The following is a 72,089-nucleotide window of genomic DNA, read 5'->3' as shown; positions in this document are numbered from 1 at the left end:
GAAGTAGAGAAGGAGTTATGAGCTGAGGGAGCAACTCTGGAAAGAACAAGAGCTACACCAATAGGAGAAGGAAGTGAAACAACATTAGATTCAGCAAGGGGCACATCACGTGCAGACAGACAAAGCTGTGCCCATACAAGTAATTGATTCATCTGAACAGCTAGCATTAGGCGAATAGGGTGAATCATTGCAGGGGCAAGATTTTTCTCATGAGATAGAATAGGCACTTGAACAGTTGGATGCAGACATGGAGCAATAGGAGTTAGAACAAGATACTAACCTCATGCCTCACCACAAAGAGGTCAACTCACCCACTTCATTTCATCCTGATGATGAGCAAGTCTCAAATGACCAAGGGAGCACTGAGATCCTTGGTGGTCAACTGGAATTAGAGATGCACAACCTCTCCTTTGACGAATCTCATCACAAAGTTGTGAAATCTCAGAGATTACCAAATTCGGAGGACCAAACATCCCCTGCACAAGTTGAAGAACAAGTGATCGTGACTGATGTGCACAAGGATCTAGCAGCTTTGGCCGATGCAACTAGAGTGTATGCCGAAGCCACTAGCTCAAGTTTTCATTTCCTCATAGTTGAGAATGAGCGAATGGTGAAGGAACTATAGGTGGCCAAGCAAGGAGGAGACTTGGCGACAATGTCTGCTTGAGCTGAACTGAAGAAGGAAATACTAGATGAAGTATTGTCCCTGGATATAGTTATTCGAGCATTGTACTCCAAGTTTGGTACCATACACCAAGAAGTCATCCACAGATGGCAGTAGCAATGTGCGAGACGAGAATGCATCTTGAAGAACATACATGCTGTTGTTGATAACATGCAAGCATGGACAAAAAAGTACAAGGGAGCTCTGCTTCACTTGCCAAAGATGATGAAGGGAAATGTGGTTGAGTTGCAAGCACATATCTGGAGTCAGATCCAAAACTATGAAGACCTACCATAACTCATCACTAGCATACAGGCTTCCTATGCATGAGTATTCAAGAGCATGGATGTTATAGTGAACATCCATGCGATCCCATCACTTGGGAATCTCACCCAGATGAAGACAAAGAAGCAGGTCCGATAGGAGCTTGACTTGTACTTCGATGAGTTGATGTGCATCGCCACTAGCCCAGACTTGCCTATCAGCGCAGACATCATGCGCAAGTACGTTGCTGGTCCAGCCACGTTGAAGACAATGATGCACATGCTCTCAGACGAGTTGGACAGAGGAGCCCGAGCCGTGTACCCAGATGCTATGGAGGCAAGGTTCAGGTTTCAAATGAATGTCACAACGGAACACACAGAGACTATAAAGGACTACCAATGTTGGAATCAATATGTCACTATTGACCAGCATGAGGATATTGAGAAGTTGGACTTTTATGGTTGTCTAAGTCCGAATGATATCTAGTTTGGCTTGTTCAAGCCATTATTCACATGGGTACATGTGCATTATAATGTTGAGTCATGTCAAGTGTAAGTCGAGTCTCAATAGTGGAGGAGAGTTGAATGGCCACAAAAGGGAATGTCAAGGGTCATGCCACCCTTTTCTATAAATAGTCCCTCATAAATCATTGTATAGGCTTTTGGTCAGCCAAGCTTCTACTAAGACTATCTTGAAGAAGGCTTGGACAATATTGTAATGTGCCTTGGCTTCTCCACTGCATGGAGATAGTACATCTCTTTGGAGGAGCAGGCGGATGTGGCTGTAACGTTCCATTGTTGGGGCTAGCATGTTTACATGGATGTATTGTATGATTGAGATTACACTTCTTTATTCAATAAGAGCCAACACATTTTCATGCATATGTTGTTATTGTAGTTGGACTTCTCCAGTTGCCTTAATGATATATGTTGTTTAACTTATGTACTTGTGTATTAACTGATTCACATGCAATTATATGAATCTTGTTGTTAATGTGTTGTATATGTTGTCACTATCCGTGTCGATTGCTCTGTTGGACATTAGACATAACTTTCACATTAGCCTTGTTGTAATAACTGTCGCACTCATCTTGGACTAATCCGTGAGTGCTATACGTGTTATCTTACATTGTATGATGTGACTACCGCATCCGAGTGGATTTCTCCGCCAAAATATGTGCATATCCTTTTGTGTTGTGTGTTCCTAGTCGAGTTGGGATTGATCCCTTTCAACCTGGAACTCATCTTCACCTCCTTCCCCCTTTGAAGTGTTAGAACCTCTCATACACCTTCCTTGACTCACTACATTAGTCACACCCTTGCGACTGATAGAGTTATCTTACTTTCCTTTGTGAAACATTGCGGTCAAGGCATCACCTTACGACCCACTGCTATGACTCCTACACCAAATGGTCTGAGTTCTAATTGGGATTTCTTACCAGGGAGATCCCCTTGACAAGTTGGTGGGTCCAACACCATCAACACATGTGTTAGCACTCCTTTTCATTCGCCATGCCCTGACCTTCCCTAGCTATCATGCCCTCACAACTACCCTTCTTAATTTGAAACTTGGGGACCCAACCAAGTCCTCGCTTGACTACAAGAGCTTGAACAAGTTATTATTACTACAACTAGACTATGTTGTTGAATTGTGTATCTTGGGAGGTACTTCACAAGCCTAGTGAGATGGGTTTGTGTGAGTTTGGTCACAAAAGGCTTTGTCGGAAAATAAACCAAGTCCTCGCTTGACTACAAGAGCTTGAACAAGTTATTATTACTACAACTAGACTATGTTGTTGAATTGTGTATCTTGGGAGGTACTTCACAAGCCTAGTGAGATGGGTTTGTGTGAGTTTGGTCACAAAAGGCTTTGTCGGAAAATAAGAGAAGGGGTTTTGGACCCAATATGGAGTTTAAAATATAAAAGAAAATTAAAAGGAAAATTAATATTTCCTAAGGTATAAGTGGATAAAACTCATAAGTTCTAGAGGGTTCCTAAGAGGCATAGCTAGGAAAATATATTTAAGGAGGCATTAGTATGAAGGAAATAACATCAAGTGAGAAGGAGCTCATTTGATCAAGGAGGCCTGGAGAGATCTGGTCCTAAAGCAGGCTGAGTTAGTATGCTAAAGGGAGGCCATGATCATTCATCAAGAACAAAATCATCATGTGAGGGTTCACAAGAATGTCACATACCTTAATGGTTTCAGGCTAGGAAGTAGGATGGCATACTATTGGTTCTCTTCTGGTAGATTGGTCTCAAGAGAGGCGGCTCATGAGAATTTGGGCATGTGATTTCAGTGGTGTTTTTGTGTGAAGGCCACATCAAATTGTAAAATAACAAAGAGGGTTGAGACCCTGTATTTTGGTGGTTAGTATGTTGCAAGGTCTATGATAAATACCAACACAAATGGAGGAGGCTCTGCACTAGAATTTAGGGCCAGAACAAAAGAGCTACAGGTGTAATATTGACCGAGGTAACCATAGTTTGAGGGTCGTAGATATTTGAAGTTCAGGTCAAGATTCAGTAAAAGAAATGCCCAAAATATATGGATCCATATGAGCTAGGTCGAGTCTCTTATGGAGGTGTTGATAGTACTGGACCCGCCAACATTTAGGGGATCTCCCCGGTATGAAATCCTAACTAGACCTTGCACCATTTGGTGTAGGAGTCCCATCCGGTATGATGGCCCATTTGCCATTATATTAAATGTTTTCCTTAGCTATTACTTATCAGAATATAAGAGTGGTCTGCTTTGTCTTCAAGGTTTGCGTGCATGGTGGAGGTGAGTGTCTAGTCGAAAGGGAAGAAGTCCCAACTCTGTTAAAGACACACAATACAATAGGACATACACAACTTCTGGAGGAGAAATCCACATGGATGCGGCAGTCACAACACATAAGAGAATATAGAACGTACAACATCCAGCAGGGCAGTCTGCACGAGTGCGACGGTCTTTATAACAATTTTATGATAAAGGTTATATCTAATGTCCGGTGAGGCAACCCACGCGGGCAAGACATCTTTAACAACTTATACAACACATTTTCATCAATATACATGTATTAGAGCAACCGAAAGAGTTCAATTGTTTAACACAGGTTAAAGCAACATGCATTACAAGTGTTCAAGATTAGTCTTACAAACAATTACAATACATGTGAAAACGTGCTAGCCTATTATCAGGCTTCTGAATTAAGAGAAAGTTCCAAGACACATCGATACACCATATATCACTAACCCCGTGAGAGGGGCATTGGAGCCAATGTTCGCTCATCAAAGAAAAGACTACAGACTCTCAAGGCTATGTGGAAGGAGCCAAGGTGAAAAAGTCCTTTGCATGTACAAATGAGGGGTATTTATAGCCAAGGGTGAAACTGGCCCTTATGACTATTCGACTTCCCTCATGACTGTTTGACTTATTTGACTCTTCCGTTTTACATGAATCTTTGGATGCAGTCTGGGTCTCTTGGACTTCTACATTACATTACATTGATTTACATAGTATGGCCCATAGTAGTGATGTGGCCGACATGAATCAAGACATGAATCGACATGATAATGTTGGTATGTTCATGATGATATTGGTGTCCATGTTGAGCTACAATGCTGCTAATTGATGGATGTGATCTTGGTGTATCGCAACTTCACTTCCACATGGAAAGCTGTGTGGAGTCTTCGATTGTCTTGGTGTTCACTTGATGTTGCATGTGCACATTGCTCACTTGCTTGTACTTTGGTATGCTTCACATGTTTGTCTGTTCATGAAAAATTCTCCTCGCATGCATCGCTCCTTCACAAAAAATTATTCTCGCATGCATTTTCCATTTGTGAAAAAATATCCTCTCATGCATCATCCGTTCACGAGAAAATATCCTCACATACATTGTTCATTCATCTGTTCATGAACAAATCTCCTTTATGTGCTCTCGTTGTTCATCCAATCCGTCATCGTATCATGTCTTATCCATGTACATGTATCTGCAATCACTCATGACGAGACAACATTAAATCCATAAACCTCCTAGTCTACGATGATGGATAGTTGTTTGCTTTCAGATGTAGGTGATCAGGAGAGAGGACAAGGCTATGAAATTGTGCAAGGTAAGTTTCAAGCTCGGATGTGGGATCTGGGCACTGCTAGTGAAAATTGCTCAGAAATCAAAGGGAGATTGAGATGGAAAATATAGATCAATAGTGACTATCCGCGAAATGTGGCTCAGCTGGAAGGCAGATATGTGCAAATTTTTTTTAGAGGAAGAAGTGCAGGCAGTAGAGGGGCTTGGCAGCAAAAAAATATGCAATTCCTCTGTGAAGCTGGCAGTGGGCTGTAGGAGGCTTGCCAGGAAAAAATGTGCATTTTTTCAGGGGAGCTAGCAGCGGGCTGTAGGAGTGCTAGTGACAAAAATTGCGCAATTGTTGGGAGGCTGACCTGCTAAACACATCTGCATAGTTTTTGAGTTGAGTGGGTTGTTGGAAAACTGAGGGATTACTCATGAAATCTGTGTACTTTTCTAGGTGAGCAGCTGGTCGACTGACATGGTGGCTAACTGGAAAAACTTCACAATTTTTTGAGGGAGATAGGGACAGACATTAGGTGTCTGTCTAGCATGTCTGCATAGTTTCCTAAGTTAGGGTAGGGGAAAGGTATGCATCTTTTGTGAAATTTGTGAGGGGAGTGAGTCTCGGGGTCACTGCCTGGTTAAACTCTCTGGTTGATCAGCAGGAGAGTTGGTCGCTGTGCTTGCGAGCAACGCAGATTGAAATGACTTGTTGGACACTTCTGCGATGTTTTGAGTGACAGTCGGTCAAGTCGATTATAGGGTGGAAGTCCGACTATTAGAGGGTGATCTGGTCATCATAACTTTAGCAAAATGACTAAGTGTGTGAGTGAGTTAATTTGTGCATACGCGACATTGCAAACACACACTCAACATGACTTGATGACAAGACGTCTCAAAACTAAGGCAACATACACTCATCATGATTGACCAACGGTGCGAGCGACAAGTGCGACGCTTGTGATAGATCGTTGAATGGCTGCAACAATGCTCATGATAGTGTATACAACTTCGTGTGTGAGTGTGACAGATGTTTACATAGTGAATACAACTCGTACACGGGACCTTGTGCATGACCAGAACATGGCCGCAAGTGTGACATTGTGACCGACATGAAAAAAGATTTCCGTTGAACGGTGGGTGAAAAGACTCATCACGAGCTCACCAAGTGAGCTTGAGTGCTTGCAAACATCAAGTAAAAATCCAAGGGAGGCTTCGAAATTAGATGCAGGCTAAAATTTTGGAGGGTCTTTTAGCTACTACAACACTTGGCAACACACTGGTTGAATTCCAGATTCTCTGTTTTGGTCCATTTATAGCACAGGGCCTTGGTACTTTAGGGAGTATTGAGTCATTGTGCTAGTTACTTTAGCTTCCCCACTTACCCCATGGACAAACATGGTTCATCTTTCTCCAACTCAGTCAAACACAACAAGTTTCAGCTTAATCATAGTCTTTTGAAATCGAGAAGGGTAGTTTGGCCCGCGAGTTAAATGTTTTCAGAATATAAGTTTTCATCTATGGGTTTGCTCCGCTGCCAGTATGCCTGAAAAGTACCCCAGCGGAGTCACACAGGAACACACACATTGCTCCAGTACCAGCAGGCTTGGTCAGTACCCCGGTGGAGTTTCATGCTTCACCTCTCGATACAGGAAGGCTTTCTCTTCTTTTTCCTTTGTATTTTTTTAAAGAGAATTGTGCATAGGCACTTATTTATTTTTGGGATATAAGAGGGATCCAAAATTATTGAGAGCGGAAGAGGTTGTTCCTTTAGAGAAGCGTGTAAGACCTTTGACATAGGTTTGCTCGTATAGATTTTCCCCTTCTCTGTTTCTACTAGTTGGATGAGCTTGAACACACAGGGCAAAAATATGAGTACATGCACAGGGCTTCCCGGTGTTGACACAGGTTCATGGTTGGACCCAAAATTCCCTTGCACACAACTCATATTTTTTGTCAAGACTTCATCAGCCAAATGTTACATCCAAGCATAGAGAATACGATGCAGGACAGGCCAAGTGCTACAGTGTCACAAGACTCTTTAGATCTTAGCCACATACTCATTCAAAATCCAAAACTCAGCAAAGCGAAATAATTATTTACAAAAACAAAAAATAGCAGGATAATAAACAAACAAAACAACACGAAACAAAAATAGTAAGCAAAGCGAAAAAGAAAAAATAAGTAGGAGACAGACTTATGTATATGGCATGGGGCGCGGCCTAACCTACTGAAAATAACGTTTGGGATATTGGCCATTAACAAGAAGATTGTTAATCCTCCCGTCAAGTGATTGTAGATAGTACATGTAAGTGTCAAGCTTCTCATGGAATGTATACAGACCAATCCATAGGGACTAAAACTTCGTGTCATTTCCTTTATCTTCATGGGGTTTATCCCATTTCAAGCCTAAGTCACCAACATCGAAGTTAGCTTTCCCTGCATAATTCTTGTCGAACCATCTCTTGATACAGTTATAGTGGAGTGTGAACTTTTATTTTTCTTTCATCCTTTCTTCCTGTAGTTTGTGAAGTGTATCCATCCTACGTTGAACTAACATGCAAGGCTTGCCTTGGGATTCTTGAGACAACTGAAGCACAGACAAGTAGATTTTGTGTGGTAGGATGACTTCTTTCCCATAGACCAGGAAGTATGGTGAGGTATTCAAAGAGGGTTTGGGTGTTACGTGGTTGGCCCAGAAAGCATTCGTTAGGTAGAGTGCCAGTTACGCTGCTTAGAGTAAATGATAGTTTTGATTATACGGATCAGGTTTTTGTTCATGGACTCTGCGAGACCATTTCCCTTTGGGTAGTAGTTAGATGAGTGTTTCAACATAATGCCATTTTGCAATGCAAAATCATAAAGATTAAAAGATGAAAAGTAAGTTTCATTGTCAAATACAAGTGATACAAGAATTCCAAAGCATGAGATGATGTTCTGCTGGAGGAAGATGATGACCTCCTGGTCATTCACTTGCTTGAGCAGAACTAATTCTGTCCACCACGTGAAGTAATGAGTTGCTTTTAGAATGTAGCAGTGGTGTTTTGACAAATGTGGGAAAATTTCCTTGATGATGTCCAGGCCCCATTGTTGGAATGGTTCAGTCATTGCAATAGGGTGCAGTGGGGCTACTGACCTTCATGTTTTGTCAGCACATCGAAGTTAGCTTTCCCTGCAGAATTCTTGTCGAATCATCTCTTGATACAGTTCTAGTGGAGTGTGAACTTTTATGTTTTCTTTCATCATTTCTTCCTGTAGTTTGTGAAGTGTATCCATCCTACGTTGAACTAACATGCAAGGATTGCCTTGGGATTCTTGAGACAACTGAAGCACAGACAAGTAGATTTTGTGTGGTAGGATGACTTCTTTCCCATAGACCAGGAAGTATGGTGAGGTATTTAGAGAGGGTTTGGGTGTTACATGGTTGGCCCAAAAACCATTCGTTAGGTAGAGTGACAGTTACACTGCTTAGAGTAAATGACAGTTTTGATTATACGGATCAAGTTTTTGTTCATGGACTCTGCAAGACCATTTCCCTTTGGGTAGTAGTTAGATGAGTGTTTCAACATAATGCCATTTTGCAATGCAAAATAATAAAGATGAAAAGATGAAAAGTAAGTTGCATTGTCAAATACAAGTGCTACCAGAATTCCAAAGCATGAGATGATGTTCTGCTGGAGGAAGCTGATGACCTCCTAGTCATTCACTTGCTTGAGCGGAACTACTTCTGTCCACTGCGTGAAGTAATGAGTTGCTTTCAGAATGTAGCAGTGGTGTTTCAACAAACGTGGGAAAATTTCCTTGATGATGTCCAGGCCCCATTGTTGGAACGGTTCAATTATTGCAATAGGGTGCAGTGGGGCTGCTGACCTTCATGTTTTGTCGGCACACTGCTAAGAGACTGGGCACTTGCGGGCGTAAGTGTGTGCATCCTTGAATAATGTGGTTCAGTAGAAATTAACTCGCATAACTTTGTGTGCAGTGGTATTTCCTGCAAAGTGACCCCCGGTTGGTCCGTCATGTAGATCTTGAAAAACCTTATCTGATTCATGTGCCTCCAGGCACCTGAGCAAGATTCTGTCACTGTGCTTTCTGTAAAGAACTCCATGCACCAACTGATAGGCTAAAGATTTGAGGTGCAATGCCCTATTTTTTCTTATGCAGAAGTGAGAGGGTATGTTTCCTTTCTCAAGGTACTGGTGCACATCTTCGTACCAAGAGTTCCCATTTACGATGGGTGGTTCTCGCACTACATGATACATTTCAATTTCATACTCCTAGCTGGCAAGCTCTACTTCCTCCTTTGCGTGTATTTCCTCAGCTGTGATTTTGCAGAGACCATGATCCTTGACAGTATGAACTGGCTTGATGTCAAGAACATACTCTTTCAAGCCTGTCATCGGGTTCGCATGTCTTTCACCCAACTCTTGTTGTACGAGTAGTGAGCGGACTGCTGGGTAAGGCACATAGACTATGCAATGGTTCTTCAGCAATTAGGGTCTGAAATGTTTCACTACCTTATATACTGTATATTCTTTTTTGTCAATGATGGGATAGTTGAGTTCGTGTCCCTGCATTCTTGCGCTCATGAAGGAGATGGGACATTCGTCTTTCAGTTCATCCTTCTGAGTGAGTACTGCAACGATCGAGTCATCATAGGCGAAGGTGTATAGCAGGAAGTCTTTATTGAAATCTTGTATGTAGAGTGTAGGCGCTTCTGCAATAGCCTGCTTAATACAAGTAAATGTGTACTTTTCCCTCTTGCCCCAACTGTAGACTGCATCCTTCTTGATCATGCCTTGCATTGGTTTTACTATCTGCATATAATCCGAGATGAACTTCCGGAGGAATTTTATCTTTCCCAAGAAGGACTTCATTTCCTTCTTGTTGGCTAGGTGACGGTTCTGTGTAATAGTTCGAACTCTGTCCAAATCAACCTTGATCCCGGTTTTGGAAACGATGTGCCCAAGGAGGTTCCCCTTAGACAATGGAAATATGCTCTTTTTGGGATTCAAGAAAATCCCGTATTTTCCGCATCGCTCAAATTTTTTCTTCAGATGGCATATGTGGTCTTCCCATTTTCTTGAAAACATAGTCACATCATCGAGGTACACCACTACGCTCTGTTTGATGAGTCCATGGAATGCAATGTCCATGGTGCACTGAAAGGTTGCACCTGCATTCATAAGCCCAAATGGAATTTCTCTGTATGCGAATGTACCCCACTTGGTACGGAAGGTAGTTTTGAGTTTATCAGGTTCTGCCACCAAGACCTGATTATATCCTAAAAAGCTGTCAAGTAAAGAAAACATTTGTGCCCCAAATACTGTTTGCAAAATGTGCTCCATATACGGCATGGGGTAGTTGTCTCTCTCTGAAGTGTGGTTCAACTTCTGGAAATCAACACACAAGAGGATTTACTCGGACTTCTTACATACAGGAACGAGGTTTGAAACCAATGTAGAATGACAAACTCTGTATATGATCCGTGCATCCAACAACTTGGTGAGCTCTTTCTATATGAGGGGTTCAAGTGACGGATGTACTTTCCTCGGCTTCTGCTGATATTGCTTGACCCTTTCTTTGATCAAAATGATGTGTTGGATTATTCGCGTGTCATAATTTTTCAGATCATGATATGTCCACATGAACACATCCTGTTACTATTTGAACAAGCAGATAAAGGCTTTCCGCTCCTGTTGCATGCAACACATACGAAGATTGACAAACTTAGGATCTTGTTTTGTCCCCAAGTTAATCAGTTCATGCATCATGGTAGAGTTGTGGGTTTTGTTGTTCCTTGGCCCTTGAAAGCGTTATTGTAAATCATACAGCTTTTCCAAAGATACCAAACCCTTGGGGATGAGGTGTTCTTTCTTGATATATGCCCCATCTTGGAAAGATTACTCGTGCTCATCTTCTTCTATCACTGCATCCTTGAAGGTATCAACGTTGGCCATGAAAAGCAGTATCTATCGATCATCATCAAACACACGTAAATTAGTTATGTTATCTGGGATAGATGGTCTATACAAAATTTCAATAGTAAAGCTATCCCTAAGCGGTGACATTCTAGAAGTTGTGTTTGCCAAGGCATTGGCATCTGCATTACACTTTATTAGTAAAAGAGTGATATTAAATGCTTGGAAGTTAGAGATTAGTCGCTATACCTCTTTCTAGTAACTTTTGAGATGAGGTGATAAACAATGAATGGTGTTACGTACTTTCTGTGCCACTATTTCCGAATCACCTACCACTTTGAACGTGACCACGTTGAGGTTGATGGATTTTTGCAAGCCCAAAACAAGTGCTTCGTATTCAACAATGTTGTTTGTGCACTCAAACTCCAAGTGGCTTGAAATCAAATGTTTCTTATTTTTTGGGTCGATTAAGGCACACCCGGCTCCTGAGCCATCCCGTGTCTTTGATCTATCGAAGTACATGGTCCACAACTCATCTGTACATGGAATGTTCAATGCACTTGCACTACTGCTAATGTTATCGCTACTGCTACTACTACTAATTTTACAATGTATTATACATGTTTCATTTCCATTAGTTGGGCAAGGAAGGAGTCCCAATTGTGTGTCTGGTGGGGTCAGAGCTGGCCATGTGGGATAACACCCCAACGTTGTTTCCAAGAGGAAGTTGCCGAACATGAGCTCTGCGAAGGTCAATGGTTCATTCTCACCATTGATGGGAGTGACATTGTGCCTCATGTATCTGTCAGATAACACTTGGATTTGATTGTTTTTGCTCTTGTACGAAAGCCACATGTGTGATCAATCTGTAGCAAACTATTTGCTCATCTTGATGGACCAGTCTTTGCTGAGTAGTAAGGCATATGCTTCCGGTATGTCCACAACAACATTTTTTATGCACTGGTGAACTCGGCGTCATGAGATAGTCGTATGATCACATCCCAAAGTTCACTAATGGCTGGTATAGATGTCTGATCGAGTTGGATGACTTGCACGAATGTCTTGCTCCATTGCGCATTGATCGTTTTGGCAATGGAGAGCGGCATGACGTTGGTTGCTGCGCCAGAATCAACCAAACAGTTTTGAACATTACAATTAAATATTTCAAAAGAAAGCAGGAATGGAGGGAAAATAGAGTTTGCTTCTTCCATCTGAAGTATGTTTAGTACAGTTGAAAGTGATTTGAGAGGTGTGCTTGCTCCCTTGCTAGTATAGGCTGCGCTATTTTTTGATGTCTTCCCTAGTGCGTGCAACAAGATTTCCTGCTGACTCTAGATCTTAGACAACTCGAATAAATTGATGTTTGCACGAGTTTTCTTCATGTCTTCCACAATGTTGTAATCCAAAGTGGGTAGAATCAACGAGATGTCTGGGGTAAGACTTGTGTTCGTGTTTTCCGACGGAGTGTTTTGCAGTTTTCTGCTCATGGACGTACTCTTGTCTGCTGCTATCTTCCTGGGCTTGATTTGTGTTTTCTTCTTTTGGGCGGTTGGTGGTAAACCTTCCTCAACAGTTCAAGCTTTTGTTTCATTCCCCCAAGTGTAGTGGGAGCCCCCTTACTTCTGATATTTTAATGATCATTTTGCTTTTGGGGCTACTTCTCGGTGTTTGTCTTCTGCCCTGCTTGCAAGCATTGATACATGTTCACCACCTGCCCAGTGCTTGATGCCGCATTAGGCGCAACAACTTCATCACCATATGAGTCTCCCAACTGTCCCTACACACTGCTTGCTACGTCAAGTTCGCAGTTTCATATTGAGCCTACAACTCACTTCCAGTCCAAACAAGACCCTTCTGAGTGATCATCTTCATGAAATGAACAAAATTCGTTGTTCGCGCACTGTTCAAGCTGGAACACTGAGCTTTGCATATTTTTAGTTGGGAAGCGATTGCTACCTAATGACATGCTTCCTTGTCTTTGTCTGGGTGGTCGGCTGCTCACAGATGTGTCAATTGTTCATTGTTTGAGCTCAGACACTTATGTTGTCAAGTTTTTGACAAGACGAGTAAGGGTTTTGATATCACTTGTTTCCTTGTCCTTACCCTTACTCATCGTAACTTGGGGCTTCCTGATCGCACCTGTGGAGTCCTTTGTTAGTTCGTCATCCTTGATGACTTCAATCGTGCACACGTCCTTTTCAACATCGATTTCCTCTTCGCAATTTTCTAACTGTGTTGGTTTTTCAGCTCGTTTGATAAACTGCGCAATGTTGGCCGACAATGCGAACATGTATTAGTCGACAATGATGGAGTCATGAGGTTTCGTGTCTGCTGCAAATTTATTCAATATGTGCAGAAACCTCTGATTGAAATATTTTAACTTTTCTTTCCCCTCCATCTTTAGGCTCCCCAATTCTTTGAGTAACATGGTTGGGGTCTTGTCATCATCAAAATTTTCCAGAAACATACGTTTGAACATACCCTAGTTATGTATGGATTTGATAGGAAGGCTATGATACCATGTTTCTGCCTGACCATCCAAGGTACATGGGAACAATATACATGCAACATCATTGTACTGTACCTCAAGGGTCTGCAATTGTAGGTAGAAGTTATCCAAGTGATCTCCTGCCTTCACTGTGCCACCAGGGTCAAAATATGTGATCATTCTCTCTGACCGCTTTGACATCTTGTGTAAAGCACCCGGGAGAGCCAATGGTCCTCGAGTCAACCATTCTAGATTTTGGTTAGCCGTGTATTCGTCTTCGTCCTCATCCTCTTCTTCAGAATATGATAGTTCCATCTCTGAGTTTGTTGGTTCATCTCCGCCCCCGCCTCCTCTGCTACCTTCGCCTCCACCTCTTGTACCGAAATCTGATCCCAAGATCACGAGGGTGTCTCATTCTCCCTATTGGAAGACCAAAGGTTCCTCTCAATTCTCAATAGCTTCTACTAGACCTTCAAGTATGGAAACAACTGCTTCTTCCATCGATGATACAACAACCCTGTGGGATTATATTTTGGATTTCTTGATGCGTATGGAAGATGTTGTATTCCAGGGATCAATTCGATTGCTTTAGGGAACTGACGGGTGATGGGACAGATGGAGTGAAGGTGCTGATACGGAATTTCATGTTCAGGCCTAGGAGGTGAGGAGTAACCAACATCAGAGTCGCGCGTAGGTGAGAGGGAGCGTGAGTTACTACCTTGACCAGATGATTAATGAGTGGGGGTGATAGGACATTCATCCATAAACAACTGGTGTCCCTCCCTCTAGTGCCAAAAATGTTGATGGCGCTGAACTTGCCAACATTCATGGGATCTCCTCGGTACGAGGTCCCAACTAGACCTCACACCGTTTGGTGTAGGATTCCCATCTGGTATGATGGCTTGGTTGCCATTATCTTAAATGTTTTCCTTAGCTCTTACTTGTCAGCACATGAGAGTGGTCTGATTTGTCTTTGAGATTCATGTGCCTGATGATTTATAGTGTTACTTTTGTTAAGGTTCTTTCACTGCAAAGGGATAAGGTGGAGGTGAGTCTCTAGTCAAAAGGCAAGAAGTCCAAACTCTATCAAAGACACACAACACAACAGTACATGCACAAATTCAAGAGGAGGAGTCCACATGGATGAGACACTCACAACACACAAGAGAAGATAGCACGTACAACACCCAGTGGGGCAGCCCGTGCGAGTGCAACGGTCGTTATAACAAGTTTATGAGAAAGGTTTTGTCTAATGTCCAGTGAGGCAATCCACGCGGGCAAGACAACGTTAAAAACTTATACAACACATTTTCATCAATATATATGTATTAGAGCAAGCAAAAGAGTTCAATTATTTAACATAGGTTAAATAAACATGCATTACAAGTGTTCAAGATTAGTCATACAAACAATTACAATACATGTGTGAAAACGTGTTGGCCTTTTATCAGGCTTCTGAATTAAGTGAAAGTTCCAAGACACATCGATACACCATATATCACTAACCCCATGAGAGGGTCGTTGGAGTCACTATTCACTCCTCAAAGAAAAGACTACAGACTCTCCGGGCTATGTGGGAGGAGCCAAGGTGAAAAAGTCCTTTTCATGTACAAATGAGGGGGTATTTATAACCATCGGTGAAGCTGGCCCTTGTGACTGTTTGACTTCCCTCATGACTATTTGACTTATTTGACTCTTCAACTTTACATGACTCTTCATATGATAGGTGGGTCTCTTGGACTTCCATGTTATATTACATTGATTCACACAGTATGGCCCACAATAGTGATGTGTCCAACATGACTCATGAAACGACTCGACATGATAGTGCTGGTATGTTCATGCTACTCGTGGTGTCCATTTTGAGCTATAGTGTTGCTGAGTGATGGATGTGCTCTTGGTGTATCACAACTTCACCTCCGCATGGCAAGGTGTGCGAAGTCTTCGATGGTCTTGGTGTTTGCTTGATGTTGCATGTGCACATTACTCACTTGCTTGTACTTTGGCATGCTTCACATGTTCATCCATTCACGAAAAATTCTCCTCACATGCATTGTTCATTTGCAAAAAATTATCCTCGCATAAATTGTCCATTTGTGAAAAAATCTCCTCTCATGCATTGTCCGTTCACGAGAAAATCTCCTCACATGCATCATTTTTTCATCCATTTGCTAACAAATCTCCTTGCATGTGCTCTCCTTTTTCATCCCATCCGTCATCACATCATGTCTTATCCATGTACCTGTATCTGCAATCACACATGATGAGACGACATCAAATCCATAAGCCTCCTAGTCTACCATGATGCATGGTCATTCGCTTTTTGATGCAGGTGACTAGGAGAGAGGAGAAAGTTATGAAACTACGCAAGGCAAGTTTCAAGCTGGGATGTGGGATCCTGGCATTGCTGGTGAAAATTGCACAAAAGTCACTTGGAGACTGAGATGGACAATCCGGATCAACAATGACTATGCATGGGATTTGGCTCAACTGGCAGGTAGATATGCATAATTTTTTTTTGGAGGAAGAAGTGCATGCAGCAGAGGGGCTTGACAGAAAAAAAATGTGCAATTCCTCCAGGGAGACAATAGTGCATTATGGGAGGCTTGCCAAGAAAAAATGCACATTTATTTTTAGGGGAGCTGGTAGCGGGCTGGAGGAGTGTTGGGGACAAAAAACTGTGCAATTGATGGGAGGATTACCCACTGAACACCTTTGCACAGTTTTTGAGTTGAGCAGGCTGCTGGGTAACTGAGGGACTGTAATGAAATTTGCGCAATTTTCTTGGTGAGCAGTCAGCCCACTGACTAGAAAAACTCATAATTTTTTGAGGGAGACAGGGATGGACACTAGGCCTCTGTCCGACCTGTTTGTACATTTTCCTCAATTAGTGGAGCAGACAAGGTCTACAGATTTTGTGCAATTTTTGAGGGGAGTGAGTCTCGGGGTCACTACCTGGTCATACTCTACAGTTGATCAGCATGAGGGTTGGTTGTTGTGCTTGCAGGAAACGTAGATTGAAATGGCTTGTTGGAAACTTTTGCACTGTTTTGGGTGATAGTCAGTCGAGTCGATTTTGGGGTGGAGGTCTGACTATTAGAGGGTGATCCGGTCATTAGAACTTCAGCAAAATGACTAAGTGTGTGAATGAGTGAATTTGTGCATACACGACATTGCGAACACAAATTCAACATGTCTTGATGACAATACACCTAAAACCATCAAGATAACATATATTCATCATAACTGACCAACAATGTGAGCAACAAGCATGACGCTTGTGATAGATCATCGAATGACTGTGATGACGTTCGCACAACAGTGCATACAAATTCGTGTGTGAGTGCGAAGGATGTTCACATAGCGAATACAACTTGTACACACGAAGCAGGACCTTGTGCATGGCCAGAACATGGCTGCAAGCATGACATTGTGACCAACATGAAAAAATATGTCCGTTGAATGGTCAAGCAAGGAGGGTGCAAATACTCGGCACGAGCTCATGGGGTGAGCCCGAGTAATTTCAAACATCAAGTAAAAATCCAAGGGAGGATAAAAAATTTGATGCAGGCTAAAATTTTGGAGGGTGTTGCAGCCGCTACAACATGAGGCAAGAGTTGTTCTTTTTTCTATGGGTGGATAGGTGTTGTTCTAAAGCAATTAGAATATACATATAATTCCCTAACTAGGGTAGTTTCCTAACATGTTCAGTCCATAAGGTATTCCCTTAAAACTGTGACATATCTGCGTAGAAGAAAAGGGGTTGTGACCTTTAGAGCAAGGCTTATCTCACCAATATAGACCACAAATTTGGAAGATGGTTTGCAGAAGTATGTGTGGAGATAGTAGTTCCAAAGGAGGGTGGAACGTGAGTAGAAGATTGAACATAATAATTGTGAAATGAGGAATGGATTGACATGAAGATGAGTTGATTTTGGTGGACTATCCATAGAGATTTGGATAGAGATCTTAAGCAACCTATAAAAAATTAGTCAACGTATTATTAGTGGATGATTTGGACCCTAGTTCAGTCATATACAAATTGTTAGAAGGATGATAAGAGGAGTAGTTCAGATTTGCTCATCTATTGGAAAATAAATAAATTGGTACAAATGAATAGTTATTTTGAGAGGTCTTGAATTACTATTAGGTGGCAGATTTGAAGGGCCCTAGATGAGGGAAGTGTTGTGGGCCCCAGATCGGTAAAATAATTGACTATGGTTGGGAAAATTGATAGCAATATTAGTATAGTTGGAGGGTTTTTAGGTTACTATCAAAGAAGAGCCCTAAGTCTTGTACTTGTGGAGGAAAAAAAGACTGGTAGAAGGGTAGGTGTATTGGGCCTAAGGACGTGTAGAATTTTAAGGACTAAAGTAGCAGTCAAGTGGGCTAGTCAACTAGCCCTAGTTCACTGTATTGTGAAGGATTGTGTCAGTGAGAAGAAGGGTGACCTCCATAACCCTAGACTTGTCATCTTGGATCATTAGTATGGAAAAAAAGGGTAGACCAAAGAGTTTTTCACAAACAGAGTTGTGAATAACTGATCGAAGACCCTAAGTGCTGCAGACCTTGAAGGAAAAAGGAGGTAGCTAGAGGGAAAATTTTGTTGAGTCGAGTTCAGTAACCTAAAGGACTTGAGTTCATTGATAGAGGTCTATTAAGGAGTTGCAGAATGGGTGCCGAGAGGACCTACCAGATGTGTTCAGGACACGTGGACTGAAAGGGTTGTGTGTGGTCACAATCAGTAAATAGGTCAAGTGTTGTCTTGTTCAAGGTAGATTTGTTGTCAAAGGACTAACATCAAGCCCTACTTGTATTCCTTGTATTAGTGTGATTCTAAAGGGCCACGATCACTGGTACAGGAGCTCTAGCCTGCTTTATTATAGTTTGTAATATAACGAAGAAGGGTTTGAAAAATTTAAATTTTTTTACATGCACTAGTTTATTCCTTGATGTGTGTAGATTTCATTGTGCAAAGTAGATGGGTTGTGGAACTTGAGTGTGTTTGCATCAAATATTCTAAGACCAAACTCATATTCTCATGTGTCATGGAAATTAAACTTATGTTTTTTTCACCTAAGAACTACTTGTAACTCATCTTAGGCTACTCATGTCCAATCTCAACTCATCCCACTTAACAAATTACCAAGACAAGGTTCATCACATCCAACCGTGGCCATAAAAAAACTAAGCAACACAATTTACCTCTTAACATGCCATAACACTTGACATGTCTTAGAATGATTTAGCACTATGTGACATGTGTTAACATCCCCTGCATTCCTTGGCATTATTTGACACTCCCTAGCACACCCTAGCACTTCCTGACATGACTCGGTAGTTTAGCATATGTTGGAACTACCTAGCATATAACCTTGTCACTCCCTCCTTAACACACTTAGAACTCATTGAAACTCCTTGTCACATACTCTTATTCATTCATTTCCATGAATTCTGAGCTAGTGCTTCCTTGTGTTTCCATGACACTTCCTAAGATCCATAGCACACATTGGCACACCCTAGCACCTAACACATATTGGCATGTCGCCCTAGCACTCTAGCATTCCTTGGCACCACCTAGCATACATTGTCACTCTTTCAACACACTTAGAGCTTATTGACACTCCTAGTCACAAAATCTTATTCATTCATTTCCATGCATTTTGACCCAATGCTCCCTTATGTTTCCCTAACACTCCTTGGAACATGTTGGTACACCCTAGCACCTAGGACATCTTGGCATGTTATTGTGGCCTCTAGAATGCCTTAGTTCTGCCTAACATACTTTGTCACTCCCTCCTTAACACACCTGGAACTCACGAACACTAATCACAAACTCTTGTTTGTTCATTTCCATGCATTTTGACATAGTTCTCCCTTGTGTTTCTTTGGCACTCCCAGCTAACACTTCCTTGCACATGTTGGAACATATTTGTCACATGCCACCCTAGAAATCTAGAATTCCTTAACAATTCCAAGAATTCCTTTCCATTCCTCATCACAATTGGAACTCATTAACACTCCCTGTCACACACTCTTATTCATTCATTTCCATGCATTATGACCTATTGCTCCCTTGTGTTTCCCTAGCACTCCTTAACACTCCTTGGCACACACTGGTACTTGACACATCTCAACATGCTTTCCTAGAACTCTATCATGCCTTGGCACTACCAAACATACCTTGTCACTCCATGCTTAGCACACCCAGAAATTGCTAACACTCCCTATCACACACTATTATTTATTCATTTCCATGCATTTGAAACTAGTTCTCCCTTGTGTTTCTCTGGCACTCCTTAGCATGTGTTGGCGCCACACTCTAACACCTAACACATCTTGGCATGCCTTAACACTTGGCATGTCTTAGCATACCTAATATGCCTTGGAACTTTCTAGCATGTGTTAGCACTTCCTGACATTCCTTCCACACCTTGGCACTCCCTAGTTGTCATGACCTCATAGATAGTCTTACTTTTTTTGCAACTTGGGAACCCAACCAAGTCATTTAAAAAATAGTGTTGTCTCTAGCCCAAAGTCTCTCTTTGTCTAAAACTACTTTGTCCATCCACTTATCACAGTCGTAGGATTACCTCTTGCAAGTCCTATTATGAATTTCTCCTAACACACTTCATCCTTGGGACAGTTGTAATTCACTGACACTCCATGGAAGACACTCTTATTTGTTCGTTTCCATGCACTTTGACCTAGTTCTCTCTTGTGATTCCATGACACTGCCAAACACCCCTCGACATGCATTGACATTGTCTAGCATGTGTTAGCAAACATTTTCATTCCTTGGCACGCTTTGGCCCTCCTTAGCTATTATTGATCTGATTAAGAATATTAGTTTGTTCTGCTAAAATCCTCCTCATATTAGAAACAAAATGTTATTCATGTGCTTAAGGATTCATGAGTTTGTCAAGTGAAAAATGAGTTTTTATGTTAATTTTATGAGAAATTTAACATAGAATGGAAATTGAACAACAACATATAAATGTATAGAACATCACCAAAAACAAATCACAACAGGAACATGATGAAGGAGTTCACCCCTCCTGGGCTATGTCTCCTTGGTCCAACTTCCAATGGCTTAGGCCTCTCTGTTATGATCAAATGTGTAAAAATATGTGTTTACAATGCTCAAATTCTTTTGAAACCTGCTCCAATGTGTCCATAATGTCCAAAAATGGCTACCTAGCCTATTTTTGCACCCAATTTGGTCGAAATTTGGAGAAGTTATGACCTATCCTAGTTTTCCCACTATTCGCTCCACAAATTGCCCCAAATTCGGTAAGAAACCCACATTTTTGCTCGAAATTATGCTATTTGAGTGACAAATCCACCAAATTTTAGGCGGATTTGTCGAACCGGTAACTAGCCCACTAAAACCGGCCAGTGGTTACACTAAATGTTAAAATGTGGTCACATTTTGTGGTTTGAATGGTGGTTTGGAGACCATCGGATCTAGCGGTTAGCATGACCATCAGCGGCAGGGTGTTCACATGGGGTGGTTAAAGTCCACTCCCAACTCCCAAACTCGGCAGCATTAAAGTTTAAAATTTTAGCGCAAACTATATGGTTAAGACCCAAATGTATGTTGTGATGGTGAAGTCTTTGCGTTAGTGTTGTGAGGTCATGGATTCGACCCCCGCTTCCTTCTCCCAATCCATAAAAACAATTTTGGTGGCCTCCCGGGCTGCCACATGGCAACCTCCGGTTGGGCCACATGTCAGTCCGTGGTTGGCCATCATTCCAACCAATCATAAAATGCGAAATTCTGACTAGTACCAAGGTGCCACTTGGCACAATCCAATTCATCAGAGATGTACAGTTAGCTTGCAAACTTAGCCTAATCACCTACACGGTCATTTTTACGGATGCATAGTCAGCAGTCTAGTTAGCACTTCTGCAAAAAAAAAATTGCCTGTTTGAGAAAATGGACAGAACACGTTTTTGGGAGCATACGGTGTTTGTTTCTCATGAAACAAGTTGGGCTAGATTTAGGACAACGAGCACTATGCGGTTGTTCAGGTTCCATTGCCATTCTAATGACTTTTATTTTATAGCATAATTCTGAGCACTTGATCATTCCTCTTGGCTGGAAGCCTTTTGGACCACAAAATATCACTTTCAGTTGTCCATTAGGTTAGGGTACAACTCGCTCACCTTTCCAATCTCTATCAATTTGGCCTTTGAAGGATTTTCTCCCTTAAGCCTCTCTCTAAGATAGTCGACACTTCCTCTTTTAGATGTCCTTGCTCTTCTCTCAAGTATAGTGTCTTGCTGAAGCTCATCAAGGAATCCTGGAGAAAAGTCTTCAATATATGGAATTTGAACATTCTCTCCTTGATCTTCAATCAAAGGAGGGTCATACAACCTTAAGTTCTCAAAATTAACAAAAAAGTAAATTTTCATGTATGAAGGCAAATCTAACTTGAAGGCATTGTTACCAATCTTTTCCAAAATTCTGAATGGACCATATCTAATTGGTTTTAGATTTTTACCTTCTCCTTTGAGCCTCTCTTTGCTAATGTGAATACAAATTTCATCACTAAATTGGAACTTGTGATCTACATGATGCTTTTTGTGTCTTGCTTTGTACTTGCCTTGGCTCTTTTCAAGTTGTTCTTGAACTATTTGGTGTACCAATTGGATTTTTTCAATGAACCTTCTTGCTTCATCTATGTCACTATGACCATCAATAGCAACATCTTTGCCAAAAATGAAATCCAAAGGAGATTTAGGCATGTATCCCAAACATGCCTCAAATGGTGATGTTTGAGGTGAAGAGTGCTTGGCCAAGTTGTAAGCATGTTGAATATAGTGCAAATGTTCATCCCACAATTTAGAATGCTTGTTGCAATACCCACAAAGAAGATGTATCACTTTCCTATTCACCACCTCTATTTGACCATCTCTTTGTGGATGAATTGTTGTACTCTTTTTCAATTTGGTGTCCATGAATCCCCACACGCTTGACCAAAAATTCCCAACAAATAGAGAATCTCGATCACTAACATTGGATGTGTGCAATCCAAAATGCACCCATACATTCTGAAATAATAACTAAGTAGTCTATTCAATTATTACTTTCTTTTTACATCGCATCAAAATACACATTTTTCTGAACCTATCCACAACTACATACAAATAATCATGACCTCTTTTTGACAATGGAAGACCTCCTACAAAATCCATAGTAACACTCTCCCACAGCCGCCAAGGAATCGGAAGTGGTGTGTACAATCCTAACTTCCTATTGCTAGGCTTACTGACTGCACATAATGAATATCCTTTAATAAAACGTGACACTATCAAGCATACGAGGCCAATAACAATACCTCTATAGATGTGCCACCATCTTGCTCACGTTGAAATGACCCGCAATAAGAGAAGTATGTGCCTCTCTTATGGTGTTGACTCTTTACCTGTGGAATACAAAGCTTTCCAAGATGGTACAACAAGTTTCATGCAAATGATAATCCAATTATTCTACTTGCTTACCTTCACTCAAGATTGTATAAAAATCTTGAAAGTCATTGTCTAATGCATATTTCTCAATATAACTTTCATGTAAAACATAATTATGCTCGAGTAAAATAGCGGCACTAACAATAGGCCTAGAAAGCATATGAACAACTTTATTTTAGATACGTTACTTATACCTAATTACCGAGTGAAATTGTTGAAGTAAACTGATCCATTGGAAGTGCCTTCATTGCTGCAACTTTGATTGAGATTGCAAGTATTGGAATGGTTGATGATCAATGTGAATAATTGTTTCCTTATCCATCAAGTTGTGTTTCTAGTTTTTCACACTTTGAACCAATGCATGCAATTCATTGTCATATGTAGGATAGTTAATCACTACACCATTGAAAGTTTCCGAATGAAAATAGATAGGCTTACCATGTTGCATGAGGACTGCACCCATGACGTAGTCACTAGCATTAGTCTGAATCTCAAATATCTGTCTCAAGTCTGGAAGTGCAAGTATTGGAGCTGAACTGATCTTGTCCTTCAATGCATCAAAGGACTTTTGATGTTTGCCTCCCCACTGAGAAACCTTTTTCACACTTGTCAATGCATGCAAAGGATCTGTGATAGAAGAAAAGTTAGCAATGAATTTCCTCCAATATCGGGTTTCTCCCAAAAAACTTCTTACCTCAGTAACTGTTTTGAGCCTTGGCCAATTCCAAATGACATCAACCTTGGCGAGATCTATTTTTAACTCACCTCCTCCAAAAATATGACCCAAGTAAACTAAAGAAGTTTTTCCAAACTCACACTTTGACATCTTAAGATACAACTATTCTTTATTTAAGACATCAAGTACTTTTCTCACATGCATGACATGTTCATCACAAGATTTACTGAAAATTAAGATGCCATTTAAGTATACTATTAAAAACTCATCAATAAATGGCCTCAATGCATCATCCATCACACACATGAATGTAGCAGAAGCATTACATAAACCAAAAGGCATAACTAGCCATTCAAACAAACCTTGTTTTTTTTTTAATGTTGTGTTCCAAATGTCTCCTTCAGCAATTCTAATTTGATGGTATCCACTCCTTAAGTCCAACTTAGTAAAATACTTTGCATCTTTCAAATGATCAAGTAAGTCATCTATTCTAGGTAGTGGGTAATGATTCTTTACTGTTATTTTGTTCGATGCACGAAAGTACACACACATGCACCATGTTCCATCCTTCTTTGGCACCAACTTGACAATAAATGAACCACATGGTGAGGAAGATGTCCTGATGATCCCTTTATCCAAAAACTCTTGAATTTTCTTTTTAATTTCTGCACTTTCTATCACTGACATCCCGTACACGCTAATGTTAGGAAGAGGACAATCTTGCTACAACTGTATCTCATGTTGGATTCCTCTCTTGGGAGGTAATCCTTTTGGTCCTTGAAACATCTCATATTGGTTAACTACATCAACCAATTCAGATTTGATTTTTTAATCACAACCTTTAAAAGCTTCATTATCAACATCATTCTTGACTTTAATCATTAGAAGTACAAAATTCTTGCTTGAATTCACTAGTCTTTTCATCTGCCCAACATTAACAAGTGAAAGATTTAGTTTCTTGCTATGAGCTCTCACAATATATTCTACTCCATATTTACACAAATTGTATTTGTTTTCATGTCTATGGAAGATAGCTTTTCTGTCATATAGGTACGATTTGTCCAAAACTATACCACATATTTCTAATGGCACAACATCAAGCTCCACTTCATCTATGAAAATTGCAGTAATGGTGAATTTCAGTTTACACTTTCTATTAACCTGCAATTGTGCATTGTTACACACCCATCCAAGTGGATATGGTTTATAATGTGGAATGGTTTCCAAGTTTAAACTTTTGACAATGTTTCTAGAGATAAGATTGGCTTGAGAGCCATTGTTGAGAAGTGTATCAATTTTGCTGCGTTTTGAGATCACCCTTATGTGAAAAAGTTATATCGTCTTCTTTTCGTTTGGAGTTTCATTGTTTGAATTTGAAGTACTAGTGCTAGCAATGTATTCTTTTCCTTTTATACCTATGGTTGTAATTTTAGTTTCATCGCCTGAATCAGATCCCAAATACTTTTGAGTGGTTGTAATGTCTTTTGTTTTCCCTTGTTGTTGATTTTTTTTGGTTTCATTTTGGGATGAAGCTTCCAACAATGAGCTTCATCATGACCCTCTTTGGAGCAATATTTGCATGTTAATTTCGCTCCTCATTCTTGATAGATGCATTTTTCTTTCCCTTCCCTTTGAAACCCTTTTCTTTTCCTTTACTCTTAAATGGATTTTTACTACCTTCTTCTGGAGTGTTTTTCCCTCTTGCCTCAAGATGAGTGGTTTGCCCACACACATCATCTAGATTATTGGGATTAAAAATTAAGATAGTATGCCTAAGGTAACTGTGTAAACCCCCTATGTACTTCAACAACGTGTCTTGTGATTGAAAATCTACACCTAACATTAGAGACCTTTTTTTTTCTGAATTCTTGGGTGTAATCTTGCACATTTTAACCTTTAATTTGTCTAAAGTTATACCAATTCATGATGGACTTCTGCATATAAGCTAGAGGGTAGAATTTTATTTTAATTGCAGCAATGAAATCAGACCAACAAATTGAGATCTTACCATGTTTTTTTTTTATCTCCTCTTGTGTCTTTGATTCCCATCGTACTAGTGTTGCACCCTCCATTCTCAAGGAAGCTAACTGAATCTTTATGTCATCCTCTTGAAGGTTTTGAATAATGCAATATACCTCCAACTGACGAATCCAATTATAAAGCTTCTTTGCATTCACTTCACCGTTATACATGGGCAGCGCAAATTTAACATCAATTTTTAGTAAGGGTGATTTACCAGTTCCTTTTGAGATATGTTGATGAGTGCGAGTAAGGGTTGTATTAGTGGAAGAGGGTGAAGATATCTATGAAGAAGAAGATGAAGAAGAAAGTGGAGAGGGTGGAGGTTTACCTCCATTTCCATTACCTCCTCCTAAAGAACCTTCTCCTTTGGGAGGTTTGGAGCTTTCACCCTGCAGCTTGGTATTCCTATCTTCATATAGGACCTTCACCATCTTTGTCATATCAAAGAAAGCCATCTTGCAAACCTTCTCATCTTCTTTCATGTTTGTAGGTTCTCCTTCATGAGACATGCTCACTGGAGTCTCAACTGCATCTTAAGGATTAACAGGTGCTGGAGATTGTGGCAACCTTGCCCTCCTTCCCCTTGACCCAACTTCAGGGCTTCCAACCAGCTTCCCTTCTCCTATTTTGAGTTTTAACCTTATAATCATGACATAAACTAGCAAACAGTTAAATCCTTCTTTCACAAAGAAAATGTAGCGCTCTGATACCAAAATGGTCTGATTAAGAATATTAGTTTATTGTGCTAAAATCCTCCTCAGATTAGAAACAAAATGTTGTTCATGTGCTTAAGGATTCATGAGTTTTGCAAGTGAAATTTGAGTTTTTATGTTAATTTTATGAGCAATTTAACATAAAATGGAAATTGAACAACATCATATAAATGTACAGAACATCACCAAAAACACATCACAATAGGAACATGATGAAGGAGTTCACCCCTCCTGGGCTATGTCTCCTTGGTCCAGCTTCCAATGGCTTGGGGCTCTCTATTATGATCAAATGTGTAAAAATATGTGTTTGCAATGCTCAAATGCTTCTGAAACCTACTCCAATGAGTCCAAAATGTCCAAAAATGGCCACCTAGCCTCTTTCTGCACCCAATTTGGTCAAAAACTGGAGAAGTTATGACCTCTCCTAGTTTTCTCACTATTCGCTCCATAAATTTCCCAAAATTCGGTAACAAACCCACATTTTTGCCCAAAATTTCACTATTTGAGAGACAAATCCACCAAATTTCAAGCGGATTTGTTGAAACGGTAACTGGCCCACTAAAACTCACCAGCGGTTACATTAAATGTTAAAAACGTGGTCACATTTTGTGGTTTGAATGACAGTTTAGATGGTGGTTTGGAGACCGCTGGATCTGGAAGTTAGTGTGACCATCAGTGACGGGGTGTTCACATGGGGCAGTTAAATTCCGCAACCAACTCCTAAACTCGGCAACATTAAAGTTTAAAATTTCAGCGCAAACTATATGGTTAAGATCTAAAGGTATGATGCGATGGTGAAGTCTTTGTGTTAGTGTTGGGAGGTTGCAGGTTCGACCCCGACTACCTCCACCTGGTCCACAAAAACCATTTTGGTGACCCCCTAGGCGACCAAGTGGTAGCCTCCGACTGGGCCACGTGTCAGCCCGTGGTTGGCCATCATTCCAAACAATCATAAAACATGAAATTTCGACCAATACTAAGGTGCCACTTGGCACAACCCAATTCGCCGGAGATGTATAGTCAGCTTGCCAACTCAAACTAGTCACCTGCATAGTCAGCTGTATGCATGCATGGTCTGTCGTCTAGTCAGAACTTCTGCAATTTTTTTTGCCTCTTTGAGAAAAAATATAGAACGCGTTTCTGGGAGCATACAGTGTCTGGTTCACGTGAAACGAGTTACGCTAGATTTAGGATGACAAGCACTACGCAGTCGTTCAAGTTCCACACCATTCTGACGACTTTGATTTTTGAGCATGATTTTGAGCGACTGATAAATCATTCCCTCATAACTACCCTTATTTTTTTTAAGACTTAGGAACCAACCAAGACCTACCTTGAATGCAACATCATGACCAAGTTACAATTACTACAACTGTACTGTGCCTTGTTGACCTAAGAATGGCTTACAAGTCATCTTAGGCTACTCATCCAACTTAACAAGTTACCAAGTCAAGGCTCACGTCCAACCATGGCCATAATAACTAAGAAACATAGTTTACATGTTGACATGCCATAACACCTGGCATGTCTTACAATCCCTTGGCACTATGTGGCACATGTTGGAATCCATTGCATTCCTTGGCATGCTTTAGCACTCCCTAGCACACCATACCACTCCTTGACATTCCCTGGCACTCTTGCATGCCTTGGCACTACCTAGCATATAACTTTGTCACTCCCTCCTTAGCATAGTTGGAGCTCATTGACACTCCCTATCACACACTCTTATTCATTCATTTCCATGCATTTTGAACTAGTTATCCCTTGTGCTTCTTTTGCACTCCCTAGAACGCATTGGCACATCCTAGCACTTGGCACATCTTGGCATGTCTCCATAGCACTCTAGCATTCCTTGGCACTACCTAGAATACCTTGTCACTCCCTCCTTGCACACCTAGGACTCATTGACGCTCCTTTTTGCACACTCTTATTCATTCATTTCCATGCATTTGAAACTAGTGCTCCCTTGTTTTTCCCTAACACTCCATAACACTCCTTGGCATGCATTGGCACACCCTAGAACCAAGAACATCTTGGAATGTTGCCTTGGACTCTAACATACCTTAACATTGCCTATCATACCTTATCACTCCCTCCTTCGAACACTTGGAACTCACTGACACTTCCTGTCACAAACTCTTAATCATTCATTTACATGCATTATAATCACTTATTTCTCCCTTGTGTTTCCCTAACACTCCTTAACACTTCCTAGCACATGTTGGCACACCTTGGCACTTGACACATCTTGGTCGCATGTCACTTGGAACACTAGCATGACTTAGCACTATCTAGCATACCATGTCACTCCCTCCTTAGCACACCTAGAACTCGCTGACACTCCCTGTCACACACTCTTATTCATTCATTTCCATGCATTTTGATCTAGTGCTCCCTAATGTTTCCTTGGGACTCCCTAACACTCAACACACATTGGCACACCTTGGCACTTGGAACACCTTGGTATGCTTCCCTAACACTCTAGCATGCCTTAGAACTATCTAGAATAGCTTGGCACTCCCTCCTTAGCACACTTGGAACTCATTAACACTTCATTTCCATCAATTTGAAACTATTGCTCCCTTGTGTTTCCTTGAAACTTGGCCCTAACATACCCTAGCATGTGTTTACCCCACACCCTGGAATTTGGCACATCTTGGGAGGCCTTGGCACTTGGCATGTCTTGGCATGCATAATGCTATAGCTTTTTCTAGAACTAGGAGCACAAGTGCTTCAGGGGATATAAAAGCCTCCTAGAGATAACCTCTGGGTTGATTGTAGACCAGTGCCTGGGACATATTAAATAGAGGGGTGCTTTTGAATATTATCAGTGGGGCTTTCTTATGCACTCCAATTGTCACGTAATTGGAAAAATATAAAAAGGGAGGCTTGTTTCAATAGTCCTTCATCAAGGTGAACTCAAGAAAATACATGGATCTAAATGCTTAGGGGGTAATCAGGTCAATCCCACAGAGAAATGTCTAGTTCTAGTGGCTGACACAAAACAATAGGAAACTTTAATATTGGCATTGTAGTAAAATGAAAAGGTAACTCGATGCATAGGGATGGAAACAAGACAAAATCCTAACCAACAATGTTCTGGAAGAAGCATGGAAGACTAAAGAGGTCGAATGGAAGAAATAGTGGAGCACTAATTAAGGTACCAAGATCTATACACCATGAATACATTTGTCACTAATTAGCATATGTAAATATGTGCTCATACAGGTACTGCAGGCTATTGAATAACATAAGTAAATATGTAATTACCACAGGTATTGTTACTACTTAGCAGCAAAATATACAACCATGAATAAGAGTGAAACCGAAAAATTCATTACATCATTTCAGAGGGAGAAAACCATATATGAAGTGATAAACAAAGGGGAAACATACTTCACATTGCTTTGATTGGAATCACCAAAGAGTTTCATTCATCCTTCAAAATGAGTCCAATTCACCAGTCCATTTACATTCAACAATGTATTGCTCAAGTACCTCATGAATAGGTAAATAGAACCAAAAGTGAAATCACAGAATTTGGACCCCTTAGGTGCAGAATTATGGGACCACTTGTAAGTGTTTCTCCCCCATATTTATACAGATAAGGGAGGATTTAGAAAACAATTACAATATATCATAGCATGAGCTCTAGCTGTCTGATAGATCAGTTGTCTCGGTGTGCGAAGGATGCTGCCAAAAATGATTTGATTCAAATTTGATTCCATTCTCGAAATATGAAAATTACGGGAAAATAAGAAAAGGAAAAGAAAATGATTATGGCAGGTAAATATCTCCCAGACGTCCCTATGGTTGCCCTCGATATGCCACATTATGCCTCAATGTGCCTTTCCTGCTACTCGGTTGGTTCCTGTTGTTTTTTCCTTAACTGTCTGGCTTCACCACTCTCTCGAGTTGGTAGCGATCAAATATGTTGGCTTGTCATAGAGCAGAAGTGGAACTCGAACTAGCAGTCCTTCGTTGCATCACTGGGTGGAGTTCCATGTTGAACCATTAAATATTCCTCACCCCCATAACTCCATTCAATACCTTCGTTGCCAACCCATTACATATTTAAAGCTATGTACCATGCTATCAAAAAATTACTACATCGAGACTTTTAAACTTGACAGAATTTGCAAAACAACGAACTTCGATTTAGTTTGGCCCCCTTTGCTTCGAGCCCTTCTTGCATTATTTCACATAAGACCAAGGGCTATGGCCATCGGCTTACTCTTACGAGGCTAGCCTTTTATTCGATGTTTGAGGGTTTTTTTTTCCATGTTAACTACTTAGTGCCTTAACTCTTATGACCACACACCCTATATTAGAAATCCTCCCCATCGGAGGTTTCCAGTGGGGGTTTTTATATTGGAGCTGTGACATGCTTACAATCTATGATTATGATAGCCCTTTAGTACTCAGCTTCGAGCTCCGCCTTTGGTCCTTCGTGCCCTTTGTGACCATGGGGCTAGTCCCAACTTCGGAGCCCCTTTATCAAAACTTTTTAAAGTGGTAAATGTTACAAAATTCTAGTATACCTCAACCTTCGATTTGCGATTGTGACTTGACGTCATACTTGGCCACGTGTCACCCTGTGAGTGATGACACGTGTTACCCTATTTTTCCCTCTTTGGACCCTTGAAAATGCTAGATCTGCAAGCCACATGTCCTTTGTACTGCCACATCATGATGAGGTTAGACACCATGTGGCTTTATTAGGACCAATAGTATTCCACCATGTGGCCCTCTAGAGGAGAGAAAAAAGGCTTGCCTACCCTTGTTTTTTCACAGATTTCCTTTGTTAAATGTTTTCTTTCCTTTCTGGCATTTTAAAATTAAAGGCTCAAATCCCGAAAAATTTAATTGCAATCAGAACTTTATGCGATATATCAACTTTGAAAGGGTGTCATATGTGTGATCATTGATTGCGATGCACCGATCTCTGAGTTCTTCGATATGCGGGTTCACCGAAGTGTGACCTTGTTGATACTGAAAGACCTATGATTTGTGGGATTTCTAATTTCATATCGATGATTTTCTTCTGTTGTACCATGCGATGCACCTTAGGACCTCTGATCGCCGATATGCAGGATTTTACCATAAGATATTTTCTCCTTGGCTTATGGTTTTCAAGGGTAAATTCAATCTGCTATAACTTTTGATTCCACGGTCCATTTGGGGAGTTCCATATACTGTTGGAAAGCTAATTCTGATCACTATCCATTGGAGGAGGTATAATTAATTTTTTTTTACTGCTTCTTTGGCTTTAAATATTCCTGCAAAAATTTCTGTTCTTTTGTACTTTAGTCAGCTGAGAACAACTTTTGCAGTGAGTGATAACACCTAATATGCCTTGGAACTGTCTAGCATGTGTTAGTACTTCCTAGAATTATATAGCACACCTTGGCACTCCGTAGTTTCCATGCCTTCATAGATAACCTTACTTTTTTTTGTGGTTTTGGAACCCAACCAAGGCATTGGAAAAACAATGTTGTGCCCGACCCAAAGTCTCCCTTCGTTTGAAACTACTTTTCTAGCCCCTTATCGCAACCATAGGCTTCCCTCCTGCAAGTCCTATTATGAACTTCTCCTCACACACTTCATCATTGGGACAGCTAGAATTTGCTGACACTCCTTGTCACACACTCTTATTCATTCATTTCCATGCATTTCGACCTAGTTCTCCCTTGTGATGCCTTTGTTGAAAAGTGTAACCATGTTTGGTATTCATAAGGAAATGTGTAATTGCGATTTTATGTAATTGATGTAAAGAAGAAAATAAAATTATTTTTGTAATTCTTGAATCATGGGTTTCATGATCAAGGAATTTTATTTTTAGTTAAAGCTCCCATTGTGAGCTATTAGGTTTGGTCATCAAGTCAATGTCAAAGATTGAAGACCCATTTTGGGCATGTAATCCATTGTAAAAGAAAATTTATCAACCCTCCAAGACCTTGTCACAAACTCTTCTTCATGTCAGCCTAAGTATGCTTCTAGAATGTCAAGTCGACTTACCTATATCACAAGTTGGCTTATTTTGATGGACAAAATACTATATATAGGGTAACTCAACCTCCATTTGTGGACAAAATACTATATATAGGGTAACTCGACCTCCATTTGTGGACAAAATACTATATATAGGGTAACTCGACCTCCATTTGTGGACAAGAAAATTCAGTTAAGTAAGTCTGCGATAAAAAGTGTGAAGATAACCAACAAAGAGAAGGAAATGAAGAGCGAATATTTTGGTGTTGTTTATGTGTATTTTTTTATGGGTAATACCTCCACACATCCGAAGGAAGGAAGAACTATCTACTGCAGAAAAGGTTGAAGGTCTTGTTGCTGTCCAAGAAATCAAATAAAGAAAGAAGATAAGCAAGGTTATAAGCCAAATCATAATAAGAGGTCATGCTATCCAAGTGAAGAAGATCAAGGTTAAAAAGTTGGTCAACCACATGTGCTAGGGTTTCTACAGGAGGGTCGATAACTATAGATTTGATCCGGGGAACCAAAATTTGAAGGATAGCCGAGTTATTGAAGGAAGAAGCTTGATCATCATTGAATCAAGGAAAACGAAGGAAGTTGAATCAACGAGGATTGTGACTTGGTCTTGGAGAGGTCATTGAGTCAAGGGTCTAGGTCATGGGCTTGGTATTCATCAATTGAAGTATCTATAAGAAGAATAATTTGTTTGGGTTTTCCTCTCATGTTGGAGAGCTTTTGGCCCTATCTGATCACCTATTCTTTATGTCTCTTGTCTCCTCATTGTTTATGCATTAGTAGTTGTTTGATGAAGAATAAAACTATAATAATATAAGTAAATATAATATCCTAATATTAATAAGTAAAAAGCATTCACAAGCAGCGATCATAAGAAGAGAAATCAACTAATTATTATGCCCTAGATTTATCGACAACCCTGGCACTCCTATGGGATGGGACCTAGCTATGAACACTTTGACAAACATAAAGACAACCTGTGTACTAAGGCTTGGTTAGACCAACATACATCACATTAATTTTTATCTCAATTCGGTAAGTGACATCGAAAATTGAATTTTTCCTACTATTGAAATTTGTCTTAACATTCACAGCTAACAAACAAAACAACCTCACATGCTAGCTAAAGAATAGTGAGCAAAGGAGTTGCAATCATAAATTCATTGAGCATATAAGCAATAGAGAAATCAACTAATAGTATTCATAAATCCATAACACTTTGAGGCATGCAAGAGAATTGTCCTTAACATTATATTGACATTCATCCATTTGTGTAACTATAACATTAGGCTATATAGTATATGCAGTGCCTACAAAAAATAGGGTCAACAAGTTTCTCATGATCCATGAAGCTACCAATGATCAAGTCATAGACATTAACATTTAGTTCATGCTTGTTGGTGTATAACATACCCCAACATCTTATATTTGACCCATACATGGAAGCTAAGGTCTACCTGTGATTGAAAATAGTGTCGATTAGGGTTAGTTTTTATATAATGTGTTATTTATTTGTTGGGACTTTTTTAGGTGGAAGTTATTCCTTTGAGGTCTCATTTTTAACTTTAGTCAACTTGCCATGTTTGGCCCATTGTTTCCCTTGGATAGTGCTTGGAGAAGGTATCTTTTTTTTATTGTTTTAGTAGGTCTTCTTTGAGTCTTCTCTTATGTTTTCTAGGTGACAATAACCATAGTAATCAAAGGTATGTTGACCTTCAGTAAGATCATATTTAGGTTGATCTAACTACACATTTTCTCCCATAATAGCTATGGTTTCTTTAGCCGCTTCCACCATCCATAAATAAGATGATACACTTTTAATTTGTGTTCCCAAGGGTAAAATTTATCACATTACTACATATAATTTACATATTTGTGTTATTTTTTTGGCATGACATTTTATTAGATTTTGCTAATTATTTTCGTATATTCAATATTTTTTCTTGGATTTGTGGAATTGTGGTTCAGTGATTGGGATAGCACTCATCAAGTTATGGCTTTATAGCTCAAATAGAGCATAGAAAGTTTAGCCAATTGGGTCTAGTATGCCTGGTTGAGAGAAGTGTCTTCCTTCTCACCTAACATAATTTCTCACAAGTGTCATGTTGATCCCTTAATAATTATATTGTTGTATTAGACTTGAACCCCAAAGAATCCATTTTATCCCAAGTGGAATCTTTAGAATGAGGGGATTTTCATAGTGTATATATATATATATATATATATATATATATATATATATATATAAATAGATAGATGGTGGAAAAAAAGAGCATATCAATATTAATGATCGAATTTCAACCTTCAACATATATAAAATCATAAATCGATATGAAATGTTGATTTCATTAAAAGGTTTCCCTTCTTTGTTGCAGGAACTTTTGATATTCACAACAACGTTGTTTTCATTTGAAAAACCTCCACTCTATATTTTCAATCCCCTACCCATAATAATCAGGGCCAACATACTCACCCCTACTGTTGGGCACCATACTATCCTATTTCCCATAAGAAACACGCATGTATGAATGATGGACTAATCAAAGCTATGCTACGAGACCATAAAACTATGCAGTGGAATGATAAACACCGTAGTCTCAAACAAGATGACAAATGAACATTAGATTAAGAAGGAAGTCGCAAGTGAACCTCCATTGTAGCTCTTGACCATGACCCTCCCATCACCAAACACCATTCTCTCTCTCTTCATCACTTAGTTTCTTCACTTTAACAAGGGTTTTGAGTCTTCTCATTCATATTCTTCATTAACCATGAGAAAGTAGAAAGCACCTCATTCACACCAAAACTAGATCCATATATGAATGTAAAATTAGATAGAGCTCATTAAAGTACATTTTATGCCGAGGAGAAAAAATGGAGTTCCTCTCCACATTCATGAGAGTATGAATGATCATGAAAGGTGAAACTAAACTATCACCTAACTATTTCAGTAAGGTGAGTGAATGTTTCAGGAAGTGAGGAGGGGAGGTCAATCTAGTCAAGTCCCAATTATTTTCATCTTAACAAGAATAAGGGTATCATTTCTTTCTTATTTGGTCTAAAATTTTAAGTGTGTGCGTGTGTGGTGGGGGGGGGGGTGGGTTGTGAGTGAAGAAATAAGGAGAACCTTACCTTCTAACTAAGTTAATACCATTACTTAGTCAGAATACTTATCAAGCCTTGGACTCACAACCTATTTACCTCGTGATATGTTACTGACTTATATAATATTTATATATGTAATCATGCTTTTATGTAATCTCCATGATAGTGACTCTAAAATTTTCATAGACATGTAGCACAAATCTGGGATCAACACCCATTGACCTTAAGGAGCTTAGTTAAATACGACCTTGCCAACTCATATTATGATCATGTGCATGCAGAAGTAAATTATCTCTCTCAAATGCAACAAGAATTAATGAAGCTTTATTTTCGATTCCAAGGGCACGAGGAAAGATAACTAACCTTTGAAGGAAAAAGGGGATTACTTTATTGCATGCCTTTTGTGGTTGGTTTTGATTCATCTTCGCAATAAAGCTACTTGTTACTCTTTCGGTCATTTTTTTTGCATTATTGTGGTAGTGTGATAATGAAAAAGTCAAGTGTTAATGACAAAAGGCAAGCATAAATCGAATGATTTATATCTTTTATTTATGATATTGCGATACTATAATGATCCCAATGCACATAATTACTATATAATGGCCATCATCCATAAATAAATAAAAGTGCATTCCAATTAAAGAAGTTGAAAGAACATGACCTACATGGTTCCTCCCCCTCTTGATATGGTCAGTCAAGAGAATAAAAGTGTGTCCTCTCCCTTTGGTCTAACAAATTTCTCTCTCACAATAAAAATAACTCCATTCATTCCTACCCATCAAGTTAAGTTTCCATGGTCGATCCCTTCCTTTCATTTGAATTATTTATTTTTCAAGGGAAATTATCATCTTTCTTATCCCAAGGATGAGTATGAGGGTCAATACAACAATATTCATAGGCACCTCGCCATTAAAATAATATTTCTCATCATCATGTCACTCGCACGGAATTGAACCTATGTGGGGGAAATAACAATGATTATGTCCAATCACCTAAGATAATCCCAATTGACTCATTTGACTTATTTATGTTATGCTATAATGAGTGATAATTAAGGAGCTTCAATGCACTTATTCACTTTGAAGTGGAAAGAAAGAGATATGGAGAGTCCTCTTGCATTTCTTTTGAGGGCACATGAGATGAGACTCATTTAGAAGGTAAGATGCTTAACATGCCTTTGGAGAGGCATTTTCCATGGAATGACTCACCTCATGGACATATGTGAAATAAACCCCTCCCAAAAGAAATCCCTATTCCTTAAAGTAAAAAGGAAATATAAATGAAATACTTAGAGAAAATATAGATTTTCAAAACTAATAAAGAACTATATTATATGTTAAATCTCATGGTCATGATTTAAAGTCTCAATGAATCATTGATAATTGTTGCTTCTATGAATATTAGGTTGCCACTCGACTCACTAATTATTCTTAATAAGGTAGGGGGTGATGAGAGAGAGAGAACTTAGGGGATTGAAAAACCATGGAGAATTAATCATTCCCTTGAAAAGGTTAAATTTTTCTTGTCAATAACATGATTTGTACCTAGCAAAATTGTGAAGACAAATCTTTAATAAGAAATTTCCATTCAAGAATTTATTCCTCAAATGGACCTACAAAAAAGAAGCATGTCATAAATGAAAATCGATAAAGTATGGACAAGATAAAGTATCATTTGCTTACTTTCTAGTGTCTGATGATGGGTGGAGTGTCCACCCGAAATGTCGGGCATGGTAAACATCTACACAATTTATTTCCGAAATATTTTGACAAGACTAAATCTCATTTATCTAGGCTTTGAGTAGTGTAAAACTTATGGATACTGATGATAAAAAATTACAACTAATTATTGGAAAGAATAAATGTCATACTTAGCTTAAACTAATGAAGGGTTCATTGATGAAAAACTTTGAAAAGCAAATGAAAATGAAAATGGAAGGGTTATCCCTTACCTTATAACAAAATTAATTACAAAAATATACACAAATTATGAAAAAAGGAAGATCCCATTAATGATAATGTGAGTGCACTTGGAAAAAAAGTCTACCATTCATGTGAAATCACCATAACATCATCTTCAATTAAGGGTAGACTGGGTGGTTGATGTGGGTTGTTAACTCCCTCGCCACCTATGTTTGATTCCCTGAAATAACATGTTAAGACTATTGTGATGAGGCTAGAGGAAATAGTCGGCCTCAGGGAGTTTACTCTGTTCATGTCCAATACAAGACGTCTTGTTTCTTGCTAAGTCATATATTCCTAGTTGATCCGGATTTAAACAGGAACGCAACAAATTACAGAGATAACCATATACACAAAGATGCAGCGGAAATAATACTTCATTTCATTAATGGAAAATACTCAAATATGCTTACAACAGAAATGGAAATAAACTAGCTAGGGCGATGGTAGCTTATCTCTGAGAAGAGATGTGATGGCTACATGCCTCTGAACTGTCTTACAATGAGGCTCGGAGGCCTATTTATTGTTGAGAAACAATAGAAAACCCTTCACATTCCAAAACCTAACCCTAGAAGATGAAACGTCAAATTGTGGGCCCCGTTTTTGGGTAAGTTGGTACATCAACTTCCCGGGGTCGCGAATTGGTCATACTATCTCCGTTTGACGTGCATGATAGCCTGTTGGAAAGATCTCTTCGAGGACTACGACGGAAAAGACGATTTTTATCAAAAATGGTAGATTTCCCAAAAAATGTCGTTTAGGGCCTCAAAACGGCTCCGGAAGTTCAGGACCCGAAAAACTGCTAAAAATAGTAAGTTGTGCTACAATTAAGGAAACTGAAAATGCTGAGAAAGACAATGGTGGGGGTCCAGGTGGACTTGGCAGGTGGCCACCAATATCCACCTGGATCACTAGTATATTCGACTTGTAGGTAGTTGGATATACTCTTGGAGTGTTATAGTGACAAATGAAATTTTTGATCCTAGGCCTTGTTCAGATAACTCTAACTCCAACAAGTTACCGATTCACCATGATAAAACAAGAAAAGAAAAAAAAAAAAAAAACACCATTAAGTAAACTAAATCATATATATATATATATATATATATAAAATATCATATATCATATAATAGTTGTAGATGATATATATCCTGTTCCATAAAGTGTTCCCTAACTTTAGACACCCAGATTCGACCCTCCTTTTCAAGCAAATTATCCAAACAATTTATTTTAAATCGAATGTACATACACCACGCTAAGCGCAATGTTGTGGACATTTGATTGTCATATGCAGAGCGCAGGAATTCTTCAGAGCCTGTGGAAGTAAAATGAATTTGAAAAATAGCGGTTTGCAGGCCAAATCCAAACCCAGAAATTCTTGAAGAGGGTTTATGTGGGGTTCTAAGAATCAAAACGTGGAGTGATACCAGACACCACATATTTTGCTGTAAACTACTCTGGTTATCCTTCTTGTATTTCTTGAGATATTGAAACCCTTAGAGGTACTAAAGGAATTGCTAAGGTGAGGCCGCCTCTTTCTTTATTCATTTGCTTAAAAACTCGATGAAATTTACATGGCATTTGAGTTTAAGATTTTATATTCAAGCAAAATTTTGATTTAATGGAAACTAGGTATCCAATAGGAAATTCTCCGAAAGACAACATCGAGACAAATGTTATGTAATTTCAATCATGAATTTTCTCTGTCAGTTGCATTCCCTAGTGCTTGGAATATGTTGTTAGGGCTACAAGGTAGCCATCACTTGATATCTTTGAGATGAAAATCTTGAAAATACCCTGTGTTATCTCTATTTCTTGTGCAGGAATGGTCGACTATCAATATGTACTGGCTGCTCATGTTGATTCAACCAGGAAAAAGAAAAAAATGCATTGATCCATGTTTTGGTAAGATCTCAAGACTTTTGACGGGTTGAATGCCAAGCCATGTTTGGCACCGTCATTCAATTATTTCCATATACAATATCTAGTTCACACATACTTCTTATTTTTCATTACATGTCAATACAATTTCTTATGACATTGAATATGTTATAAGTTGAGTATCAAGGACTTGATTTCCTAGTTCATTGTTTGACATGTCTCAGATAAAAGCAGTCTTATTGACATACAGAAAGATGATCCAATGATGCTTATACCACCCCTTTTTCCTTGAAAGACATTCCTGAGAAATTAGTATAAGTTTGAAAATCTCATTGTTCACATTGAACATTTAAAATGTAAATCAAGTTGAAGGATGACTATTTTCTTGTTTGATTTAAAAGTTTTTTCTTTTATCTCTGTATTAGTATGTATATCTAAATCTAGGTATCTCTGTGGAAAATTATATAAATATATCTATCGATCGATGGTTGGATAATTTTCCTTCAGACATTTTATCAACTGTGATTTCTGTCTTACGGTAAACTATGTTTTAGTGGATTAAAAAGTAAACTCTAACAAGAAGTTCTATACAGATAATCTCACAAGTGACAGTGGAACTAAACAATGGGCACATGAAAATTTGTAAGTGTCCTTAAGTTTCAACTCAGTCACTCTCAGACTTTGGGAACTCACTGAATCATTAGCAGGCATGCCTTTCATATGCTCTTATAGTAAAAACTATGTGGGATAAGTGATATGTTAGTGGGATAATATGGAGTTATCGGGTGAGGGTTAGAATTTGTCTCCTTTTGCTTGTATTTTTTTTTATACTTTTGTCAGTATGCCTACATTTATTGATAAATGTGCCTCATTTCTCTTAGAAATCCCACATTTCTCAGGAAATGCAAGGAATTTATGGTAAAACATGTCATGAGTCAAAAATTAAAAAACACAACCAGGAACAAAATTGCTGATGGTTTCACCTTGAAATGCTCTGCTGGCCTATTGTAGGGCCAAATATCCTTCTTGCATACTTGGAATAAATACAACACTTAGCTACATCATCATTTACATCATTTCTTTTCATCATTTTCTGAGCTGTCCACTTAAAATATGAACTTACATATTATAGTGAGTCATATTTATGAGGGTATTTCCACTGGTGTCATACATTTTTTAATATGGATTCAAAATCCCTTGAAAAATTAAAGCAAATGGCTTCCATTCCTTGAAAACCATTTTCTTGCCAACAACGACTTCAAGACTCCATTTTTACTAGAAGGATAGAAAAGGAAAGATAAAATAGAACACTAAATTTTACTATAAAAATTTAATATCACCAGTTATGGCTTCCAACATAAATAAACACAAGAAAAGCACCTAAAAAAGAAACATTTGGGTTCATATTGGTATTTTTATCACAACCTCAGTGAATTTTTTCAAAAATATCGCACTGTCATAGCTTTTTCTGCACAAATTTTCATTTTTTTTTGACATCACGATTTATTGTGATGTTGGTGATTTTTCCAATTACTAGTTCATTCAAGAGCTAATGAAAAGCCAAAATTTCCATTGTAATTTTTCTATCTTCAAAAGTAAATTTATACTGATTAGAGTAGAGAAAATAGAGAGTTGTTCTTCTAAGTAGATGCCAAAATGTTCAAAGGCATGATCATAAGGTTGTGCTACCAAGAGGAATTACCCTCCAGTGGAAAGGGAAGAAAAGCATAGAGGAAAAATGAAGGATGATGCCCCTCCAAAAGGAACTAGAAAAGCTACCATCCAAAACAATATGCTTGGTGTCTTCCTTCCTTCTACGCTGTAGTGTGCAGACAAAGATACTTTACATGTCATGTACTCTCTGGACTGTGTTTGTAAGGAAAAGCATGAGGGTTAAATAAGAATGAGAGAATTAGTTACTCTAAGATTTAATTTTGAAAGGGCATGGAGAATACATATCAGAGACCCAGAACCAGGCTATCTTCCAGTTCATTCATCTATGATTTACTCTATGAGTAATTTAAGTTCTTCCATGTAATTCTTCTTCAATTGGAAAGTGAAGGAATTATTGTGAAAATCTTATTCTAGCTTCTCCAAACCCAGAAAATGGCTTGCAAGAGATGTTTACCACCCTATACATCTTAGATTTTGGCTCTACAACCTGTTGCAAGTTTGAAAAATTATGTAAGAAGACTGTAAAATATTAAATCTTCCTTTAAAACTTGAGATCGATTATCAAGAGTATTGAAAGTCACTCTCAAAACTACCCTACAATTTGAAAATCATTGTGCACTTAAACCACTGGACATCTGAAAGTAACCTATCAAAACTGAGACCCTTGTGCAAAAAATATTGTCCTCAATTTTTTTATGAATCGACCTGTTGAAATGCAGGTGAACTTGGGAAATCCGAAGTTGGCTCACAGAAGATAACTCCAACTCATATGAAGTAGATAGTCTGCCTGAAATGTTGATCATGCTGTAGAAATATGCCGACTGGACTGCTCAATCATGCAAGTTGGCCCACAAACTAAGTTTTGTCTCAGAACTTAGTCATGATGTTCTTTGTTAGCGAGATTTAAACTGTGCTACTACTTAATAATGTCTTGTCTGTGATTTTTGACCGCAGAAATGTTTCTCCATAAGCTAATCGCTTATTCCTGCAATCAACAAGTCCAGACTGTGAACTTTTTCTTTCCACAATGTTCCTCCTTGGAAAACTAGCACTAATTGGTCAACTATTTTTTCCTACCCCCTTGATTTATCGTGGCTTCAATCATGGATTCAATTTATTGAATATTTCATTTATTTCAGTGATCTTGCTTTTGCCTTTTTCCAGCAACACCGTTGTGCCAATATTGTTATCCCCTCTTTAATTATCTGCATGATCTATTTTTTCTTCACACTGTTTATAGTAATTCTTCGTCTCTCCCTATAAAAGCACCTAGATCAACGACACCTTCCCACTTATATGAATTACCCTTCCATTATTAATTAAGTGTACTGTTAAAACTTAATACCAATTATAACACCACACTACACTACTAATGCTCGAACTACAAATTTACCATCCTTGATATTAGCCATATTTCTCCTGCTAATAGTTCCAGTCTCTGTAACAATAATGCTTCATACTTTTCCTAGATCATCTAATCTCTTTAAAACTTCTTCTCCCACTTCTCATCAAACTTTGTTGTCCCTAAGTGGTGTTCCATCCTTTCCAACTTGTGGTTTCAGTGCCAATTTAAAACATTAAAAGGTACATAGGATAGTCATGAGAATATTTTCATTCAAGTTCTTGAAATGTGTATCCCTTTGCCCGAGGGAATGATGGCATCCATGCATTCGAATACACCGTATAATAGAAAATAAAATTTGAAATAAAATAATAATTTCAATTTTCATACATTGCCACTCTAATAACTTTCTTACATGCTCTAATAACTTTCTTACATGCCCTAAAATGTATAGAGGTTTATAAAATTATATTCATTAATTCTTGTGCCAATAGTAAGCGCTTATGGTGAGAATAATTGGACAGTCTTGTAAAACTAATTAGGAAATTTCTAGAAAGAATTTAAGTTCATTTAATAGCAACATGATGCAAAATATTTTCTGAACATTGTTTATATCAATGAAACTAAGGTTAGCTTGTGCAAAGACATTTATGTTGTATATACTTGTCAAATAGCTGATAGCAGGTGTAATCAGATGATATCCATTTGTTAGCTACAATGAGATCTATATTCAGTCATAGCACTGAGGTTTTAATACAGAAATACAGTGAAGCATATTCACATAAATTGAGTAACATAAGATAAGCATTTTGACTTTGGATTTTGAATCTTGTCTCAAACTTGAAGTAATCTAGCAAGAATAGAAAGAAGTTCTTAGAAGCAAGCAAAGTCAGGAAGTGGTGCTGCCGTCTGGTATGAAAAATGGTAAGAATTTTCTTATTCAAAATCCGTAGTGAATACAAGCGCCAAAATAGAATTCATGTTATTGCCTTCTATGTATGCTTTATTGCTTATTTAAAATTTTGTATTTTAACTATTACAACCAACAACAACTATTTATTAGCACTGAAAGTTTATTGCTTGATATCTTTATTCCAGGTGGGAAAAATACAATGCTAAGGGTTGGACAGAGAAATGAGCACACAAGTATGGTAGACTAAATGACCAGTCATGGTGGAAAAAATGGGGTGAACAATATGATGGGAGTGGATCTGTACTTAAATGGTTCTCTCTCTTTTACCATTGTTTTCTTTTTTCCATTCTCATACTATTTACGCAATTTAGAAATTTATCATTAGAGAAATTATTAGGAAATGTTGAAATAATTGTTGATTTTAAATGGTTTTATATGTGTTTGTATTTTGCCTATGCAAAACGATTGGGTTGCATAGTACATGTTGACATGATTTTTTGACTTGGTAACTTCTGAATACTGGAATTTGGAGAAATAAAATAGGGGAGGCCACTATATGCTATAGCTTATAAATGTAGCTGAAGTCCCACTTTCCAAGGCATGAAATAACTGCCTCTTTTTCTTGGGTGCTATCTAGGTTTTAGCTGAAGTGATGTAGTTTCAAGCTTATAATTTCTTGGGATAGCCAAATCTATGGGATACCTTCTCCAAGATGCATTACTAGTTTCTTTCCTTATACTGTGAGATTTTAGCCTTTGATGTTAGAAGTGGTCATACCTCTTCTTCCATCCCAACCACCTCCGAAAGTAAGTTATTGCCACCTAGGATTATATCCAAGGGCCCCATCTATGCTGGCCACTATTTGGAGAACATTATCTGGCATACACTTAGTATTGACATCTTCACTATTAATTTAGATGATGAGCAAAGACATCCTGCTGTGGCTACTGCATTTTTGTACAGATTGTTTCTTTACATCCCCTCAATTTCATTTTATATGGTTTTCCTTATTGGGATAACGTACTTGCACTTGTGCTTATACTATTTTGTTTCCTATTTTCCCTGTAGTCATTTTTCAATGCATTTTATCTCATTTTAGTGGAGTCTTTTGCATCGCTTTATCTTGAATAGACTATTACTGGTGTTTGGAATTCTACTTAATAGAAATGGAACATGAGTCCTCTTTCTCGTGCTAAAATGGCCCAGAGGTCCAGAAATAAGGATGATCCAAGGAATTCTCTTTTCTATGGCTGTTCTTATTTCTGGTCTTTAGAAACCATCTCTCAAAGAGTACTTTGTGACTCTATTATAGATGGCTCTCAAGAAACCATTTCTGGGGGTTTTGGAGATTGTTTTTGGTGTTTTTTAGTTAGTATCTATAAACCCTTCATTTTAGACACTTGAAACCACCACCTCTTGCCATATCCTCAGCCCCTTCAAAGCACATGTGACATAGTCCCTTCTTCCTACCCCTCAGATCTCATAGGTTGAAATTCTCCCTCACCTAGTTGAATCCAATGGTCTTCCCCACTAGAGTATGCTCTTTTGGTATATTTTGTGTGCAAACAAGTATGAAGGGAACTCGAAAGTTCTTTATGGAAAAAATATTGCATTAGCTGTGCCATGGTGAACTTCACTAGCATTCTCAAAGGTGGAGAGAATTCTACCGTGCAGTCATCCTAGATTACACATTGACACTGACCATGATTGCACATGGATATGTTAACTGCAAATAGATGGTCATCCTTCACTGAGTGAGTATTTTATAAAGCTAGTTGATCATGGTATTTAGTGACATTGAAACTAGTCGAACATCATTTGTACCCTTTATGCATTGTTCTTTTCTCTATAGATTATGCACATACAATAAGGTGCAAGATAAAACTAAAAAGAAAGTTGTGGTAGAGAATGGGAGAGTAATTAATCTTAGCCTCTGCGATTAGTAATGTAGATGGGTGAAAGAATGGGTTTTCCAATGAGAATTATAGGGTTTTGTATTGTACATATAATATGTTTCTATATAAATTAAATGAAACCTCTAGATTCAATAAATCCATATCTTGTATCTTCCCTATTACTGCAAAATGTAGCATCCTAGTGCAGAGCCTCATTAGGATTTTCCTTACTTTGCACCTTTGTGGGTAATGGGTAACATTTACATTTTACAGATTACAACTAAAGTTGTAAATCAAATAGAGAATTCTTCAAAAAGGAAAATTGGATTTGTACAATCAATAAAACATAATGCAAGCATGGAACAAAAATGTTTCATTTCTCAAAGGCCTAGTGTGTTATAATAAATTTGGCAACCATCTAGGTGTGATATCCCTTGTTCATTTTGAATTCTTGTATATTCCATTGAAGGCGTAAACTATATCAATCTTCAAAAGGAAATGCCCAAAGGCATGTGGCAGTGAAACACACGGAAAACATATTTCTTGAATCAAATATTAGTTGTATTGTTATGATATAAATACTACCAGAAAAAAAATCTCAACCATTCTACCCGTTGATACCCTTGAAAGGCAGCTATTGCTGCCCATCCTCATCTACATTTCTCCATATCCAGTATCTTATCTAGTTTGTCATAGGAACTGGCAAATTCTACATATTTGATCCTCTAACCATCTTGTCTTGTTGGCCAATCACCAGACTAAGGTCGTCATTTAAAACTTGTAAATTTTATTCTTGACTTTTTCCAAGACTATGCCCCTTATTTTAAAATTAGCATTCATGGGGATATTTGGATTCCAAGTTATGTGAATGAACCACACTCAGATCTGTAAGGAAAGCCCAAGATTTCAACAATTCTTGAGAATTTCAAATTTTCCGTGTTGATACCCTATATCATATAGATTTTTGGTAAAAGATCATATTGAGATGGCCAAAATAGGTGAATATACAATGAAGATATTGTATAACATGCCATTAGGAGACAATATTGAGATTTTTAAGGTGTGGAATTTAATATGGAATGGTAAAATTTCATGTGGCTAATAGGGCCATGTGGATGGCAGATGTATAAAGTGAAACACTAGGAAAATTACCATCTGTCATGACATGTGTCTATGCCCAACAAATATGAAATAAATTCTCCAAAATAATAAAGTAGAGGGTGGAGATATTGGAGTAAGTTTGGCGAGTGCTTAGCCTTCAAGTAAAAAATCGTCAACATCTTATGGAAGATCAGTTCAACATTTGTATGTTGGAATTCCTGGTTGAAGAGGAACTTTTTAGGAATGTAACAAAGATGAGAAAGTGTTTTTGGTTGGAAAGAGGGGCTATAATGAAGGAAACAATGATATCTATTTAAATTTTAATTAAATGAGGATACCAGAAACTATAGGTCCATGTTGATTTTGATTTTTCCTTGCTTCTTTACCTGGATGATCAAAGGACTAATCTACTCAGCCTTTTTTAAAGGAGGTAGTTGATGGAATCATCAGTTGATAATGTCTCTTCTTAATAGGGTTTTCTCTTGGCTTCAATTCTATTCTCATCTATCCTAGTGAACTTGCAATCTATTTCATTTTTATCAATTCATTAGGAAACAAATTTCATATTTGTACAACAACCCCACCGCCTAAGTTATAGTTTCTTCATACCAATAATGTCCATGATAACCATTTTCAAGTTTGCATCCTAGCCTATATAAAACTTGCTTGTCTTTAAAGATTCTTTGAAGTATGGTTTACTAAGACTAGGGTCTTTTCCTTTTCACTCCCTTTCTATGATGATTTCCTTGATCTTCATTTTGCTAAGCTCCTCCTCATCCATAGGGTCTTCTTGGTACCTCTTTTTATAGTAAACTGGTATGGAATACTCAATTGTTCCAACTCCTTATGTCACATGCAAAGAACCCTCGGCCTTCGACTACTGTACCAAGTTTCCTCCCCACTAAAAGAAAATGCCTAATTTGCTGCAAAAGGGCAGTAAGATTTGGATCCTTATAAACAAATTTGAAAGTCACGTAGAATTGTGTCAACACCATATCCTAGTCTCTTATCTATCTTCCCTTTTCCTCCTATAAATAATAGCTTTGGGACATAGAATTCAAGTTGTGGAAAAACTGATGAACCCACTCTTACCTAGGGTATCCTTCGTCTATCCATGTCTTTTTCAAAACCATACGTCTTCCTGGGAATCTTTTATGTCTTTATACCTATTTGCTAATTCCATCTCCCGAGGGGGATTAAATGGAGGATTCATACATTGTACTGCCTACATCCAATTGTAAAACTTCTCTTTTTGCATCGCCCACCAGCACATTGGTGTTCCTTTCATCACAACTTCCATTTCCTGTAATCTATGTTTTTGTGTGACCACTTCATATATGTACTTATGAACTCTTGTACTGAATTAATCCCACCAAATTGTGGTAGGTCATGCACTTATTTCCAATCCACCACATTGATCTTTGTACATACACACACCTTCATGATGATGTATCATGTACAACAATCTGCCATCTTTCTAAAGCCTCTTTATAATCTGTGTAAAAGGAATAACTACTCCTCCATCTTAGCTCCCCATCTATATTAGGGTTCACATAATCCCCCTTCTAGGTAGTGGTTTTGTAGATATTTTCCAAGATAGAATTATTTACATCATCACTTTACAACTCTTTGCCTTTGACTACTGTATCGAGGTTCCTCCCCACTAAAATAAAATGTATGATCTGCTGCAAAACACAAATTGGAAAGTCACGTAGAACTGATTCAACACCATATCCTAGTCTCTTATATGTCTGCTCTTTTCCTCCTATACATACTAGCTTTGGGACACATAATTCAAGGTGTGGACAAACTGATGAGCCCACTCTTACCTAGAGTATCCTTTGTCTGTCCATTTATTTTTACAAAACCATACATCTTCCTAGGGATCTTCTATGCCTTTATACCTATTTGCTAATTCCATCTCCCGAGGGGATTAAATGGAAGAATCATACATTGTACTACCTACATCCAATTGGAAAATTTCCTTTTTTCTTCTCCCACCAGCACATTGGTGTTCTTTTCATCACAACTTCCATTACATACAATCTATGTTTTTGTGGGGCCACTTCATATACGTACATTATGAAATCTAGTACTAAATTAATCCCATCAAATTGTGGTAGGTCATGCACCTTATTTTTGATCCACAACATTGATCTTTGTACATACCCACACCTTCACGATGATGTCTCATGTACAACAATCTACCATTTTTCAAAAGCCTCTTTATAATCTGTGTAAAAGGAATAACTACTCCTTCATCTTAGCTCCCCATCTATAGTGGGGTTCACATAATCCTCCTTCTAGGTAGTGATTTTGTAGATATTTTCCAAGATATAAATCTTTACATCATCACTTTACAAATCTTGGTCTTTGAATACTATACCAAGGTTCCTCCCCACTAAAATATAATGCCTGATCTACTGCAAAAGGCTAGTAAGATTTGGATCCTTTGACACAAATTGGAAAGTCATGTAGAATTGTTTCAACACCATAACCTAGTATCTTATCTGTCTACTCTTTTCCTCCTATACATACTAGATTTGGGACACAAAATTCAACGTGTTGACAAACTGATGAACCCACTCTTACCTAGGGTATCCTTTGTCTGTCCATGTCTTTTTAAAAACCATACATCTTCCTGTGGATCTTCTATGCCTTTATACTTATTTGCTAATTCCATCTCCTAAGGAGGATTAAGTGGAAGAGTCATACATTGTAATACCTACATCCAATTGGAAAATTTCTCTTTTTGCATCTCCCACCAACACATTGGTGTTCCTTTGATCACAACTTCCATTGCCTACAATCTATGTTTTCCTGGGACCACTCCGTATATGTACATTATGAACTATAGTACTGAATTAATCCCATCAAATTGTGGTAGGTCATGCACATTATTTCCTATCCACCACATCAATCTTTGTACATGTGTGCACCTTCATGATGACATCTCATGAACAAAAATATGCCATATTTCCAAAGCCTCTTTATAATATGTGTAAAAGGAACAACTACTCCTCTATCTTAGCTCCCCATCTATAGTAGGGTTCACACAATCCTCCTTCTAGGTAGTGATTTTGTAGATATTTTCAAATATGTAATTTTTTACATAATCATTAATAGGCTTAATGAACCTATAAATCTTCAGTCGGACCACGCACAGTTCCAATGTCTCAAATGACATCTTTCTCTGTTTCAAATTGAAGATAATATTGTTTTCAAAATCCCAGTCTATCCCAAGCAAAGCGGGACAGGGGTCCTTCTCTTCCATGATCTCGATAACTTCAAAATCATCTATCATCTTTACTCCATAAATATTTACTTCAACATCTTCTACCCTTCCCACAGGATATATTTTATATGAATTTGCCAATCTTAGCTAGATGGGTGACCTTAACAAGCATAGTTTACCCATAATCTCCCAAGTCTTCTTTGGCATAATGTTAACATCAGATCCAAGACCCAACATAACATCTTGTATCACATATCCTACAGATTCCATAGACATCTTAAACTCCCTAACTTTTTTCCTCCTCTTATTTACCTACCTAACATGTCTCTCAGGCAAAGATGCAACCATAGGATTTTCCTCATGTTCTAAATCTCTATTAACCTTTTCAACATCTCAAATAATCTCCTAAACATTTGAGGATCATTTAAGATATTTGCACATCATTTAAAGAAGTTACTTAATCTTTACGCTAAAGATCATGATACTTGAATATGTGCACATCCTTTTGACTATCTGATACATTCCTTAGGGACTCTACAACATCGTAGGAATTCCTTATGTAAAACAACCTAAAACTTATGTGGCATGGGGGCAACTTTCTTAACCTTTCCTTCTGGAATCCTCTCTGCATATAAACCTATCTTTGCACTTCCTTGTGTCACTACAAGCACACATGGCTCCTCAATATTCTTTTTCCTGGGTTCTGTATAAATCATGTTACATCCTCTTTTCTTTTCCTCTTGCTTGGCTACCAAATCTAGACAGTTATCTATATCATGCTCTGTATTGTGACAATGATAAGATCAATGCAAGTTCAACAGGATACCCTAACAACATAAAGTAACATAATAAAAGATAAACAAATATGTATGTCCTATATAGATATTTTCTACATGCCTAGCCCATGAATAGATGCCAAATCCTAGCTTGGATGATTTTTCCATTGCCCAAAATTATGAAAGTATTTAAGGAAATCTCATCAAAATGACAAAAAAGCTATGATGAAAATATCAATACCAAATTTAATCCTAAGAAAATATTATACTAATGTGCACAAGGAGCCCAAAGTGATTAAAAATGTTATGAAAGTTCAGCATAATGATCCTCTATGTGCATATGGACCAAAAGGATAAGACCCCATAGCTCATCATCTCAAGTTAAAACTAAAAAATAAACATACAATAACCAAGTATATAATAGACTTTAAAGTAACAACTAACATGAACCCAATCCCAATCGGATAGATTTTCATTGCTTAGGATCATTAAAGTATCCAGGGAATCCTCACCCTAAATGATAGAACACTTATGACGAAATTATCAGTATCATTTAAGATTTCAGCATATCTGAGGAAAATGTTGCTCAAATCACTTCTGCCAGAATATCACATAAAACAGTGTGCCAAGTAAATCATTTTGTACAAAAAGGTTTCCATAAATTAAGGGAAGTTGCAGGAAATACTTTTCATATGCTAATAAATTGATTGCTTCAAGGATTTTCTTAGAGAACTCATTAGATTTTTTGGTACAATTATTTTACTTGATGGGCATATTTCACATAGTGAGCAAATTCATGACATGTGTGTTGGTTGCCAAATAAATGCAAGGGATATTTATAGTGGACAAAGCCTTGCAAATTTAAATCTTTATATTGATGAAATATTTTCTATTTGGTCAAAGTTTTGACAGTGTTAAGATTTACTTCCAAAATTATCTCATATCTTCCTAATTTTGTTTATTTTCTTGTTATTTTTGCATGTTGGATATATGATTTTGAGAAAATAAATTGGTAATTTGTTTCAGGCCCGACACCTAAATTTTCCTCTTATGACTATCTCCTAGTGTTTTAGTAGGGTATATCATGATGAGTCCCAACTTTTCCATTCAAAAAATATTCTTTGTTGGTAATCAGTAGATGCATTCTTGTTGGGTTTCTTTTACATTGAAATTTAAATCAGATTCCATATGAGCTACGATTGTAACTTACAATGTGGACTTAGAAGTAGATGAAAATGTTGTTTGTATTTGAGGTTTTTGTTTTAGGAAACCCTAACAAATTATAAACTGCGACAGTCATCTCAAGCTTTTCATTCTCTTTTTTATTGTGTATAGAGATTCGGTAGTTGAATTCTAATCATTTTTTCAAAAAGTGATTCAATATTCGGCTGATTTAATTAATATTTAATGCTATGATTTTTGTGCAGACCTCTAAAGATTAAGAAACTTGGTTAGAGCTACATTAGAAAGCTAGACAAAAGGAACAACTGAAAATTGAGGAAGAAAAGAAAATGTGTGAGAAAGTTAAAAGAGATGTTGAATGGTATTCATTATTAGATATACTCTTTCCTTTTATGTTTATTTATACTTGAGAACATACTTTTATAGATTGTATGGAGTTTCTTTCTTGAAGACTGGCTGGACGAGTATTTACTACCTTTTTCTTAGGACAATCCTAGAAACAAGCTTGTAGAAGGTGTCTCTTCTATTATTTCATTTGATGTGTATTACAGGTTCTTTTTTTGAGTCTATTCAAACCCCATCCTATGTCAATTTATTTTTTTCATGTAATTACAATTTTGTATGTTTTGTATGATTGTTCGAGCATCATAGTTTTTCATGTTAGTCTAGAAGTGACATGCTTATAAATGGTTTGCTATGAAGTAGAAAGTGGATGATATACTTGGAAATACTATCAGAAATATGAATTTAACCAATATTGGAGTTTGGATCTATTCAAACATAGAAATAACAGATATAAATTCTTATAGAACTCTTGGTGGCCTTTGCAAAAAAAATAAATTTAGATCTATTCAAACTTCTATTCAGCGAGGTACACTTCCTGCTCAACATGGAATTGTTTTTTAGCAACCGCTCTTGTTGATTTTATGAGGTAGTATACGTCAGAAAAAAATCTAGATATCTGGGTAAAAGCTTTTGGAATTCTTGGTGGTCTAAAAAATATATCACCAACAATTACATCTCCAAAGCAGTACAAGAAGCATTTTTGAAATGCCATCTCTACATACTTTTTGATGGTTCCAAATCAGTGGTCTCCTCCAGATATCATCCCTTGTCTATTGCAGATTGACAAAAACGAAGATTGTTCTTCAATTTTGACAAAAGAAGATAGTGGGGATCAAGTTGCTTAGTACCTTACACCATGCAGACCATTATGTAGTCTGCAAAGCCAACATAATGACCTTATTCATCATGTACATTTTGAAAATTTCCCTTGAAAAGGCTAATGGGAATCATAGAAGTTGCTTGTCCCTAGGATTGGTCCAATTGATTATTTCCTTTGTATTAGATATTTGTATTCTTATTTCTCTTATTTCCAATAAGATTTAGGACTGTTGATATTGTAGGAAATCTCAATTTTTGTAGATCATAATGATATAGTTCATATGTCCTATAGGTTTGCATGTCACACATCGATTGTTCAAACAATGCTATGTTTTGGTAATAATAGGCTCATACAATTGTTTTGAAATATATTTTCTCATATTTGATTTTCCATTTTAGGTAACATTATCAATAATTTTAGTTACTTTGGTCAGAGCATGTATCTATCAGTGTTTTAGAGATGAATACAATAATTTTTTTTTTCTTTTCAAATTTCAATACATGAAGTTTAGTTTACATTGGTGATAAAGCCAACAGTTCTTGCTATGATGTTTCTTATGCAACGAAGTTTCCTAATGATTTCAACGGTATTACATTTGGAAAATTGAGAATTCTTTACCAGAGGTATATGCTCTTGATATTGCATTTTTATGGTAGGATCAAGCAACAAGTATTGGCAGTGAAAGATTTCATTCTTTGTGACCATCATTTACATGAATAGGTTAGGGGTTCCTTGATTTGAAGGGTTTGGAGGAGCTCATTTTAAGTTCCTCATGTGGATCTAGCCATCAACTGAAGTAAGATGTGCCCACATTTTTTTTCTTTTCCTTTTTAATTCTAATGATAATATCTTCTGGTTGAATATTGTCTTTCATTTTCTAGTCCAATTATCTTTAATGCTTTAATATTGAATTTTTTTTATGCCATGAATAAATAATTTTGGTTGATTTTAAAATGCCTCCTTGACTTATTTTTTTCCAACCCTTTTTCTGAACTCAAAAGGTTTCTAAATTCATCATTGCAGGTGATATGATTTTGTTTGTCCTTGATGATAAGTATCAAGGCATTTGCTTTCATGTTTCTATACTTTCAATGGTTACTACCTAGAATGTAAGTTTTTATTTCTTGTTCTTCTCCATTAAGGTAGATTGGGATTTTGGTCTTTATGCTCACTTTTGTGTCCATGTTTTGTAGTGATGCACTAGAACTATTCATGGTTGTTAGTTAGAGACAATGGTTATCAAGAAACAATGTGAGCTTTAAACATGATTCTCCATTAATGGGAACATCTCCTCTCATAGTTCATTAGATTGGTGGTACTATGGACAATCGGAAGTTGACCAATCCCAACATTGACCAATGTCATTGCCATCTCTATTTAATGTACTTTAAACATGTTCAATTAAGTATATTTCATTGTTGATTTTTTTTTTTTTTTTTTTTTTTTTTTTTTTTTTTTTTTTATTTTATATATCATATTTATTTGCCCATTCTAATCCTATTCTCTATGGATCTTTTGGTTATTCCCTAGATTTATTCTATAAAGGTAGAGGGGGGATGAAGTGTATTTTTGTATTGTGTAGTTCTTTTTGCTTTGAAGTTATTGCCTTGAAACCATTTTTCTAGTTGAAGTACTTGTGGGAGGACATAGTTATCATTGAGAGGTAGAGCGCTTTCCTTGTATCCATGCAATTGCATATTTGGATACTTGTGCTTGGTGTGGATCTAGAAGTGTTTGAATGCCTCTTGGATATTTTGTTGGTGTAATATATATTAGCCAAACTTTGTGCTTACAATTTTAACATATATTTATTGATTACATTTCAATATCATTGTTATTGATTGTTGTATTTTGACATCTTGAATTAATTAATTATGAAATAACTTCCAATTAGTTCTCTAGACCCCAGAGCTAGTAAGATTCAAGCATGTAGCTCAGTGTTCATAATTGCATCATATATACTCATTGTTTTTTACTTTTTGGCATGTAAATCAGTCTTTTAGAGGCAAATTTTTATGTTGTCACAACATATTTACGTGATTCACAAGGTGAGAAATCAATATTTGTTGTAATTGCAGATTTTAGGTTTGATAATTATAGGTCATTTATAGGCAGCCTATAAATGTCTTCCAAGTTTCACTTTTAATTGAGTATTTAAATGAACATATTGAACATATTTTACGTAACTATTTTTCCCTCCACCTACTTTGCATAACTTCCATAACCATTAGGTAGGTATTTGCAACGTTGATGCTATTTTTCTTGTTTAGTAAAAGATTTGCCAAGACTTTACAAAATTTTAGAATTTAGAATGGATAAAGTTTCAAGGTCTATTTTTTTAAAGTTTAATTCTTTAAAGGGTGCTAACTCAATGGAAGAACACTCACATTACAAGCAAGAGGTTGGTGGTTCGATTCCATCTTGCCCATGGGTACTTCACTGAATGAACCTATGACCTATCACATGCGTTCATGGCATATTAAGCAATACCCTTAATTTGACTAATATTGGAAAATACCCCTAAAAATCATATTATTTAACCCCCTACCAATACAAATCCAATAGAACTTCCTAATTTAAAAAACCCCTACTTCCACTAGATATTGTAGGTATCCATTTTTTCATTAACATTTTTTATACCCCTTTATATTTTTTCATTAACTTTGAGGTCCATTTTTTTATACCTGCCAATATAAAAACCCTTTACCCCTTATATATCCCCAATATAGTATGCCATTTTTTTCTCAATATATATTCCCCAATATGAACCCACGTGGTATGGTATTTCTTGCCCAGTGAAGCCCCTGTGATCGTGCCCTAATATTCATATGGAATGAATATTTTGGTGACAGAGGCTCTTTTGACCATCCTGAATGAGCTTGCGGTGACATTTTTTATGACGAAACTTGAATGTCACCACAACACCTATACTTTTGGTGATGTGGCATTTGATGACGTTCAATTATTGGTGATAGATCTTTTGATTGTCAACAATGAACTTATGGTGTCATTTTTTACCCTCACCAAAATATGAAATGGTGACGGTCAATGAATGTCACCATATATATGCATCAATAGTGACGACCATGAAAGGTCCATCACAATAATTGTTGTTGTCATATGAAATTGTGACCATAACTATCTATCATTATAATCATTATTTGTGACAGACTTTGAATGTCACCACAACGCTTACACTTTTGGCGGCACCACCTTTGGTGATGTTCAATTTTTTTGTGATGATGGCTAAGGACCATCACCATTGCTCATATGAAATGGTGATGATCACTATCTGTTATGAAACTAGCTCAAGAAAAAGATAGAAAAGATAGATCAACGCCTTAAAATTCACCCTCTTCGAGGGGGAAACCTCCTTTACATTACATAAATGAACAATTCTTGGATGATACAAATGACAAGACCTCCTTTCTATATATAGGAGTCTAAGGAGTCATAATATAGTCAGAGCCGACAGAACAATAATAATGTAAGGGCACAATAATAACAATAGTGGGCTTCTATGGGGCACAATAGTAACAATATGGGGACTACATGCGTACAACAATATAATAAGGGGTTGTACTAATAACAATAAGGGGTTATACTAGTATTATAGGGGCCTAACATGCCCCTCTCTTTCAAAAAGTGTTGTCCTCAACACTTGAGTAGTTATTGATGCTTCTGTAGAATATTCTTGTCCTCCCAAGTGGAATCTTCAGCGTGTAAGTTCTTCCACTTGATGAGATACTATGAAATTGATTGATTTCGTAGCTGTCGGGTTCTTGTTTCTGTGACTGCTCCAGGTTCCAATATGATTTTTCCTTCCTCTTCAAGTTCTGACAATATTGTTTGAATTTGGATCTTCTGCAACTTTTGAATGAGTGGCCACACTTGTTCATCCTTCTTCCATTCATCCCTTGCTTCTCTTATCCAATCTAGTTGGATAATAGAAATAGCACAAAACAATGCTTCCACATCCTCATCCTTTCTTGAGAGTGCATCTGCAACAAAATTTTGCTTCCCTTTTTTATAGATGATGTCAAACTCATAACCCAATATATTTGTGACCCATTTTTTCTGTTCTTCTATAGATAATATTTGTTCTAAAAAGTATTTAAGACTACCATGATCCATTTTTACCTTGAAGTGTCTTCCCATTGGGTAAGGTCGCCATTTCTTAAGTGCATGTAGTATTCCCAACATTTCCTTCTCATAAACAGCTTGTTTGAGATGTAGTCGTAAAAATACCCAATCACCTACATCAAAACATTTTTCACTGCGATGTTGATCTACCAGTGGTTTCATTCGATTCTGCTCCAAAGTGGCATTATCCTTTAAAAGTTGGAGAACTTGTTGTTGATGCTCAATGTGATCTTTCACTGCTTGAACTTTTTTCTTCTTGATATGTCCTTCTAGCTTTAGGGTTTGAGGAGTGGTAATTTCTTCCAATGCTTTACAAGATATGGTTGGATTCATTTCTTGATGCTCGATGTGATCTTTCATTTTTTGAACATTTTTCTTCTTCATATGTCCTTCTATCTTGATAATTTTAGGAGTGGTAATTCCGACCAATGCATTACAAGATATGGTTGGATTCATTTCTTCTTTCTCGATGTGATCTTTCACTTCTTGAACCTTTTTCTTCTTGATATGTTCTTCTATTTTGAGAGTTTGAGGAGTGGTAATAAATGCCAATGCTTTACAAGATATGGTCTGATTCATTTCTTCCTTCTCTGGGGTTGGTTCCTGGTGTATATACTCTTTTTTTGATGTTTCTTGATCCTTTTCTTCCTCCTCTTCATAATCTATGTAAAATAGTTTCTTCTCAACACACTTATGACCTTTAGTGCATTTGTTGTCACAATTGTAAGAAAGCCCTCTTTCTCTTTTTTCTTCCAATTGTTGTGGTGTAACCCTTGTAGGTTGTGGAAGGTTGGGAGAAACAACACTTCCATATTTATAGTTGTGAGGGGTATGCTTCCTGGTTTCCATAATTTTGCTTTCCACTATGTCACAAAGCCCTTTTACTCTTTCCAATTGTTGTGGTGTTGCTCTGAAGAAGGTGTTTCTCTTTGTATCCTCATAATGTGCTATAATTTCCTCCGTGAAAATTGACCACGTAACAAGTTGTTTACGAGAACAAAGCCCTTCATATCATAAACATTGCTCCATTTCTAAATATGAAGATGCAATACATACCTTTTTTAATAGTGGTACACCATGTAGATCAAAATATTGCTCCATCTGAAGTATCCAATTTACCGGATCCTTGCCATCAAACTTCCTCATCTTGCTTTTTCTTAATTTTAGGAGCTCGATCTTGAAACGACTGTAACTCTGTACTTTCAGATCTTTAAGTTCTAAAATTGTGACCTGTAGTAGCCCTCTACGTCCTCTTTCCAATGCCACTAGTCTGATCCAAATTGGATTCTCCAAGAAAGAGTTATGCACAATCTCCCAAGATGACCTAATGATAGACCTTTCCAGAAGAGAGAACGTGTATGAAGTGCCATGTGTCACTGTTTCAACCTTTGGCTCTAAAAAATATATACAAGAAACTACAGTCTGTCATCTTTTTGAACCTTCTTACGAAATTTCAATCCCATGCTCAGAGAGAAAGTTATGACGATTTTCCCCAGGTCACCTGTTTGGAATGTAATTCAGGAGTCTGCAAAAAGACCAGCTTCCGCAGATCATATCTCCGCAAATATAGTGCGAAAAGCTCTGAAATTTGGACCCAAGATTCAACGCGATTTCTTCTCAAATGGGTTTTTTTTAAGCTTCTGAAACTTCGCAAAAAACAAGTTATAGCAAAAATGCCACGATGACTTGTTTAGAGCAGCAAAACCCTAGAATCCAAAGCTTTGATACCAAATGTTATGAAACCAGCTCAAGAAAAAGATAGAAAAGATAGATCAACGCCTTAAAATTCACCCTCTTCGAGGGGGCAACCTCCTTTACATTACATAAATGAACAATTCTTGGATGATACAAATGACAAGACCTCCTTTCTATATATAGGAGTCTAAGGAGTCATAATATATTCAGAGCCGACATAACAATAATAATGTAAGGGCACAATAATAACAATAGTGGGCTTCTATGGGGCACAATAGTAACAATATGGGGACTACATGGGTACAACAATATAATAAGGGGGTTGTACTAATAACAATAAGGGGTTATACTAGTAGTATAGGGGCCTAACACTATTTGTCGTTATAAATCATTTTTGGTGATAGACCTTGAATGTCACCACAACACCTATACTTTTGGTGACGCCGCCTTTGGTGACGGAGGCTCGTTTTACCATCAATGATGAGCTTATGGTGAAATTTTTTGACCCTCACCAATTCCCTTTTTTGTTTTAGTGTAAATTACGATGCTTGTATGTTGAGATACAAAGAATATGAGCAAGCCTTGATCCAAAAATATATATCTATCCACAAGCCTCAAATATATGAGTCACCATTTGATTTGATACAATGATATCACAAACATATGCAAGTCATAAAATGAGTTCTTTGTGATGCAATTACAACTTATTAAGTGTGATCCCAGATTTCGGCATTAACCATAGCTCATATGAACCATATCGAATAGTGTAAACCATATGTATGCGTATCAAGCTACAAAAAATATACATGTTTTGTCACTATAATTTTATTTGTTGCCACAATACATATGCACAATTCGATGCCATTGAAATTAACCCCTGTAATGAGTCCCAGGGAATTCGACTACTAAAACCACAGAGAGAGATGTTTAATTCCAACCTCAAACCTCACTTTGATACCATGTTGGAGAAATGGGAGGTTTACACATTAAATTAAATCTCTATGTTTCATTTGATAATTACTTGTGAATTTGTTGGCATTACCTTATTTTGTTTCTCTCCATCAAGCAATTACCAAATGTAAAACATGAAGATCACAAGAACACATAAAACATAAGATATATAATCCAAGATAAGGAAACACCCCTCCAACAGGAAAAACACACACAATTGTCTTCTTATAGAATAAAATTGGAATGAGATATCCAAGACCTATAACCAACCCTCTAGATGCCAAGTCAAATCATTCCTTCATTTCAACAAAACCATCAATAGAAAGGGACCAAAAACATGTAGATAATCGGAAACAAATCTTCAACAATAGTTTTGTTAAGGATGAACTTCCACAAAATTGAACTAAATATGAATCCTCCTTTTTCTTTTCCATTTCAGATTTTTGTCCTCCTCTTTCTTTGCAAAATTTCAGATCAGATGATCCAATTGTGTGTGTCCAAATGAGCTCAAACTTTCCTTTATTTATACTTGTCCAGAGGGGTTCTACCAAACATGTCCTTTGGAGTAGGATTGACATGACAGGTAGGCATACTTGACATCTAGGGGTTATTTTAACCCAAATTTCATTTTGATTTTATTTTTCCTTTTTCTTCACAATAGGTCCAAATAGGAGTTTGATTATTTGACTCAACAAATCCTAGAAGCATGAAGAACATACTTTACTAATGAAATAATAATTTTGAGCATGAAACCCATGCTTGAAAAATAAATTTATCTTTTTATTCTTTTTTCATTTTACATAAAATTCATTTTGATATAATTATGAAGACCAAACTTAGTTACATTCTCTAACATGGCGGAAGTCACTAATTCTAGAAGTCAACCAATTCTAGAGATATATCTATCAGCACTGCTAAAAACTAGTGATACACCATATTTGTTAAATTGAGAAGACCAATCAAAATTCAATGTTGAGAACAAAAAACATGACATGAAACTGAATTTCTCTGATTGAAGGTAAAATATCACAATTAATGCAGAAGGTATAAAAAATTTGTTTTAATAATGGGATTCTGTAATCTTGGATATATAAGATTGGAGGACAAGTATTAGATAGTTCAGATTGAGAATGCAGTCTCCATTGTAAATACTCTAAACAAGTACTATGGTCATTTAATTGACAAAGGGAGCCATAGTAATAATTTAAGGGGTCAATTGTATCATGGAAATGAACTTTGCATGTTTATGATGATTGGTTTAATGGTATAATGTTTGCTTGCCTAAAAGTTTAGTTTCATTTAACGTGGTTCTCAAATTATGTGACATAATAGGAGGAAATTCTCTATATCAAGTGGTAATGAAAACTTTTATGGTGGGATTTTTGGATGTAAGTGGCCTAATAATGTGTGTAAGGTATGGATGAGGCAAAACAATGTGGGAAAATAGATATATATATATATATATATATATATATATATATATATATATATATGCACAGAGTAATTTTTATGGTAGTGTGCCAATACTATGAATGTGAGTGAGGCACAAAGTGTGAAGGAGACCAAATGCAGCTTAGGCATAGAAATTTAGTGTGTGTGGTTGTAGAGAAAGGGAGGAGTTGTAACAAGACAACATACTAGAATCACAATTTAATTGCAATACCAAGGTAGGTCATTTCTATCAGTTTGAAAATTGTGTTAAATAGTTGACTTAAGCAAGTTGGGCCCTATAATTATAAGGGCTTGGAGACTCTAGGAATGTTTTGGTTCACTAATCCAAAAGGGGCTAGGGAATTTTATGAGTCGGTTCTCACAAACATATGATGTAATCAGATTTTGTTCCCTAATTTTCATCATAATACAAAATAATATTTGGTGGTTTTTCTCGTAGAATGATTTCCAATAAATCATTGTGTCAAATGTATGTGAATAATGATCTATCATGTGTTGTTTGATTGAATACCAATGAAAGTTTAAGTGGTCAAAAGCGAAAGAAAGAAAAAAAATTAATTACTAATCAACACCATCCCAATAAATTTTTATTCCCAATAGTATGCATACTTTTGTGCATTACTCATCCTTTTATAACCATTACATTCACTACTGTATTTTGTGGAAACAATTCAAAAGTTATACGGAAACCCAAAGATTATTGTAAATGATAGAGATTCCATTTTCACTAGAAATTTAGGGACAATTGTTTTTCTTGTCTTGGTACTCAATTGGATCATAGCTCATCTTATCATCCTTAATCTGATGGTCAAACTGAGATAGTGAATAAATGTTTGGAAGTAGATCATTTTGTTGTGTATATGATAAACAAACAAAATGGGTAAAGTGGTTGGCTCTAGCAGAATGGTGGTATAACACTCCCTTCCACACACAACCAAAATAACCCCATTTATGGCACTTTATGGATATCATCCACTATCCATCATATCATCTCTAAGAGGAAATTCTGAGGGCTCGAGTAGTGGAACATCACATTGAGTATCAATAACAAGTTCTCCAACTCTTAAAGGATAACTTGACTCTGGTGTAGAATCAAATGAAACAACAAGAAGATCAACATCACAGTGAAAGAAATTTTAACATGGGAAATTGGGTATTTTTATGGCTACAACCACACAAATAAATGTACCTAAAGCAAGCTATGAAGGATACTAAATTATCACCCAACTACAATGGCCCTTACAACATGTTGCAAAAGATTGGTACTATGACATACAAATTCGAGTTTCCTGCATCTTCATGAGTACACCTAGTTTTACATGTTTCATGCTTAAAGAAGATCATAGGTGACAAGCTCCCAACTCAAACCATATTTATATAACTTAATGAGGAAGGAAAAATCATATTGGAGCATGAAGAAATCATGGAAAAACAAATCCAATAGCTATGAAATTGATCAATTTCAAAGTATCTCATTAAGTGGAAGAACTTATTCCCCATGGGAGGATGAGCATTTTATACAAAATCATCCAAAACTACTCAAGCATTAAGGAAAACACTTTTTTGAATGAGAGGGGCATGTTAGGTCCCTATAATACTAGTGTAACCCCTCTAGTTTTATCGTTGTTCCCTTACATTATTATTGTTATGTAGGCCCTAATTATATTTTGACACTTTGGACTCCTATATATATACCAAGGAGGTCTTGTCATTTGAATCATACAAGAATTGTTCATTTATTTGATGTAAAAGGAGGTCCCCCCCTTGAAGTGGACTGCAATTATTTATTTCTTATAATTTTTAAGTTGCAAGGATCATAATAGTCAATAATATACCTTTGTTACCCTTTTTAACTTTCTAATCAAGGGGAAAAAAGTATTTTGATGAAATGAAGTTTGGTCGAAAACATCAAGAGAAATTTCATAAGGAAAACAGTAAGAAAAATGTCAAGGAAATAGGTATTTCCAATACATATGGAAATAGAAAAATCATGTCTTGATGAGAAATATAAACTAAATACTAATGAGTTGACATCCACCAACAAAAAATAGAAGAATAAGAAGAAGACATGCCACTACTATGGAAAGGCGGGCATGCTAATAAAGAAAATTGGAAAAGAACTTTGACTTGGAAGACAAGGTCAACCAAATTGAAGGATATGTGTTTCCAGTACATTTGATCAGTTCATTGATTGAAAAATTTACCTTCAAAGTTGGAACTCCCTAAGTTTTTAATGCTCACACTTTGAAGAATGAATTGGGTAGTTGATTCTAGGTGCAGTAATCACATGGCTAAGGATGCTTCTTTGTTCTATTCCCTAGATAAATCTATTGAGTAGAATATTTATGATGTTGATTATTTTTCTCTTGACATCACTAGTCATGGTGATATACTTAGTCGACATGGTAGGATTATTAATGTATATCATGTACCATGCTTGAGTGTAATTTTTTTGTCATTTTCCCAAATGATGCAGACTAGTAATATTGTTGAGTTCTAGCCAGATCGGTTCTCTTTTAAGGATTTGAAGAATAATGGACCAATTATTATTGAAGGATTGTTCGAATCAAAGGACAGACTGCATAATTTTTGTGATTTACCTTGACTAGATCCTAGATCAACTTCTCTCATTTCCTAGACTTATGAACGGAGAATACTTTGGCATAAATGTGTTGGACAACTAAATTTTCAAAGTTTGAATCTAATGGTAACATAAAACATGGTTAGTATTTTACCCAGATTTCTTGCACCTAATAGATTTTATAGAGGGTATGTGTTCTGCAAGCATCATTATGCCTCTTTCAGATATGGAAAAGCATGGCACTAATAAACAATACTAAAGATTGTTCATTTTAATAATTGATATATCAATAAGCTTTCATAGTAAGTGCGAAGCATATTTTAACATTTATCTATTTTCACTTGGTTCTATATCTTAAAGAGTAAGAATTATGTTTTTGAAAAGTTCAACGAACTTAGGGAATTGGCTAAGAAGCAATGTGGTAGACCTATTAAGAGTTTGAGATCAAATAATGGTGGAGAGTATGTGAATCAATAGTTTGGATAATATCTTGTTAACTCAAGTATCTCTTGAAAGAGATATGTTCCTCATACTCCTCAAAAAAATGGTTTTTCTAAAGGAAGAACATGAATTTGGTCAAAGTGGCTCAATGCTTATTGCAATTCAAACATATACTAGCTAAGTTTTGGGTTGAAGTTATTTAATGTTCCAACTATATTTTGGATATTGTTCTAACTATATCTATTAGTTATATGATTTTAGTTGATAGATGGTTTGAAAAGAATCCCTGAATTGGTCATCTCGAAACATTTGAATGCATTACTTAGGAAAATATTTTAATGATTGTAGGAAGAAATTAAATGTAAAGATTCATCCTTGCATCATGATGGGCTAATTAGAAGAATTTAAATCCTATCGATTGTTTGATTATATGAAAAATAGATAATAATCATAAGAAATGTCATGTTTGATGAGAATTATTTAGGATTTGAGTTTTTGATCTCCTTTTTTGGGATATTACATTTTGTTCCCTTGAAACTTTTGTAGATGGTGGATCAATTACCCTCTTTTTTGGGAGTTCAACATGTCATTCAAACTCTATCCCTGAGTTGATTTGTAGTCGCTATACATCAACTGGAATTAATACTTCTCCTAATAAACCTTATGAAATAAATGTCAATCCCCCTACTCATTTTTTCCCTTGGTGGGATGCAAAGATGATTGAAGTTGATAGACATGTATTGGTGATATCTCTTTAGGCTGATATACTTGCAATACGAAGTAGTATACTAGTGTTTCTTTGGTGGCTAATTTTCTTGAGATTTGTGATATCATCTCCTATGATAATGCACAAGGAAAATTTGAATGGGAGTAGGCCATGTTAGCTAAGATGGATTCTCTTTTGAAGAACCACACTGCGGATTTAATTCATAGGAATCAAGGGAAGAATGTTATGAAATGTTGACAATTTTACAAGACCAAATCAAAATATTAAGGATCTATCAAGTTTTATAAATATCATTTGGTCATGAAAGTATCTTCTCAATAAGAAGGAATCAACCACACTAAAACCTTTTCTCCTATATAGATAATGAATTTTGTTTGGTTGATTCTTTCCCTTTCTACTTGCCACAAATGGTAGATCCACCAAATGAATGTGAAAAGTCCTTTTTTTCATGGTGACTTAACTGAAAAAAATTATAAGGATAAAACCCCTAGCATTGTGAAAAATTCCAATCTTGTTTTTCAACTGCAAGTCTTTTTATGGTTTGAAGAAAGGCTCTATGGGATGGGATGCAAAGATTTATGGATTATTTATTTGTCTTGTATTCAAATGTTGTAAATATGATCATATTATTTACATCCTACATGTTTATGATGATACTTTGATATTGTTGCATATGTTGATAATTTAGTCCTAATAAGAAATAATTTTTGATTTAATTCTTGGTTGAAGAAGAAAATTTTTGGAACCTTAGAAATGATAGATCTTGGTATTCTGCATTACTTCTTGGTATTAATGTTTTACCTCTCTAAGATAATATTTTTCTCTCTCAATGTAAATATGTATTGGTTCTATTGAAGCATTTTAATATCCATGAATTTGTAATGTGGTACCCCTCTTTGTATTTATTTATCTATTTTTTTCGAGGAAAAAGCATAATTTTCATTAAAAATTAATAAAATTACATGTTGTATGCCAGCATATGAGAAATGCTTTCACTACTATCTAGAAAAGTATCAGTACAAAAGTCATGAGCACAAAATTTAATATTTACATATCATCCTTCATAAAATTGAAGGGTCAAAAGTAAACTAGGCCAAGTCTGTAAACTTTAAACTAACAACTGCAATATAATTAAAAAAAACAAAAATGCAAAAAAGATGATCACATAGATCAGTCCAGAGAATGTCCTGCCCCTTTGATGAAGGGTCTCTGGTAGATTTAGAAAAAGGCCCCGACCTTGTACTCCTAGATCAACCAGTGTCCTATGGTCAACTGCGTGACCTCTTTGGAAAGAAGATCAACGACGTCATTCCTTTCCTTATAGATATGAGAGTAGACAAATAAATCAAAATGATATTTTAAGTATATAGCATCCTCCACCAAGTCTCTAAGAGTGTGCAAGTGACAGTTATAGGTCCCATTGATCCAATTTATGATGAGCTGTGAGTCCCCAAAAATCTGAATTCTATGACATTGTTGTTCTCTGGAAAAAAGGAGGAGATGTATAAATATTTTTAGTTCCACATAATTATTTGTGCCCCTCCCTAATCCCACTTTTATTTTGAAAAAACAGAGTCATTTAAATGAAGGAAAACCCCCCCTCCACAACCCTCTGGCTGGGCCGAATCGTCAAAATATGCCCACTGCTGACTTCTATCTATGATTTCTGGGTTGATGACTCTAATGGGGTGCTGAATCAGATCCTCTAGGATCGAATTGAAAATGGCCAACATATGGTTTCACATTCCCCCCCTTAAGATATTTTTATCCTGGAAGATTCTTTGATTCTGGATAATCCATATACCTCAACATACAATAAGGGGCATGTTTTTTAATTTCTACTTTGCAACAATCGACCACCAAGCCTGCCAAGCTTCGTTTACATTCTATCATGCCCAACGAGTTTGTATTGAGAGTGTCGATGTGGTGATGTTCCAGATTTTCGCCGAAATCGGGAAATGAAGGAAAAGGTGATCTGTATCTTCTGTGTCTGCTTTGCACAGGCAGCAGCGAGAAGGGCCATGGAAGCTGCAATTTTTTAGATTTTGCTCTGTGGGGATTTTGTTTGAGAGTATGCCCCACATGAATAGTCGGGCTTTGTGAGGGGTTTTCAGCTTCCAGATATGCTTCCACCACGCTGGATTCCCCCAATGCCCATGTCTCCATGACCGCAACAAAGCTTGCCTTTGGGGAATATCTGTTGGTGGGATCCTTTGCCCATATAAGTTTATCCTCCCTACCAGTGATCCAGATATTTGCTTCCTCCAATTCCCCCACAAACCACAACCACTCACTATTCCATATTTCGTTTATTCCCACATTCTCAAAAGCCAGCCACTACATATTTTTCCATGACGGGTGCCCCTCAGCCGAGATGTGGGTGAGATGTGAAATCCCTATCGCCATTAGGTCCTGTCACATATGTCTATGAAGAATGTGTGCATTCCTACTTCCCGCCCAGGAATCAGAGCCAATTCTGATCTGGGTACCGTCCCCACTTTCTAGGCTAATCCTTTCTTTATGATATCAAAGGAGTGGTTAATGGCTTTCCAAATGTTCGAGGCCCCCATGATGTTGTGGTTGGGGCTGTGGATCTAGTCTAAAATTGATATGGGGTGGATGTACTTGTTGTAGACCACTTTCTTCCATAGGCTGTTAGTGGTAATGATTTGCCATCCCATTTTTGCTTTGGGGGCTTTTGCGAAATCCAAAGGTTCCTTTAGCCCCCGCCCCATTTTTTGGGTTTTTTCTATCCTTTCCCATTTGACCCAAGAAAAAGTTTTGTTGGAATTTTGACCACGCCAGAGGAATCTGCAGCATATCTGTTGGATTCTACAAAGTATATCTTTAGGTATCCGTGCCAGTGACATCCTGTAGACTAGTATTGCCTCAAGAACTGATTTTAAAAGGGTGAGCCTGCCTGCCCGAGAAAGCCATTTCTATTGCCATATATTTATTCGGGATTCGATTTTTGTGAGCATCCATGACCAGTATGCAATACAATACCCATTTTTCTTTAGTTTGAAACCCATATATTTCATACCTGAGTCCAGGTCCTGCCTGACGAAACTGAAATTCTTGGAGGAAAATCTCTATGCATTTGGGAGGCAGGAGCTAAAGATGATAGTTGATTTTTCGTAATTCAGCTCCATACCTATGGCTTTGCAAAACAATGATAGAATTGACTTGAAACAAGATCTATCATGCTAAGATCCATTTAGGAAAATAAGAACATCATCAACTAATAAAAGGTGAGAGACAATAGTCCTGTCGTTGATTTCCACCCCTCCCAGGGTTCCATTTGTTCTTGCTGATTTGAAGAGTTTGCTAAGGCCTTCCATGATCAGCAAGAAGAACATCGAGGGGAGTGGGCACCCCTGTATGAGGCTCATCTCGGCATGGAAAAAGTCTGAATCCACCCTGTTAATTAGGACACTGAAAGAAACAAAAGTGAAACAACACCCAATCCAATTTATGAATTGATGAGGAAAACCGATATGGGTGAGAATGAGCTGTAAATAGGTCCATTTCACTTTGTCAAAAGCCTTGGATAGATATATTTTAAGAATGGTTGATTTCTTGGAGAGGGTTTTAATTGAGTGAAGAATTTCTTGAGCAGTGCTTATGGCTTCATGAATTTGACGGTGACTGAGAAAAGAAAACTGTTATATTGAGATCATCCTGGAGAGGATTGGCTTAATACAAAGGGCGATGATCTTGGAAGTGATCTTATATATACAATTGCAGAGGGAGATGGGTCTAAAGTCATCAAAAAATGGAGGCTTTTTCACCTTGGGGATGAGGGCAATGAAGGTGGAATTGAAAGCCACTAACATCCTTCCCATTGTTCTGCAGTCTTCAGTGGCCAGCAGAAGGTCCTTCCCGATGAGATCAAGGAAAGGGTGTAAAATTCGATGGGACAAACATTCGGTCCTAGGCTTTTATCTTTGCTAAAAATTTTTAATGTTGCTTCAATTTCCCCCAAAGAGATTGGGAGATTTAGTGCCTCTCTTTCCTCATCCTAAACAAACTGAGGCACAACTTCCGCAACCCGAAGGATCTCAACTATATTTGCCCCCCTTGGGCTTTTATAGATGGATGAAAAATGCCTAACACCCATATCCACAAGTTGTGAAAAGGTGATGGCATCTCTTCCATTTTGGTCTTTTAGTTCCCAGATTGTATTAATCGCTTTCCTACCTCTGGAAAACTATTGGAAAAATTGTGTTTTCGTCACCCGACTTTAACCATATAGCTCTGCTCTTTAGGTGCCAGGTCTCCTCAGTTCTTCGCAACAACATGATCCTTTCTTTTTCCAGTTTTATAAGTTGGTCCTTTGATTATAGAGAGGCATAACTGTTTAGGCCCAAATATTCAAGATGTTCTAGCTCTGTTTCAATCCTGACAAGTTCCTCCTCATCCCTTTTCTGCTTTGCCTTGATCCATCCGATAGATTTTTCTTTTAGATGGGTTAGGTTGTTTGATATGATAGTCGCTCGGGGCAGACCAGCTTCCTGACTACAATGAGTCCAGTTATCCTTGACCAAGACATGGAAATCCTCTTTGCTGAGCCATGCTACATTGAATTTGAAGGGGAGCTCGGTTTGAGATTTGCATCCTCGATTTATAGGAAAATCGGGGAGTGGTCCGAGCATCCCCTGAACCAACCCATTGGAAAATATAAGCCAGACGATTTATTAAGGGGGATTTGATTACAAATCGATATAAATGTCAAGCAAGTGCATCCTCCCGTGTTCTGCGGTTCCTCCAAGTTGGCATAATACGAGTTGAATCAATACTTATAAGGTCATGGTCATCCAGCAGATTTTCAAAAAATCCCGTTAATACATCTGATTGGGCCCTATGACCCCATGACTCAGCCAGCCCAAGTGAGAAATTTAGGTCTCCCCCAATGATTAGGTTCTCGGCTTGCATAAAGTCTGCCTGAAACAGTCGCTCCTAGAAAACTTCACGGTTCTGACATGGAATGTAAATATTAATAATCCTCAGGGGGAGGTTGAGCGTGGTGGAGATGAAGTTAGCTCCCAGGAAACCTTTTCCACCCCAGGTATTTGAGATCTTGTTTTTTTTTTGTTGAAAGCTAGAGCAAAACCCTCGGAATGCCCTCTCACATCCAAGAAGAAAAACTCCCAATCAGGCAGGAGGGGTTTTAGAGCTTTGTGTACAAAGGGACCATCACCTAAGGTTTCTTGTAGCAGAAGGAAATCTAATTTTTCTGATGAACACAACATTTTCGTGCCACTTTTTTATCGGGGTTGGCCAAACCCTTGTAGTTGAAAGAGAGGCCTTTAATGGGTCCACCTTTGCAGGATTCCCCTTTGCTCTAAGGACCTGATCTATGGGAGTCTGAATTCTTGAGGCCACCTCGAGGTTGGCCCTTTCGATTACTCTTGAAATATGAGATTTTTTTTCCCTGGGGAGCCTTGAGGGGAAGAGGTGGAGGCGGGTCCTCATCCATTCCGAAGGCATGGAGGGAGGGTGGATTGGAGCGCAAGTTGTAACGGTAAGAGGAACTGGAGGCCGAATCCCTAGAGGGGTCGTGGGGGTGAATTTTATGGATTGTAGAGTAGGGGGAGCTCAATATGGGTGCAGGGGCGGATGCCACAAGGCAGATGATGGGACTCAACTTAACAGAATTGGAAGCAAAATTAGAATTACAATTTGTAGGAGTAGAAACAGTTAACATACAATCATTTGTAAATTGAGTATGGAGGGGAGAAGAGGTACCCGAAAAACCCAAGTTCTCCCTGGTGTGCACTCTGGTAATCGGGGCTTCCATTTTCTAGTTGTCTGGCTCGTGGTGCACAGAAGATGACCTATTTAGACCTTTCCTTGAGATGCCTTGTAGTGCGTTGAGGTCCTCCATCCCCAAATCAGTTTGAGTGAAGGTAGCTGCAAATCATTTCGGGGAGCTCGGTCTACACCCAGTGACCAGAGAGCATGACTTGTAAAGGTGGTTGACCTCATGGCATCTCTGACACCTGAAGGGGATACCCTCATAGTCCAGTTCCTGCCAATAGATAATAGATCCCATCTAAAAGTGATAGCTTTCCACCAGGCCCTCCCTTATGTCAAGGTAAACAAGTATTCAAACCCGAGTCCATGTATGATCTTGCATGATCAAGGTATGTGCCCAAGTCATCACCAATCACCCGAAAAATATCCTCAAACCAGAATTGTAGTGGGAGACTCGGCAACCGAACCCAAATCAGCACTACTCTTAAAATTTCCTTCTTCAGGTCGAACATAGGTGTCTAGTGCTTAAGGAGGACTTAGGTTATCTCCAAATGCTAATATCAAGTCAACACTTGGTTCAAATTTGTTGGCATTATGACACAGGTTTGGAGCTATGGCATAGGTGTTGTCCTTGATGGCAACTCTCTTTGGTAACAGATCTCAGTTCAGGCTTTCAGAATGAAGGAAAAGACATATACACAGGTTCATCTAGACGAAGATGCATATACACGTGGGTTAGACGTTATAAAGGCACGTATACGTATACACGCACTTTCACGCAAGGAAAAGCGCGTATATGTTGGAAAACTTACCTTTGGTCCGTGGTAGTTAGTCCTTGGTACTTGAACCTATGGTTTTGGACCATGGTATCTCGTTAGAAGTGTTAATCCCAAGTATTGGGTCCATGGTATTATGTTATTATGATTTTGGACCGTGGTATTGTGAAAGGCCTAAGACTATAAAAGAGGAAGGAGATCATTTGGCAAGATACATTTGAATTAATTGAATATCTAATAAGTGCGAGATCTGAAATATTGGTGATTGGGGTTATGGTGCAGATCTGGATCTGAATGAAGGAGGAACCTTAGCGCAAAGAAGGATAAGTTCTATTGATGGGTCACAATCTTTTGGCTTGAATGATAATATCTTTGCACGGTTTTGATTTGTTATATGTGGCGCATGCTTGATCTATAAGTCTAATAATCTCGGTTAATCAGTGTCTGAATATTTTAAAGAGTGAATTATCTTTTATAGATCTGTACACAGGTTCAGTGAAGTGAAGGCGCATATACACACTAGTTCAGTGAATGAAAACAGCGTATACGCAGGTTTCTCCAAAGACAGAAGTGTATGCACGCGGGTTTCAGGTTATTGAAGTAGCGTATATCTTTTGAGTTGTGATCTAGCTGCTTCTGTTTATTGCTGCAGTGTTTTGGGTTCATAATTTGGTGTGTGGTTATTGTTACTATGTTTTGGGTATAGTTGTCAGAGAAGTATCTACTTGATTCAGTTCTAATTGGTGAAAAGAAGGTTGTTTGATGCAGAAATTGTTTATGATTGTTTGATGTTCATGGATCCAGTCTAAAAATTTATGAAACGTGGTCCCTGGAAGAAAGAGAAGGTTGTAGCCTTTTGTAGGCCAGCACCTACGTACTAGTATCTTGGCTAGTGCAAGAGCTAAGGGGGTTGTAGCTCCCTTTCAGGAGAAGCTGGAGAACAAGAGAGGGTTGTAGCTCTCTACAGGTTGCAGCCTGCGTATTGGTAAAGGAATGCACCAGTACTTTGTAAAAAGAAGTTTCTAATTAAAATAAGATAGAGACAAA

General features: G+C 37.6%; 1 long non-coding RNA gene across 3 annotated transcripts; it reads left to right on the top strand.

The window, feature by feature from the left end:
• The first annotated feature begins 38,513 nt into the window (after positions 1–38,513).
• On the top strand, positions 38,514–51,954 carry LOC149201098 (uncharacterized). Of its 3 annotated transcripts, XR_016253400.1 has the most exons (4): positions 38,514–38,877; positions 39,179–39,260; positions 43,351–43,476; positions 51,600–51,954. It is a non-coding gene; the product is annotated as an uncharacterized LOC149201098 (long non-coding RNA). The 3 variants fall into 3 exon arrangements; XR_016253398.1 differs by lacking the exon at positions 51,600–51,954 and having other exon boundaries at positions 38,517–38,877; positions 43,351–43,729; XR_016253399.1 differs by lacking the exons at positions 43,351–43,476; positions 51,600–51,954 and adding an exon at positions 43,099–43,183 and having other exon boundaries at positions 38,518–38,877.
• The last annotated feature ends 20,135 nt before the right edge of the window (positions 51,955–72,089 follow it).

This window comes from Pinus tabuliformis, chromosome 2_1 (assembly GCF_031772625.1).
Source record: "Pinus tabuliformis cultivar Carrire ecotype Pingquan chromosome 2_1, CPIR1, whole genome shotgun sequence".
NCBI lineage: Eukaryota > Viridiplantae > Streptophyta > Pinopsida > Pinales > Pinaceae > Pinus > Pinus tabuliformis.
This window is presented reverse-complemented; position numbering and strand designations above follow the sequence as displayed.